Source organism: Rhipicephalus sanguineus, chromosome 11, assembly GCF_013339695.2.
Source record: "Rhipicephalus sanguineus isolate Rsan-2018 chromosome 11, BIME_Rsan_1.4, whole genome shotgun sequence".
NCBI classification, from domain to species: Eukaryota; Metazoa; Arthropoda; class Arachnida; order Ixodida; family Ixodidae; genus Rhipicephalus; species Rhipicephalus sanguineus.
In genome coordinates this window covers 124411061-124476502 of record NC_051186.1, presented here as the reverse complement: position 1 = coordinate 124476502, position 65442 = coordinate 124411061, and the positions used below count along the sequence as shown (strand labels likewise).

Genomic DNA, 65442 nt, shown 5'->3' with positions numbered 1-65442 from the left:
ACTTCATGCAGTTCTCTCAATTCTCTTCTTAAGTCGCGCTTGAGATAGTCAATTTGTTTCCCGACGTGTTTTTTGTCTTTGATATCAGACGGTGCCATCATCAGTAACCAAATGGTAACAAAACCTTTGCTAATCATGAATAATCAAGTGGCCTACACCCACACTCAAAACTACACCCAAAACAGGGCACTTCGTTCGGTAGCAGTGGGTTAAGAAAAAGAGCTGCGCAGTATAAAAACTCTTTACGAGTTCTGACCTGCAAGTACAGACAGCTCAGACTAGATGCATACGGTAGACGGCCTTTTTCCAGAATATCAATATCTGAATATCAACTGTCACCACCTGAAGATTTAAAAGGGTTCATTTAATCAAATAAGCAACTCTCATTGTGAATAAGTGTGATGTACCAGAATAAGAAGACGAACACGGCACATATAGAAGAAATGAGACGTACATAGACTAGTTCGAGCGAAACAAGGGCAATTTAAGGGCTTGTTTTTCTGTGGTAGACACAAACTTAACGAAAACCAGCGGGCAATGAAGCCAAGGAACACAAGTGTTGAAGATTGGGCGAGTTGGTTCGTCGTACTTGAACAGGTATAGCGCATTACGGGGAAGAAGAAACGGCTGAGCAGACCGACACAAGAGGACAGAGCACTAACTTCCAACTGAGCTTTATTGCGAAAATGAATCAAATATGTAGACTTGCGCAAGCATACAAAAACACCCTAACCCAACGCCGAATCTGTGGGGTGTGACGGTGCGATGGTGTGTCTAATCTTGGCGTTGCGTAAGGGTGTTTTTTGTAGGCTTGCGCAAGTCTGCATATTTGATGCATTTTCACAATAAAGCTGAGTTAGAAGTTAGCGCTCTGTCCTCTTGTGTCGGTCTGCTCGGCCGTTTTTTCTTCCTCCTAATGCGTCATACCAGTTCAAGGAAGCCACGAAAAGCATAGTAGACGTATGGGAAACGTTCTTTGTAGTCTCTTTAGTCTATCCTAGTAATTCGGATATAACTGTGAAGAAATAAAGTGAATGAAAAGACAACTTGCTGCCGGCAGGGACCGAACCTGCAACCTTCGAATAACGCGCCTGATGCTCTACTACTTGAGCTACAGCGGCAGTTGTCCTTCCGCCCACTTTATCGGGTATATCTGTGCATGTAAACCTGAAGTGTTAGTAAGCGCCGCTCGTCGCCACGACGGCGCCTGTTGAACTTTTTTTGCCAGCTGGCTTCACGTATCACGTGATCTTTTTACGAGTTGACAGCTGACGAACACGTCCTCGCACACTACCTGAAGAAAATAAGTCTGCGGGAACGAGACCCTCGCTTAGAATGAATCAAATAAGGGAAAAAGAGTGTTCAACACTCGCCGTCACGGCTAAGAGCGGCGCTAGCACTTTCAGGTTTGCATGCACACAAATACACTGTAATGTGGACGGGAGGACGACGCCGCTGTAGCTCAACTGATAGGGCATCGGACGCGTTATTGAACGTGGGAGGTTCGGTCCCTGCCGGCGGCAAGTTGTCTTTTTCAACATATATAAAATAATTTCCCAGCGTAAAGAAAATAATTCGCGTACCACCGAATAAGGAGCATACAAATAATGGGTAATGTGGATTGAATGCATCAGAAAACTTTCACTGACTACAAGAAACATATAATTAACCTTATAAATGCCAACAACCTCGTATCAGATAAAAGCAGCCTGATATCTTTCTTAGGAACCATGCCAATGACGAAGCTAAATGTACAAGGGTCGTCAGCAATGTTTCACATTCAAGGACGTCATCGATTCACGTGCCGTTTATGTGTCACACTCGACGCAAATACAGAACACTACGTTTCATAAAGGTTTGAAGAGGACATTGGGTTGCCATCTCTCTAAAAGTCAATTCGTGATTTCTAGCAGCGCAGCTGCGTGTCATGTGGCTGAGTAGAACGCAAAGCTTTCCAGAATATCAAAGGCCGAATAAAATAATAATAACTCAGTTCTGTACTCGATACCAGAATAGAAATACATATTCCTACCAATTTTAGGTAGGTGTTCGTAAATTCACACAAGCTGATATGTTCAATATAGCACTATCATTGTATTCAGGCACTACAGTTCGCCCTGCAGTACAAGTGCCAATAACGAATATGCAGTATTCTAGCAATATCGTTATAGCCCTCTGAATGTAGACTCTAGTTTATGGATCTACTGCTCGCAGTAAAATTGGGTGCATAAATGCATACTATTTAGGCAGATTGTGCCGCTAGAACAATAAATACTCCTCGTAAGAATTTTCGTTTAACTTCACACAGATGAAGAGGGGAGCTCTGATCACAGATCAGAAAGCGTGGCCAATGCATCGCGTTTATTATCTTTTGGCTGGCAACTTCTTCTTTGCTTCCCTCGCACGGCCTGTACCACATAGTAGTCGTTTGACGAGAGGTGATACGCTGAGCCCATTAGAAAGCGTGGAGCAGCGTCGTTCGAGGAAGGTGAATGGAGAGTGATAGGAGGCGGCCATTTTTCTTTCCGCCTTAGAGTCAGTCCCGCCGCTACAGCGAATGCACGGTCATCCCTGACCGCTGCAGACCAATGGAAAGCCACTTGAAGCGACAAGCAATGTTTTGCTTAGAACATTAGCAACATTCGAAAATAATTGACTAAAATGAAGCCAAAGGCGCCTTAACGTATCGCGGGGTGCGTACCGGTGAATGTATACCTAGAGAAATAAACTCTAAACAGGTACCTTTTTCGGTAGCACCTTCTTCTAAAAAGTCTTGTGCGATACTTTTCAGGACGTAAACCTGGGCTGAACCCCAGCATCGCTAGGCTGGCTGATAGGGTAGAAAATGACACGAAAATAGCAAGCAAACTTCATCTTCGCAGATTTCTCGACAACGGCATGAGAAAGTGTTAAAAATAATAATGAAAAGGCAAGACCGAGGTCAAGCCATCTGTAGAAGTACATTAAGCTCCGAAGGCTGAAATCAGAACAATTTTTTTCATATTTCAAAGCGCCAACCTGCACTGTGTGTTCGAACATATGCAGATATACTTCGTTGTCGGCATGCCGCCTTAAGGTAAAGCATTTCCCGACGGTGACTATTCTTCGGTAGCGAGTTGAGGGACTCAATAAAAATGCCGAATTCTTCATGTACTCCAAATATTGTTATAGTGAGTTGAAACCGCGCCATCGCCCCAGCGAAGCATTCCGGTGGCGTCCAGTCAAGGCGGCGTGCATCGCGCTTGCGTAGCGCTTCAATAGCCCAGTCTTCGTCGGTGGAGATCGCCCGCCGGCGCTGGTCTTGCCGACGCTTTTGCTCGCGCCAGCCTTCCAGGCAGGGGAACCGCTCTTTTTCCGATAGGGAGTCGCAGCTACTGGACGAGGTCGAACTCGAAGCAACGACTGCACATGCTGTGGCTGCGGCTTCACGTTGCTTTTTTATTTATTTATTTATTTTTATTTATTTGAAATACTGCAAGCCTATAGATTGGTCCAACTAGGCTGGGTGTTACATACAATGCAAAAGTGAATATACAAACAACGCAAAAATGAAGACAGGAAACAGCATAAAAAGAGTGAAAATCGTTTCACAGATAGGGCCCTCAAACGGAACAAAGAAAAAACACGCATATCATAGGAAGAAGAAAAGTAGGAACTAAGAGCTCTATATATATTCGAAACATGATTCGGCATTTCGTAAAAAAAATTATCGGAAGTAAATATGCAATGTGGCAAAGAACTCCAATCCGCGACCGTACGAGGAAAGAAACTGTACTGAAACGCTTTCGTGCGAGCGAAGATTGGTGCCAACAAATGTTCATGACTGTGCCGTGTTTTCCTCGCGCTGAGACGCTTAACAGATGCTGCGAGAGCTAGACTGATCTTACCTGTAAGGCAAGTGTGATGGAATGAAAGACGGTTAATTTTTCTCCGGGCTTCCAACGTCGGTATTTTATTGCGCTTCATCAAATCTGTGGAAGAATCTAGACGTTTATGCCTGCCAAATATAAATCGAACTGCTTTCCGCTGAACGTTTTATAGCTGTGCAATATATTTTTGACAATGTGGATCCCATGCAATTGAGGCGTATTCCAGTTTAGTCCTTAAGCAGACATTGTAAGCTAGAACCTTTGTGGTACTGGGTGCTTTTTCTAAGTTTTCTTTTGAGGAACCACAGTTTTCGGAGACAAGCTGCACAAACGTCAGATATCTGCTGAGACTATGTGAACTTGTTTGTTAAGGTAATGCCCAGATATTTAAACTTGTAAACTTCTGAGACCTATTGGCTGTTCGCAGAATACGCAAATACGCTGACATGTTTTTGTTTAGTAACACGAAGTAATACTGTTTTATCCGTGTTTAAAACAATTCCCCATCGTTTGCACCAATCTGCAATTGCACATATACTGTTTTGTAACAACATGTGGTCATTAGCAGATGATATTCCCTTAAGCACAACGCAATGATCAGCACACAACCCAATTGATATAGTAGCAGGAACGACTTCAACCTGATCATTAACATAAATATGAAACAGCAAGGGGCGTACCTCGAGGTACTCCCGAGATAACAGGAAGCACAGGGGATCAGCAATTTCTGACGTCTAAAAATTGGTTTCCGTTAGATAGATATGCATTGATCCACTTAACAATGAAAGATGGCAGGCCGAGGCATTCCAATTTACACAACAGCTTACCATGTGGCACTTTATCGAATACCTTCGACAAATCTAAGAATAGAATGTCAGCCTGCCCAGAGACACAAAGTACCGCCAGGATCTCGTGCGCAGTCGAGACCAACTGAGTAACTGTCGACATCGATTTTCTGAAGCCGTGCTGATGTAGCGTCAACACGGCGCGATCAGTTAGAAACTCTTGTATGTAACAAGCGACAGTGTGCTCTAACAACTTGCAACAAGTACTTATGACTGAGACAAGGCAGTATTTATTTACGCAAAGCAGGTCACCTTTCTTGTGGATAGGTGTAACACGTGCAATACGCCAGTCATCTGGGATGTCACCGGTAGTATACGATTGGTTAAGCATTTTAGTCAAAAAACATGGTTGATCCTTGTGTCATAGAAATCGGTATAACGCGAAAGTAAAACGTGTCTTCACAGACGTAGTTGAGCGTTTGTTGCGGATTGTTTCGCCCCGAGGGCGAAGGAATGAATGCTATAGCAACAAGTTGTAATGTCACGTGAAGAACGGCAAGCAGCTCGAAACTTGCAACGCGCTGCTCAAGCAGAAAGGACGCACGGAACGAACATACACAGGATGAGCGCGAACTAACAACTGCCACAGCTCGACAGTTAAAGCGCGCTGGTCAAGTACAAAGGAGGGCGCACAAAACGTACGCACAAGTATACACAGGATGAGCGCGAACTTTCACTGTTGTAACTTATTTGTTTGTGAGCAGCGCGCTCCTTTCGCAAAAGCGACCGCTGTAGTTAGCGGAGTGACCTTCGTGCTCTCTGTAACTTCAGCGCACAGTTGCGGTGACAGCGCAATACGTACAAGATAAGCGCGCGCGCAGGAGCGACCACGCCCTGTAGAGGCGCACGCTCATCTCAACGCGTGGGGCGACGCACGCCGTTCGAGCCCTTCGCGCCATTTCGCTAGTGATAACGAAAACACGCTGAGGTACCGCGATCTCTGAGTACAGCCACCGGCAAATGGTGTAAATAAATAGCACGCCGTTACTATATCGAAGAACGCGCCGCCTGTGGCGGAGTCGTTTCGCGCTGCGCGCCATATCCAGCTTTTGTGGACACATCACAGCCAGCGCCCCTGGCGGCCCCGGCGCGAAGCTAGCGCGTTTTCAATGGAACTGGCGAGTTTTTCCCGAATAATTAAGTGTAGAGGGTGAATGTTGAAAAACGCAGACTACAGAGCGCTTCTGGGAACCTAAACGCACGGGAGGACTGCAGCGATCACGTTGCAGTAAGCTTCAATTTTGTTCCCAGAGCAGTTAAAGATTGTACAATGGGAGTCTATGGAAACGGCGAAAAATGTGGCCTGTTTTTCGAGACAAAAACGGTCACTGTCGTAAAACTAAGCAAGTTATGTTAATGGTCAGGAAATCACATGTAGTCCTGACACTCAGCTTTCGTTTGAAGCCAATCTCAACTTGCCGCAATTGGCATAACATTGTTCCCTAACGCGTTTTTTGAAGCGCGGTCGTTCAAATGTTTGTGGTAAATTGATAAACCCTTGCTTACCACAGGCGACAAGGCGCCCACCGTGGCCGAGCGAGCTAATCGCTCAAGTTCAGAGCCCGGCATAACCGCGCCGTCATCGGTTCGATTCCTGGCGACGGATCAGCATTTTTTTTTTTTTTTGAGCCCGTGACTTAGTTCCACAGCTTCGCACAGGATGTCGCCGCCGAAACAAAAAAAGAGCTTTCGTTTCGGTTTCGGTTCTTGACTGTAATCTAGAGCTGCCGTTTCTTTTTCTCTTTATTATATGACTTCTTTAGTGTATGTTTAAACACTCCACGCGTATCACATCGTTCAGACCTACATTTGTAATTCTCACTTTATTCTTTTATAAACGTCCTAAGGAACAGAACGCCCGATCAAGTTACGGTGAACAAAGCTCTTTCGAACTTTTGTACGCGTATTGTGGTGGAAACTTGTTTCTCCCTTCTCATGATGTCGTTACGATCTTCTCAGGTACCTACAATTCAGCAACGTAAAGGAAGCGAACTAAGCTTAGACAAGCGAGGCATAGTAATTAAATGACAAAGTTAGACGTTTTTGCAGTTGCTTTTTACTTTAGGGCTAACGCAAGTGTCTGTCGTAATCTTAACGAACGAAGAGGAATTTTTCGAAGGGTTCTTTTTTTTCTGTTAGACGCTGCTAATGAAACCAACAGATAATTAAGCCAATCAAGGAATATGAAAAATTATTTGTTCTTTTTCAAACAGCAGTGCAATGATTTCGCCCTAACTTAAATGAAATCAAAATCGCTATCTCGACAAGCATCAGCGGACGGCTCATATACCCTTCTATATGCTGCGCTCTCGACTCGAAGAGACTGCGCGAAATCCCCTTTCCTACCTGGAGTGGCTGTGTTCTCTTACAGCACCATTTTGTAGAGTTACGCGAGACGGGATCTAGAAGAATTAGCTGCCAGCTTTACTTCATTTGTTGCTATCGCACTCACTGCATCGTCCTTGCGGTGAAACTGGGATTTTAAATGCGAAGCATTCCTTAGCGAACTTCTGCGACTTTGAGCGTATCTATCTATCTATCTATCTATCTATCTATCTATCTATCTATCTATCTATCTATCTATCTATCTATCTATCTATCTATCTATCTATCTATCTATCTATCTAGCCGCCTACGACTTTGTGCTCTCCTGGCCGTTTCGTTAATCGGATGTATACCAAAATTGGTGTGTCATAACATGGCCTTATTACGAACATAAATGACAGGTCATATCATGAAAATCATGACACGCATGTCATGAACAGCATGATTTACATTCCACGGCCTTTGGGCTCCCTGGCCCTTCCGTTAATCGGATGTGTACCAAAATTGGTGTATCATAACATGGCCTTATCGCGAACATAAATGACAGGTCATATCATGAAAATCATGACACGCATGTCATGAACAGCATGATTTACATTCAACGGCCTTTGGGCTCTTGCGGCCGTCCCGTTAATTTCAGATATACCAAAATTAGTACGGCGTGACAAGAGTTCATGACGAACATAATGACAGGTCCTAACATGCAAATCATGACGCGCATGTCATGTGCAGCTTGATTTACATGACATGGTCTCGGGGCACTCGCGGCCGTTTAAATGAAGGGATACATACGAAAACTGGTATGACGAGACATTTCTGTACGACGAACATAACTGACACGTGGTAACATGAAAATCATGACATGCATGTCATGTATGACATGATTTACATGCCACGCTCATGGCGCACTCGCGGCCGTTTCGCTAGATTGATATACACCAAAATTGGTACTGTGCGATGTGACTTTATGAACAACATGAATAACAGGTGGTAGCGTGAAAACCATGACATCCATGAAATGTATGTTATGATTTACATGCCACGCTCATGGTGCATTCGCGTCCGTTTCGCTTGCGTGATATACACCAAAATTGGTGTTACGCGACACGACAGTATGACGAACGTAAGTGCGAGGTGGTAGCATGAAAATCATGACATGCAAGTCATGTACGACCTGATTTACATGCCACGCTCATGATGCGCTAGCGGCAGTTTCAGTAGATTGATATACACCAAAATTGGTATTGCGCGATGTGACTGTATGAAGAACATGAATGCCAGTTGGTAAGATGAAAACCATGACATGCATGTCATGTATGTCATGATTTAATTGCCACGCTCATGATGCATTCGCGGCCGCTTCGCTAGCTTGATGTACACCAAAATTGGTATTGCGCGAAGCGACTGTATGACGAAGGTAAATGAGACGTGGTAACATGAAAATCATGACATGCATGACATGCACGACATGATTTACATGTCATGCTCATGATGCACTCGTGCCGTTTCGCTTGCTTGACATACACCAAAATTGGTATTGCGCAACGCGGCTGCATGACGAGCGTAAGTGAAAGGTGGTAACACGACAATCATGACATGCATGAAATGTACGAGATGATTTACATGCCATGCTCATGGCGCAGTCGTGGCCGTTTCGCTAGATTGATATGCACCAAAATTGGTATTGCGCGATGTGACTGTATGAAAAACGTGAATAACAGGTGGTAACATGAAAACTATGACATGCATGTCATGTATGTCATGACTTACATGCCACGCTCATGGTGCATTCGCGGACGTTTCGATAGCTTGATATACACCAAAACTGATATAGCGCGATGAGACTGTATGATGAACATTAGTGACAGGTGGTAACATGAAAAACCATAATATTCACGTCATGTATGGCATGATTTACATACTCTACTCATGGTGAACTCGCGGCCATTTCGCTCCTTTGATACACACCAAAATTGGTATTGCGCGATGTGACTGTATGACGAACATAAATGAGAGGTCTTAACATGCAAATCATGTTATGCATGTCATGTACGGTATGATTTACATGCCACTGTCATGTTGCGCTTCCGGCCGTTTTCTTAACGTGATATATACCAAAATAGGCATGACACGAGTGCGTGATGAACATAAACGACAGGTCATGCATTTATATACCAGAATATGCGTTTCATTGGCATGGTGTACACTAGATTGTGCATGCATGCGTGCATGGCAAACATGTGATATATGGTGGACTAGATTCCATGGCATGAATGATTTCATTTGGCTCAAAGACAAACAAGGCGATGTATGCAGCTCTTTGCTGCCTGCTTCGCATCACATCGATTCCCACAGTGCGTGGGATCTGCCGTATTTTTTATTCATCTCTTGTCATATCTATCGCCCTACGTGAACAGAAAAAACCCAGCATGCCTTCTCTTTTTACATCGCAAAGCATTGTGCGCTGCATCGGATAGGTCCGTGTGATATGACGTCATGGGCGTCGCAGGGGGGTGCAAAAGGGGCGCTTGCCCCCCTCAAGTCAAACCAGCACTTTCCCCCACCCAAGCTACACCAGTACTCTCCCCCTCTCCCAGCCGCCATGCAACACTGCTTTGCACCCCCCAAGACAAAACCTTGCCGACGCTCCTGTATGACGTGTGTAGATGAAAGCTTTCGGGAAGTCCAGGGACTGGTGCTCCCAGTTACAATACGAAAATCATGTGATTCAGCAGCTTTTCGCACGCACTCGCAGCCCACCTCAACGTACCGCAATAAGATGCCATTTTAAACATCTGTAAATGAAAATGTGCGCAGCATGTACTGGTTGCGCAAGGCTGGAACCGAAAGCGGAGCTAGCGTTCGACCTAGCTTCTTCTAAGGTTTTGCTAATACCAAGCTATTGCTAGAGGTGCAAAGTGTTTGCTAGTATAGTATTACTGGACATGGCTAGGCTTGGATAACCTATTCTTCTCAGGTTTCGGTCGGTTCCCCAGACTACGCACTTGTTGCGTGGTTCTGAAGGGGAAATGTCGCGTCACTAGTAGTTACGTGATGGAATTTTAGTGACGTGAGAGAGAAAGTACATCTTTATTAGAGTCCAGTGCAGACGCTGAGGTTGCCCCACGCCACCCTGTTGTTCCGAAGTTTTTGGCGCCAACACGTCACGTCAATAGTTACGTGACGTTACGGGATTTTAGTGGCGAGACTAATTACTTGATTTTACGTGAATTTTAGTCACGTGGCTAGCTGTTACGTGATTGTAGTCACAAAGTAGATGTGCGATGTTACGTGATCTTGGTCACGCGACAATTGCAGGCCCGGTGTACAAAAAATTGTAGTCGCAGGAAACAACAACCCATCATCGATATCACATATATTTTACGATCACGAGAAATTCACTTTCGTTGCTCGAAAGAGCAAGCGAAGCTGCACTCGTGCATTTTTTATCACGTTTCAAAATTGTTTGGGCTTCTACAATTTTTTCTGGAATTTTTTGTATGCTTCATTTGCTCTATTCTTTTTTCTTTCCTGGTGAAGAGCGCATATAAATTGCTGTAAGTTTGAAAATATAGTCAGTTGTAAGTTCAGCTCTGTGTGTGTTTTCCAATGTCGTCCCCGTTCCTTGCGCTGTGAAACATCGAATTATGGTCTACAGCGCATTTTTGCAAACAGAAAGCAGTTGTTTTCACTTTTACATTCCGTTCCTGCTCTTTGGCAGGTGGGGACACTTGCAAGGAGCGTTGCAAGGAGAGTTTGACCGTAGTATCTTTATGACAGCTATCGTATCACAGGCTAGCCGCCGCGCGCTGTGGCTGAATGGGTTGATCATCCGTCCTGGCTGTTTGCGCGCAATCGCTGGGGCCTTGGTTCGAATCCCAATGCGGTTTTTTTCTTCTTTTTTTTTTTGTCTCTCTCAGAATTGCTTATGTTTGCCGCGGTGGTACAACGGTTACGGTGTTCGGCTGCTGACCCAAAGGGCACAGGTTTGACGGTGGCTCCAGCATTTTTGAACAAGGCGAAAATGCTAGAGGCTCGTGTACTTGGTTTTAGATGCACGTTACGAACTTGAAGTGGTCGAAATTTCCTCAGCCCTCCTCTACGGCATGCCTCGTAAACATATTATGGTTTGGGCACGTAGAACTCCAGCAATTATTATTACTAGTACAACGCTGCTGAAGATTTAGTTGCTTGTTTTTTCGCTGGAGCATTGCAACCAAAATATTTGCTGCAGTTTCGGTTTCGCTTTCGGAAATCGAGCAAGTAAACTTCTAATGTTTCATTTCTTATTACCACGCAACCCATTACTTAATAACGAAGAAAAGGAACCCAGATTTTAGTTAACCTCAACCATAAGAAGGCAATACAAAACGAAACCAAGGCAAGCATGAGGGCAGCCATTTGTAATATAATGAAGCGTTTTAAAGAAGTACTCTACTATTAGAGACGACGCAGAAACGCAACCAGTAATACTAGAACCAACGCAAAGCTTGTATTGTTTAATCGTCGCCTTTTTTCTGCGGGAGCAGCGTTCTCTGCTTCTGCAAGTAGTGCTGCTCTTTTGCATTACATTTACTTCCCCTCCGAAAAAGAGGCGTCCCTGGCTAATCACGGACAGCTGCACAGTGACAGTGAGGCTTTAGCAGGTCCATATGCACAATCTCATGCCCGGACATTGATTACAATAAGTCTCAAGCGACTTGACGGCGTATATGAAGTACGAGGCTTGCTAGACAACACGGTACGGACCGTGGTACTTCGGAAGAAGTTTCGTAGACCGACCGGGACCACCTAGGAGTCCAGAGGCCAGGCCCGTAGCTAGGGGGTATGCCCCAAGGGCCCGCCTCCCCTCCCAAAAGTTTGACGGAGGCGGTGTTTTACCGACAAGAATAATGAGAATAGGTGTTTCTCTCAAACTGCCAAGGCCTTCAGCAAGTGCCCCCTCCCTTTACCCAAGCCCTCCCCCCCCCTCACTGACTGGCGGCGGAGACCGGTGTGCACGGAACAGACGGCGAAACGGTAGGCAAGCAGACTCGCAAGCGAGCGCGGCCGCGCGCGCCGTTGCCATAGCAACGACGGAGAGATCTTCAACCGGCTGCTTTGCTGCTGGCTTGCGTTTCCTTTCTTGAATTCTCGGCACTCGCCACTTTGCTATGAAGAATGCTGTCTCACGTGCATGCCATTCGTGACCTGGAAGTGGCGGGCGCGCGGCGATAATGCAGTCGAGAGGCATGCACGATATCAGGACTGTTTTTGTGAGGCGAAACGACACCCTTTCAACACGTTCTTTAGTGTACGCTGCTTTCCTGAAAAGCATAGGTAATTTCATAGGGAATATTAGCCGATTACACACTGCCTTTGTTGCCGCAACGCCATTTCACGCCGTTGAAAGAGTAATAAGAGGGAGTAACTAAGAGGGAAGTCCAGGCATGGACACATGCATGTTGTCTTTACTGATGACTTTCCCTTAACAGGTACCCATGTTAGCAGCAATGTACAACAGAGTGAATGAAAACAGCGAGGAAGAAGACTTCAAAACTAACAAGCGCGCTTTTCGCTTTACAGTTCTGCTTACCGATTCAATGAGCCAAGTATTCGACGCTTACTAGATTGCCCTCCGCACTGTGTTCCCGAGCCAAGCCTAATTACGGTTCATCAAACTAATGAACAGATCAAGCTCGCCTTGCTTGTTCGCCTCAGGTTTGACTACCGTGTCGGTAATGCACTATATATATATATATATATATATATATATATATATATATATATATATATATATATATATATATATATATATATATATATATATATATATGTATATATATATATATATATATATATATATATATATATATATATATATATATATATATATATATATATATATATACGCAGTAAAACAGACACGCGTACGAAGCGATTTATTGACGTTTCGGCCACGGGTCCGGCCTTCATCAGAAGACTCATCAGAAATTACCAACGCGCGCATACGCCGTTTCTGATGAAGGCCGGACCCGCGGCCGAAACGTCAATAAATCGCTTCGTACGCGTGTCTGTTTTACTGCGTTCATTTACCTGGACCCAGAAACATCTTTTCTCGATATATATATATATATATATATATATATATATATATATATATAATATATATATATATATATATATATAGTGTGTGTGTGTGTGTGTGTGTGTGTGTGTGTGTGTGTGTGTGTGTGTGTGTGTGTGTGTGTGTGTGGAGAATGCCTTGCGGGTAGCACTCACTAAAAAAAGAAAAGATGCCTTTACTAACGTTCAGCCGTGACACCGCCTACGTAGTTCAGTGTCTTGCGAAGCCCATGCCACAGCCCAAACGTTATGGAATGCATTTTTTTCCGGTTTTTGATGTGTGCTACCTGGAAGTTCATTCAACGTAGAAAGCGCCGCGCGCATACACCGTTGCTCGGCATGCGTTCACTAGTAGTCGCGAAGGCAACGCCACCTCTCAACGTCAACTCCTTTTACTCTTTTATAAGCACAGAATAAATCGAGAATGCCTAATAACGCGCGGATTATTTTAAACGCATTTTTTTTAGTAAATAGCACCGGAGTGCGTACAGCATTCTGCACATCTCATTCATGCACTATGAAGGCTTGCCCGTCAGGCAATGCGACATGCCCTTGTGACTTTCAAAGCGCAATTCAACAATACAAATCCTAATCATATGGTGAAAAAAGAAGCTCGTTCATGTCACTGCAATTCACAGCCAGGGTCTTGTGACACATTTCGGTCGGTTGTCAGTCCCTTTAAGAAAGCACATCGCGAATATATATAGTGATAGAGTAAGTATTTACTCTAAAAAGGCGTGACCTCACTCATGCTCACCTCATGTTCCACGATCCCAAATATTTGTCCATAAGTAAATATTGAGAAGGTTATTGTGTATACATATTTGAACTTTCTGACTATCAAGGAGGTAATTTCCGCATCACTACAAAATCTGCCCTAAATGGTGGCTCTGTGCTGTACAGCACACGTGTGCGCTGTACAGCGCAGAGCCACCATTTAGGGCAGATTTAGGCCTAATCTAAGAAAAAAAATAACATGTTATCAGATTGACAGGAATTCAATTCTTTGACCTATTTCCACTCAGACAAAGCTGAGAGGGAATACCATGTCTAGAGGATGTTTTCTAATTCACGATAAACGGCAGCGCACACGGGGTTAAGACAGATACACAAAACACGAAAAAAAGGACGTCAGCGCTTGTGTCGTCCTTTTTTTGTGTTTTGTGTATCTGTCTTAACCCGGTGTGCGCTGCCGTTTATCGTGAATATGACCAACCAACTAGCCCACAAGTACGTTTTAAGCATGTTTTCTAAAACGCGTGCATCTATGATAACACTGTGTTATCGATGCGCATTAACCAGACTTCACACCTGTGTGCAAATATCCCTATTATTAAAGTCGAGGCTACATGCCAGTTATCGTGTCTTCTGAAATATTATTAATTTTTCTTAGTCGCTTTCGCGCCTATTTCTATTGCAACCTTTATGTTGCAGTAAAATTTAATATTGAATTATATATTTCTTACTATCTATTTTACTGTGATTTCCTTATCTACAATAGAGACAAAACTACCCGATACAGTGGAAGGGACTTTCAAGGTGGGCCTACACGTTTGAGCCAAAAAAGAATCCCAACCAGGAATGTCTTCGCAGCTTTGACATTCCTATCAAGCCAGAAGATTCCAGGATTCAATACGCGGCTGATGTTTTGCATCATGAAGTACAAAAAAATTACACCATCTCCCGCTAAAGGGGACCATGAGCCGATGCGAAGCCGGAGCACTTGCACGATCGCGTTCCGTTGGCGTTCGTTGGGCATGCTACGACCTCGCGTCGTGGAACGCGAAGGGGGACGCTACGCGCGTCGTATCTTCCATCTAGCCTGGCCGTTAATTCTCACAGGGCGAGCGGGGAACGCGGTTGACAGGCGGGCGAGAGGGGGGCAGCGTAGGAGAGGAGAGAGAAGGGGAGGGGACGCGCATGCGCTCGAGCTCATCGCGGCGTTGCGCAGGAGAGAATTTCGGCATGTCTAGCCCGCGTTTCAGAGGAAGAGTGGAAAGGGAGAGGGAAGGGGAGAGGGAAGGGGAGAGGGTGAGTGGAGAGGGTGAGTGGAGGAAAGGGGAGAGGGGTAGAGGACAGGGGGAGTGGAGAGGAGGTGTGTGGGGAGGGTATGCGCATGCGCAGTAAGGGTGGTCACGCCGCACACCACCACCACCACCGGATTGAGCTCCGCCTTAAGATACTTCGCATCTAAAGAAAGCTCCGGTTTTGAAGACCCTCGAGTGGAGCTGTAATCATTCTATTCGACATGGGTCATTTTCCGTTGGGCTTTCAGAGGAAGAAGACTACTGCTTGAAAAGCAGTAGATATTAAAGGGGTACTGACACAAAATTTCGCGGCCGAGATAGCCCGCTGAATCGATTCCCGTGTACGTGCGTGTACCATCTGCAAAATATCGACAGCGAATAAAGCTTGGACGGTATTTTATGTGAATTTCGAAGTTCGCGAGCGCGACCCAGCATTAGAGGCCGCACCTGGTGCATTTACACCCTCGGAGGTGACCCGAGGTGACCCCCCTACTTCCCCTACGTAACTGTTGCAGCCGGTACAAGTTATGATGACGTCTAGCCGCCATTTCTGTTTTGAAGCGCTTCCCGACGAATCGCTCCTCGCCAGCGGGTCAAACCTGAAGTGATTCGCCACGTCGAAAATTCCTTCCATCCCCGCCGCAAGAAAATCGTCGCCATCAGACGACTATGAGCCTGACGACGACAGACCACGCGGAAATGCGTCACTGTTCGTTGTGCTCACGTGACCGCGCGTTTCACTCGCTAGGTGGTGGTAGTTGCACCCGGCGGCTTGTCGTTTTTGGAGCTCTGTCAAACCGAAACTGAGGCTGTGTCGGTAATGAGGAGCTTGTAATTAATTATCTGCCACGCGCTGCAGCAAACGATGTGCCGTGTTTTGACTGATAGGCCCCCAGCAACACATTGCAGCAAAAAAACGCGGGGCGAAAATTTTTGTGTCAGGACTCCTTTAAGGGAAAAAGCAGATTTCGCTAGGCTTTATCTGGTTGAAGACTGGTATTTTTCAGTCATAGCTACGAGCGAAAAACTACTTATCAAAATTCCTGTGCGCATAAACACCATCGTTCTCTTAAGGGAACCTCCTGGAAAGAAAGGTTTAAGATTTCCTTTGGAATGCCTGCACATCTTCGTGGCAACAGAAGGAGCTCCACTCACAACTGAAGAAATTTCCACATGCTGGGTGAACGAAAGGAGGGGGAATTAACGGGTTCGCTTTTCTCTGATATGTGTCTTGTGACCCGTTGTTGAGCAAGTCAAATGCATTTTGTATTCTACATCAGGAGTGATACAGAATAAAGAAGTGATTTTGAGAGATTGTAGGAATAGTTATTATATTATGATGCATTAACAATCGTTGTTGTCAGCGCAAAAACGCCAAAATTCGCTCTTCTGAATTTCTTTGCGCTGATCAAAGTGGACGATTGGGCCAGTAGGTGATTCATGATCGACTTTGTGCTTGCTGTAGTGCAAAGTTGAACGAGACTACGCCTACAGAACATGAAAGTAGATCTTCAGGAGAACTTCCAGCCCATTAGAGTAACCTATTGGTGTATCTGCGCCAACAGGATTCAAGACAATGACATCCAGCATATGAGTCAGTCGACCGTGAGAAAAAAAGGGAAAAAAAGAAAGAAAAAGAAGAAATGCAATTAGGATAGATAAGTGCCTTTTTTAGCTCGATAGACGGCAGATCTAGAGATTATTACACAACACGTCAGTCGTATATGTTCTACTATACGTTCATTCCCAACAAAAAAAACTAACCAATTTCACATTTTCCGATGTACAAGATCATCTTTCAACGACTGTATCATTTCTGCACACCCGCTTAGACGGCGCCAAGCTTGCGGTGGCAGCCACATTTCAATAAGAACTAAATGAACACAAATAAAAACAATCTTTATCTTCCTTTTTTTTACTCTCATTCCTAGCGTTCTCAAACTTATCCAGTTCTAATTTGAGGTAACGCAAGGAGCAAACGAGCATCACCCAAGTGGTACACGAAAGGAAATTCGGTTTATTATGCAACCACAATATCCTGTTCGTACCCAAACATAATGGTTCCCGCTAGCTGAAAAAAGAAACTCGGAAAGCAGCATGCTGCTCCAATATCCCACTGGTACGGCAGCGCAAGAATCTAAACAAACAAACAAACAAACAAATAAAAACACGATTCTCTTCATGCATCGTGGGCGCATCTATAACGGCCAGACATTTGGCATGGCACGTCTAGAAAAACTGCCAATTCATTGCCAGTCGTCGCCGTCGAGATAACGCCGACAAACAGCGCTCTCTTTTCTGCGCACCGAGGTGAAGCGAGTCTCGGGGCGTGTGTACTGTTTCTTTTGATTCTATTTTATTTAGTGCCGCGTCACTGCATACGTCATGGCGGGACTTTTGAATTCTTTAAGGTCGATACGCCACGTGGTGTCGTTCACGCGAACTAGGCCGCTGGTGTCCAGAAAAGCTGCATATGTTGTGATCGAGGGGTCGTAAGTTCGGCCCCGGTAACGGAACTTTTAAATGCGAAGCATTTCTTAGCGAACTTCTGCGACTTTGAGCGTATCTATCTATCTATCTATCTATCTATCTATCTATCTATCTATCTATCTATCTATCTATCTATCTATCTATCTATCTATCTATCTACCTATCTATCTATCTATCTATCTATCTATCTATCTATCTATCTATCTATCTATCTATCTATCTATCTATCTATCTATCTATCTATCTATCTATCTAGCCGCCTACGACTTTGTGCTCTCCTGGTCGCTTGGTTCATCGAATATGCACCAAAATTGGTGTGGCGTAACATGACTGTATGACGAACATAAATGACAAGTCATAACATGAAAATCATGACACGCATGTCATGTACAGCATGATTTACACGGTACGCTCATGGTGCGCTGGTGGCCGTTTCGCCAGTTTGATATACACCAAAATTAGTACCTTGCGACGTGACTGTGTGACGAACATACCACGAGTTAAAGGAGCACTGACACAAAATTTCGAAGGCGAGATAATGAGTTAAATAGATGTATGCGGAGCCGTACACAACGTCTACGAAATATCAAGGGCCAATATAGCCTAGAACATATTTAAAATCAATTTTAAAGTGCATGCCGCGCGACTGAGCGAGATGCGAGCGCTTCGCGACGCCGACATCAACGCGGGGGGTGTGTAAACAAACCTACGTCACGAGTTTGTGTTGTCTGGTGGCTGGTTGTGCCCTTGCGCTTGTGCCGTGCTACCTGCCATTTCTTCCTCCGTGCCTGCGGTTTGGCGTGTTCTAGTTGTGTTCTCTTCCGCTGTTCGCTCGTCGTGCCCGTTGGCAGATGTTATGGCCCGCTCACGCTAGCGGCAAGCCTGCCGCAACGGCGCGGTGCCGCAGAACGTCGGCCGTCGCCGCACGCGCGAGAGCTGTCCAACTTGCACGGCAAGCTTCGCCGGCGAGGCATTCGCGCCTCCGAAAAACATGGCAGCACTGCCAAAAGCGGTTGTCGTCCACTTCGAATCTATCAAGTGGCCGCCGTGCGCTCTGTAACGTGTAAGTTCCGAACTGATGCTTCCATTTGCTTTAGATTCATGTCCTTAAGCTTCGACAGCAATGTATTCGTCCCGATTCGGCGCCGTTTTTGAGCGCCATAGTCAAATAATCGATGCTGTAAGCTTAGCGAGTCGAGATGGGCGCTTCCGAATGCTCGGAGGACATAGATTACGCGTTTGCTAGTTGTTTCTAATCCTCCATAGCTGGCGCCACTTGACCCGGTTTGGGGCCCACCGCACTCGCGCTCGCGCGCCGCCTACGTCACAATTTTGCGTGTTCACGTGGCCAGCTGTGGCTACCCGTCCTCCGGAAGTAGCTGCCTAGCTCGGTGCTCTTTGAAACCGAAACTGCGACTGGGCGCTCTAAAAACGTCTCGAAATAAATAACCGTCGCGCACTCGCGCAAACGAGGTTTGCAGCCGTGATAAGTGGATCATAAGCTATCCATTGCAACAAATCATGACACGCATGTCATGCACAGCATGAATTGCGTGCCACGCTCATGGTGCGCTGGCGGCCGTTTCGCTAGCTTTATATACACCAAAATTGGTATCTTGCGACGTGACCGTGTAACGAACATAAATAACACGAGTTAACATGAAAATCATGACACGCATGTCAAGTACAACATGACTTCCGTGCCACGCTCATGGAGCGCTGGCGGCCGTTTCGCTAGCTTGATCTACCCCGAAATTGGTATTGCGCGACGTGACTGTGTGACCAACATAAAAACGCGAGTTAACATGACAATCATGACACGCATGTCATGTACAGCATAACTTACATGCCATGCTCATGGGGCGCTGGCGGCGGTTCCGCTAGATTTATATAACCAAAATTGGTATCTTGTGACGTGACTGTGTAACGAACATAAATAACACGAGTTAACATGAAAATCATGACACGCATGTCATGTACAGCATGACTTACGTGCCACGCTCATGGGGCGCTGGTGGCGGCTTCGCTAGCTTGATCTACCCCGAAATTGGTATTGCGTGACGTGACTGCCTAACGTACATAAATAACACGAGTTCACATGAAAATCATGAAACGCATGTCATGTACAGCATGACTTACGTGCCACGCTCATGGAGTGCTGGCGGCCATTTCGCTAGCTTGCTCTACCCCGAAATTGGTATTGCGCGACGTGGCTGTGTGGCGAACATAAAAACACGAGTTAACATGAAAATCATGACACGCATGTCACGTACAGCATGACTTACGTGCCACGCTCATGGGGCGCTGGCGGCGGTTTCGCTAGATTTATAAATACCAAAATTGGTATCTTGTTACGTGACTGTGTGACGAACATAAAAACATGAGTTAACATGACAATCATGACTCGCATGTCATGTACAGCAGGACTTACGTGCCACGCTCATGGGGCGCAGGTGGCGGCTTCGCTAGCTTGATCTACCCCGAAAATGGTATTGCGTGACGTGACTGCCTAACGTACATAAATAACACGAGTTCACATGAAAATCATGGCACGCATGTCATGTACAGCATGACTTACGTGCCACGCTCATGGGGCGCTGGCGGCGGTTTCGCTAGATTTATATACACCAAAATTGGTATCTTGTGACGTGACTGTGTAACGAACATAAATAACACGAGTTAACATGAAAATCATGAAACGCATGTCATGTACAGCATGACTTACATGCCACGCTCATGGAGTGCTGGCGGCCATTTCGCTAGCTTGCTCTACCCCGAAATTGGTACTGCGCGACGTGGCTGTGTGGCGAACATAAAAACACGAGTTAACATGAAAATCATGACACGCATGTCACGTACAGCATGACTTACGTGCCACGCTCATGGGGCGCTGGCGGCCGTTTCGTTAGCTTGATCTACCCCGAAATCGGTATTGCGCGACGTGGCTGTGTGACGAACATAAACACACGAGTTAACATGAAAATCATGACACGCATGCCATGTACAGCATGACTTACGTGCCACGCTCATGGGGTGCTGGCGGCCGTTTCGCCAGCTTGATATACACCAAAATTGGTATCTTGCGACGTTACTGTGTGACGAACATAAGTAATAGGAATTAACATGAAAACCATGACACGCATTTTCCTCAATGACATACAAGACGATGTATGCAGCTCTTTGCTGGCTGCTTCGCATTACATCGATTCCCACAATGCGTGGGATGTGCCGGCTTTTTTCTTCTAGTTTTTTCTTCGCCATATGTTAGTCTCTACATTTTAGAACGTCATATACGTGACGGAAATGCGTCAGTGGAGCTGTGGTGGACCCCGGCATAAAACACTTTCGTGGTAAAAACTTGAAATCTGCTCAGCGTAGCATTAAGAAATGTGTTGGGAATGCCGTCAGAAACAGCAGACTTTTTAATATTCAAGTTTAGAAGCATAGCGGCGACACCTTCTTGTGTTATCACTAATGTTTTCTCTGGTTCTGTCATGGAGCCCTGATAACTGTATTCGTCGAGCTCAGAAAATGCGGTCTGCAAATATCGATTGAGAGCCACTGCAATTTCCATTTGTTTTTGCACAATTCAATCATGTACTTTCAATTGCTGTATATCCTCATTACCTTGGCTTACGTGGCGCCAAATATTTTGGGGATCAGTCTTCATAAACTCAACCAAGGTTTTGGCGAAGAAATTGTTTCTTGCCTGTCTAACTTCTTTGAGTAGGTCATGTTTTAATTCACTGAACTGTGGCATAGAAGTCTCATGCTGCTTTCCGAGGTGTTTTATTATTCGTTTTCCTTGTATAATAGACCTAGTGATCCAAGGATTTGAGCGACGCTTATAAATTTTCTTTGTGGGAACGAAATGAGCAATACAACGTTCTACCGCTGAGCGAAACATTTGCCAGATACGCTCAACTATGTGACTGTCACACACAAGGTGCATATCCAAATAATCAATAATGGCCACATCATCAGCCTTATTATAATCTCTAATAATAGCCGAAGAATCAGTTTTGTTTTTTTCATTATACGACAGCCTCTTTAGTCTATATAAAAGAAATTAACTTATGATCTGAAATTCCAGGCTCCAGAAGAGCTGCTTCATTGGTGAATTTTTCATTAATAAATAACAGGTCTAAAATGGAGTTTCCGCGAGTGGAAGCTTTCACAACTTGTTAATGATTATGAGAGTACATAATATCCGTCATAATGTCACTAGAAGTAGAATGACCGTATTTTAAGCGACTCCAGTCAACAGACGGCGTGTTAAAATCACCGGTAATATTCAGGTTTTTACTGGATAACTTTAGTAGATCATCATGCAGTTCACTCAGGAAGGCATCGTCAGCATCCTGTGGCCGGTAAACAGAGCAAAGAAAAAAATGCCAGGCCTGCGCTGAAACCGCAGCACAGTCACAGCGAAGGCTGGAAGAGCGGCGTGTCTAGAGCCCGTTGTAAGCTCTCTTGGGGCTACTAATACAAGTACACTAGCAAGGTACCCACTACGCCATAAATCCCAATTTTTGTGAATGTGGGAAGCACCTACTAAGCCATTATTTGTCATTCTGCGGAGAAGCGAGGTACCAGCTACACTTCTGTAAGACATTATGTGCACTTTGTTGACGCGGCGACTGATGACGATGAAGAATTATGGCTCATCCCTTTCTAATGGGTTGAAAGCTTTATACGGCCCACCAATTACGCAATTAGCATTGGGTGACGCCCGGTCGCTATTACCCTCTCCCGCCATGCTGTATAACATACGTTGACGTGGGAGAGAGAGAGGGGGGGGGGGGGGCGAACAACTTTACTGAGACCCTGAGGAAACGGATCATGCACTTATGGGCTTCCTTGGCAACCAATACAAGTGCACTTGCGAGGAACCCACTACGCTATAAATCATTGTAATTTTTGAGAAGTAGGGAAGCAGGCACTATGCCATTTTTCGTCATTCTACGGAGAGCCGTGGTACCTGCTAAACTCATTTTGCGCACTTTGTTGATGATGTGCCTGGTGATGATGAAGAATTATGGCGGAGCCCTTTGTAATGGGTTGGAAGCATTCAACAACCTACTCGTTGCGCAGTTCGCATTGTGTGACGCCTGGTTACAGAATTCGCGTTGTGCGACGCTTGGTGCTCATTTTACTCATCTATCACTCTATATTGCATATGTTAATGTAGTTCCTTCCCGACATGAAGCCTGTATAGGGTCTTTTTGCAAAGCAGTGTCAAGCACCGGCATAGCTCAAAGATTGAATACTGGGCTCCCACGCAGAGGGCCCAGGTTCGAACCTCGTTCCATCGTGGAATTCTTTTCTTATTTCGTTTTTTTTTTCTTATTTCGATCGATAGTGGTTGCGGACACCGGCAACGGCGTCGGCGCCAAAAACGGCCGCTGAAATGATCTCATAACAGCTTTCGCTGTAAAACGTGATTTCTCGAAGCGACTGTTTTAAGATTAAGCTTTCATGATCCATGATCTGGCCCGCGACGGTTACGGCAATACCCTGTTTTACAACCATTGTACGCCTCCTCCTCGTGAATTTCTATCTTTTCGGAATAACTGGTAGCATGGCGGTAAAATTTCGTAGTCGCGAATCAAAGCGTGCAACCATGATTCAGTGTTAACGCAGAAAAGTCCTCGTTTCACAGCAAAGGCGAAGAAATGAATGCGATAGTAACAAATTTTAGTGTTACACGAAGTGAGGCTGGCAGCTAACTGTTTTGTATCCGATCTCGCGTAACTACAAAACGCTGGTGTAAGAGAATACGGCCGCTCCAGGGAGCAGGGCTTGGCAAAGATACTTTGAAATTGTATCGCGATACGATACAAGATACTCAGGCAAGAAGTATTGGAGGTACAGATACAAGATACTGCCGCAATAATTGTATCCGATAGGATACTTGTCAATTGTATCTTAAGATACTTCGATACATTCTCAAATTTATTATTAAAGGTCCATATAATGTAGAAGCCTATACACAAAAATGTCTGCTTGGAAATTTCTTAACTGTGACCTATTTTCTTTGACTTGAATGAAATGCCCCTTAGTATCTCAAACGTTTTGCCCTTCTTGCTCAAAGTACATTAGTTTTCTTCCAAAATAACTTATTGGGGCTTGTTTAGGCTTCTTCACAGGACAACTCTTCATACACTTCGCTGACAGCGGGTCTTGCTTGTCATTTTTGCAATTGATGGGAGTCGCTGCTTAGCTTGCCGACCAGCTAGCGGGTTGCCATATAATCACAATAACGTCAATAAGAGGCGTTCGCACTACGGCGCAAATACCGGTGTGGACTTTTGCGTTCTCCGTCACAATGCCGTATATCCGGACAGGTGTACAGCAGCAACAACGCTGGTAGCGACTTTTTTTTGGGGGGGGGGGAGTGGAGGGGGCGGACGCATGGTGTTTACGGGGCTTGAGACCGTTCCCTGGCGGCCCGGCCGGCACACATGACCGCCTCCATCCAATTTGTCTTTATTTTCGAAATAAGTATGTTCGTGAGCTATACAGACATGACTGGTCTCAAGCATGTCTTTCGTCAGGAAAGTGTGGTCACCATGTGCTGAAACATAACCGTGGAACAAAGACTCTATGCTTCAATCCGCGTAGATTTCACTCGTGTACATCGCTATCGATGTTCCTGGAATCCTGACTCCAAATCCCTAACAGAAATGACCTACATATAAGATATGTTAAAGGCTTCCTTTCAAATGGCAATGTCATTTTGTTCAAGCTCTCTCCGACCCCACCATCTTCACTGTCCCGGCCTTTGGTGCTAAATTTCGCGGCTACGGCCCGCCGGCTATAAGCTGAGTTTGAGATTCCTCTTGTATATGTAGATGACGTAAAACTGCAATGAATTTCCATGTCCTACTTAGCTGCTGGAGTAAGGAATTCTTTGTTGGTATACTCCCTAACGTGCAATCGTTTAGCAATTTTTCTTCAATGAGAGAACATGTGCAACACAGAAATGTCTCAGACGTATTTACACTTGCACAAAGCGTCGCAGGACACCGCCGCTATTCACGTTATTGCCGCTTATAGCTCCCATTACGTGGCAATTGGTAATGAAAATTATTTAAGAAGGCCTAAAAGAGGAAAACAAATATAAGTAAAATACAGAGGTGGTTTTGCATCCAAAATTCTCATTCAATGAGTACAGAAACACAATACACACGGCGCCCAATAGCTATGAGCATCAAGTATCGCAGGCTTACCTGTTGAGACAATAGAAATTTCAGTGCCTATAGAAAATTGCCCGAAACGGCTCGTTAGAACGCTCATGAGTAGTAAAACGGAGCACTCGGTATAACAGCGTTTCTCAAATCCCCTTCCTAACATCTTTACGATGGCTTCTAATGGTTTCCCTTATTATAATGCAAACTCAATTTCGCTATTTTCTTAAGCGGTAAGCAGAATTTTTGTATTGTGTACTGAAGGCACGCCCACATAAAAATATATTTGTTTTCAAAATCGCCTTGGCAACGTGTGAATGTGTAAACAGTAGTAGAAATAAAGCAGTTAGAATAGTAAAGCAGAAATCCTTTTGTGGGAGCGCGTTACAAAAGACATACTGTGGTGACCAGACCGGGAAAACAGTGCATAGACCTAGGTATCTCATGTGATGCAAAATGACAGCTAAGAAAGCACTTGTGCAAATAATCAAATTATGATTTCATAAATTCTTTGAATAAATGTACATAGAAGTGAAAAATACGGTGCGCCACGATATTTTCTGTTAGGTAAACGCTTGCTCTATTAGGTCTAGCATCAGTACCAGTGGTGCTAAAGTTGTTAGAATCTTATTTGCATATAAGTTAACTAATTGCATTCAAGTCCAACTTACATCCACGAGATCCTTCAAATCGCTGATATGTAAAATCCACGTGACGCAAAGCAACCCCATTCTTGCACGGATCACATTTTGTTACGGAGCAAGACGCAAACGAATCTTTAATAACGACACTGTAACATCATCAAAATTTGTGCGATAGACGCCGCACGCTGTGGAGTACACGGCACAGGACAGTGGCTAAGGGCAAGTGTCGCGGCATTGGCGCAAATAAAAGGAAAAGAAATCGAGAAAACGAAAGGTACCTGGGCAGAGAGTAGACGTCCGCGTGCTTTTCTTCCTGATCTTCTACCCTGACTGGATGACTCTGGCGTAAACATAAAATAACGCCACTGCCCTTAGACTTATTCAGATGGGTTAGTTGCACCAGTACCAGCTTGAGAAGCGGAGGTTGGCCAACGATTATTGTTTCGCACGGTTGTGTTGCCATAGAAGTATCTTGTATCTTAAGATACACGATATATTATCGAATGTACCGGAAATACAGATACAGATATTCGTCTTTCGAGACGTATCGCGATACAGATACAAGATAACCATAGAGTATCTAAAATAGTATATAAGATACTTCCATCTTTGATACTGTCCAGCACTTCCATCGAGCGATGCGCTCCGCATAGTCACTTCGCGTTGAGAGCGCAGCACGTAGAAGGGTATACGAACCGCCCGCTGTGATAGCTTTCGAGATAGCGCGCGCGCCAGCGACCGCGCCCTCAGATGCAAATTTCAAGGTTGCTCGTCGCGCGACACGCCCCCCCCCCTCGCTTCTTTTTTCATGCTTGTTAAAGATGGGTGGGGCGTTTCCTGTCTGCTTCGACGGCAGGCCTCTCGAGCGGGGTGATGTTATCGCATGCAATCCTTCGATCGACGGAAACGGGACGGCTCGTTTGATTTCTGCTTCGGCCGCGTTCATCGCCCCCGCTCGCGCGCTTTTAGCCGCGGTAAAACATACGATGCGCGGGGGGATTTTATCGATTTGGACTTCATACCGGAAGGACATGACGGCGACGGCAACGGTGACGGCGACGGCAAAAACCCGTCGAGACCGTCCATATAATTGCTATCGCAGTAAAATGAGGATCATGCAACAAAAGAAGTTCTTCTAACTCTTCTACTTTATTAATAATGCTTCTTGCATTAAAACTGAGCAAATGAAGCTGTTTTGGTAGTGAATGCTAGCTATTCGATGGCGACTTTTTTCGTTTCGCTATTAGTTTACGGGAATTAGAAGTGTCGTCCCATGTGTGCATCGCGTTGGCAATGCGGATCTTATCGTGCACGAGGGATACCTTCTTGCGCTTTAATTTATCCTCTTTAGCACTCTCCCACAGCAGCTTTCGCTTCCTCACTGTGTCTGCACAGTAATCATTCTAAATGATTATAACGGTCCCTTGTATATTTCTGGAATTTCTAAGGACTGCTTCTCTTTCTTCTTCCTGCGCCTATTCGTGATTCTCTGTGCGTTGGCGCTATTCAAATACCGCTCTTCTTCCTTCGAGGGAGCGACACGCGTCTGATGAACCAACAAGCCAACATTGGTACCCTTGTCTACACGCGTCCACTCCATAGGCAGTGCCAAGGGAAATGCTGTGATAGCGTGATCTTTACGTCACGATACAAAGGGTCTCAACAAATGGCGAGAAGTGCCACCGCGAGTGTAGGGACACTTGTGAAAGAGGCATGAGCGGTGGCAGGGCACGAGCGGCACCCGCCCCACTCCAGAATTGTCCTTCTGTGATTCGTTTTGAGCGCGGACGCGATCCATCAGAGCCTATAGATATGCTGCTTAGCTATAAAATACAGGCAACAGTACCAATCAGAAGCGTTACCTTTCTAGAGAAGCCTTGGGACATGGTAATGGGTTACCCTCCCCAGCGCCTTCTAGTGGGTCGTCCTCTTTGGTTGCTTGAAAAAGAACGCCGCTCGCGCAGGGAGTTCGTGCCTTGCCGTGACTGTCGCCATTACTCATTGTCGTTCAGTGCTGTCTATTAAACACCTTAACAATTTGGTGGAGAGTGCTCTGCTCCCATTCAATGCCCCTGGAGCTCCGATCCCGTACCCTGCCATCTACCATGCCTCAAGACGCCGCCCAGCAAACGCCTCCTCTCGCAACGAGCACATGTCCCGGTGTCCCCCGTATACGCGATCCACCTATCTTCACTGGCGCCGATAGCACCGACGTGGAGGACTGGCTCGCAATTTACGAGCGCGTCAGCATCCCCAACAAATGGGACGAAGAAGGCAAGTTAAGCAACTTGGTATTCTACCTCGCGGGCGTAGCAAGCTTGTGGTACAACAACCACGCGTCCGATTTTGTGACTTGATCCAATTTCAAGACCGCCGTCATCAGCGTCTTTGGCCGCCCAGCAGTTCGTAAGCTGCAAGCCGAACAGCGCTTACGTGAACGATCTCAGCAGGCCGGTGAATCTTTCACAAGTTATATCGAAGACGTCCTCGACTTGTGTAAGAAGGCCAACGGGACCATGTCTGAGTCTGAAAAGATCCGGAACGTAATGAAAGGCATTGACGACGATGCCTTCACCATGCTGCTCGCCAAAAACCCTGGCACAGTGGCTGAGGTCATAACGCTGTGCCAGAGCTACGAGGAGCTCCGCCGGCAGCGTTCGATGACCCGTCGATCCCCATCACGCGACGCAGAGCTTGCTGGCTTGGCGGCAATATCTGACCAGGCCGCGTTGCTGGCAGAAGTCAAGTCATTCGTGCGCGAGGAAATTGCATGCCAGGTCTCCCTCCTCGCCTTTGCCCACCCGCAGCACGTTCAACAGTCGTCGACCACCCTTCTTCCTCCTCTCCGCCGAGCGATTGAGCAGGAAATTGCGGAGGTCATGCCTGAGTACCACCCGCAACCTCCGGCTCCTGCGCCCCAGAGTTACGCTCAAGTTGTCGCCAGGCCGCCCCAAGTAATTCCTGCGGCTGCCCCAATGAGTTACGCCGAAGCCGCCGCTAGACCTCCGTTCTTTGAGGCGGGTGTGCCGGCTACATATGCTGACGCCATCCCTCGGCCCCGACTGCAGTCCACCATACAGTCATTTCAGCAGCCGACCAGTCAATCGCGTCCTGCGACATGGGCGGGAGGACCTACCCCGGCGAACCGATGGCGCACCTCCGACAACCGGCCCATCTGCTTTGCTTGCGGTTACGCCGGTCACGTGGCACGTTATTGTCAACGCGTGCAGCCGCCTCGAGTCGCGTCACCTGTCACCAGCCAGTCAAGCCGTGCATTCTACGACCCACCTCCACCTATGTCGCCGACGTCACGCTCACCTCCAGCTACTCGCCGCTCTCCGTCTCCAGGACGTCGATCACTGTCACCCATGAGGCCACGTTCGGTCGCATGAGAGCAGGAAAACTAGTCGTCGCAGTCCAGGAGGCAAGGGCTGCGACGCTATCGAACTGTGAAAGCCCTCAGCGAAGTCCATCGAATGTGATCGACGTGCTTGTGGACGGTGTTCGCGCATCGGCCCTTATCGATAGTGGAGCCGCTGTATCTGTTATGGACGCAAAACTTTGCCGCTTACTTCGAAAAGTGATGACGCCACTTTCTGGGATGTCCCTCCGTACCGCCAGCTCCCAGACTATTCATCCTACTGCAGTATGCACTGCTCGCGTCGTCATTCAGGACGTTCTGTACGACGTCGAGTTCATCATAATTGCGGCATGCTCTCACGACGTCATCCCGGGATGGGATTTCCTCTCCCGCCACGACGCAGTAATTCGTTGCGCACCAGCCGAAATCGAACTCTCACCGTTCTCACATTTGACGCCGACAGACAGTTCATCGGCAGTGAGCAAGATCCTCGTCCAAGACGATGCGAAAGTGCCTCCAAACTCGTCAACGGCTGTGTCGGTCTACTGCGCCGGTCTCTCCGACACCATTGCACTCCTTTCGCCATCTGCCCGCATCTGCACTAGGAAAGGGTTGCTGGTACCTTTCGCGACCGTGCGAGTCACTCAGGGCAGCACCGCTATTTTCGTTACCAACCCATCCCCGTGCATTGTTACGTTGGTTCGAGGGGAATGTCTCGGCAAAGTGGAACCCGTTGAAGACGCACAAGTTCTGGACGCACCCGATGACTCGCACTGTACCAGTTCCCGCACCATCAGTGCTGTTTCCACGTCTGATTCGTCACCTACTGATGTATTTGGTCCCTCCATTGCTGACAACCTTACGTCGGTCCATGATTTCGTCATTCTTTCGATGTCGGGCAAACATCCCTCGGCCGCACGTCCGCTGTTACGCATCGCATCGACACTGGCGCCCAACCACCACTGCGGCAACGTTCATATCGCGTGTCTCCCACAGAACGCCGGGTAATTAACGAGCAAGTGGACGATATGCTTCGACGCGATGTAATTCGGCCCTCCGACAGCCCATGGGCGTCTCCTGTTGTTCTCGTTGCGAAGAAGGACGGTTCTGTGCGGACTACCGCCGGCTCAACAATGTCACCCGCAAGGATGTTTATCCACTGCCGCGAATCGACGACGCGATTGACAGCCTCCAAGGAGCAGAATTCTTTTCATCTCTCGATTTGCGCTCGGGGTACTGGCAAGTACCCATGGCTGATGACGCTCGACCAAAGACATCCTTTGTCACGCCCGACGGCTTGTACGAGTTCAACGTCATGCCGTTCGGTCTGTGTAATGCGCCCGCGACCTTCGAGCGCATGATGGACACCGTTCTGCGTAACTTGAAATGGCACACGTGCCTGTGTTACCTGGACGACGTCGTCGTCTTCGCGCCGGACTTCTCCACGCATCTCCAACGTCTGCGGCATGTCTTGACCAGTTTGAGCAACGCCGGCCTCCAACTGAATCTGAAGAAGAGCCGATTTGCTGCACGGCAGCTGACAATCCTCGGCTACGTCGTGTCCAAAGACGGAATCCTTCCCGATCCGGCCAAGCTTCGGGCCGTGGCCGAATTTCCCAAACCTACGTCCGTCAAAGAACTGCGCAGTTTCGTCGGACTGTGTTCATACTTTCGACGCTTCATACGAAACTTTGCCACCATCATATCGCCGCTGACGAAGCTCCTTGGAAGTAACGGACCCCTAAATTCGTGGTCGTCCGAGTGTGACGACGCGTTCGCAAAGCTCCGTCGTTTGTTGACGTCTCCTCCCATACTACGTCACTACGACCTACGTCCCAACGGAGGTACACACGGACGCCAGCGGTGTCGGCCTCGGCGCTGTCCTTGCGCAACGCAAACCAGGGTTCCCCGAATATGTCGTGGCATACGCAAGCCGTACGCTTACCAGTGCCGAGACCAATTACTCAGTCACGGAAAAAGAGTGCCTGGCGATCATATGGGCCCTTACAAAGTTTCGACCTTATTTGTATGGTCGCCCATTTGATGTCGTCACCGACCATCGTGCACTATGCTGGCTGTCGTCATTGAAGGATCCCTCAGGCCGTCTCACCCGCTGGGCACTTCGCCTGCAGGACTACGACATCCGCGTGCTGTACCGCAACGGACGCCAGCATGCTGACGCCGACGCCCTCTCGCGCTCTCCCTTGCCTGACGACAATGCCCCCTGCTCAGTATCTCACATAGCTGTTGCTTCAATCAGCGTTCACAGCATCGCTACCGAACAGCGCAAGGATAAATGGATCACCTCGCTGATCGACTTGCTCACTGATCCGACGGCAACGCCATCCACTCGCGCGTTGCGTCGTCAAGCCCACCATTTCGCCGTTCGTGACGACCTCCTGCACCGACGCGATTACAACGCCGACGGCCGCCAGTGGCTACTAGGGATACCCCGCAGTCTGCATTCTGAAATATGCGAGGCCTTCCACTCTGACCCGCAATGCGCGCACTCTGGGGTATCCAAAATTTACCACCGCATTCGACAACGATACTTCTGGCGCGGCATGTACCGCTACGTGCAGAAGTTCGTTCGCTCCTGCCTCGATTGCCAACGCCGAAAACCTGCAACGCACGTGTCGCCAGCAGGTCTACAACCATTACCTTGCCCTAACCGTCCGTTTGGGCGCGTGGGCATCGATTTGTATGGACCCCTTCCTCTGACTTCGGCTGGTAACCGCTGGGCCATCGTCGCTGTTGACCATCTAACGCGATACGCCGAAACCGCCGCCCTCCCAGCGGCTACAGCGCGCGATGTTGCCTCCTTCCTACTACACCGATTCATACTGCGTCACGGTCCACCCCAAGAGCTTCTCAGCGATCGAGGCCGTGTCTTCTTATCGGAAGTCGTGGAAGCCATTCTGAAAGAGTGTCACGCTGTTCACCGCAAAACTACTGCTTACCACCCGCAGACGAATGGCCTAACCGAACGCTTTAACCGAACGCTCGGCGACATGCTGTCAATGTACGTCGCCGCCGATCACACCGATTGGGATGCCATTCTGCCCTTTGTCACCTACGCCTATAACACCGCCCCTCAGAGCACTACTGGTTTTTCACCGTTCTCCTTACTGTACGGAAGGCTCCCGTCGCACACCATCGACACGATACTTCCATACAAGCCGGATTCATCTGAGTGCATGCCTATTTCTGACACAGCCAGGCTCGCTGAAGAGTGTCGCGAGCTTGCCAAGACATTTACGACGCAGGAACAAGAGCTGGAGAAGAGCATTCGCGATGGCACCACTACTTCTGAACCCACGTTCCTCCCTGGAGCGCTCGTATGGCTCTCAGTCCCTACCGCTGCTAGTGGCCTTTCTTCAAAACTGCTACCGAAATACGAAGGCCCATACCGGGTCGTCGAGCGCACATCCCCGGTCAACTACTTGATCGAACCCATCGAACCAGCTTCGGACATGCGCCGTCGAGGGCGCGACATTGTCAACGTGGAGCGCCTCAAGGCCTACTATGACCCACTCATAGTGACGAGCTGTTAGGTCGCCGGGCGGCTCCCTTTTCGTACCCGGGGTAATTGTAGAGAAGCCTAGGGACATGGTAATGGGTTACCCTCTCCAGCGCCTTCTAGTGGGTCGTCCTCTTTGGTTGCTTGAAAAAGAACGCCGCTCGCGCACGGAGTTCGTGCCTTGCCGTGACTGTCGCCATTACTCATTGTCGTTCAGTGCTGTCTATTAAACACCTTAACACCTTTAACAAACTGCAGACTAGTTCAACAAGTATAGGCATGTACCTTCCTATGCATAACTTGCGCATGGGGCCTACGAGCAATCAAGAGCGTAACGACGATGAACTGGTAGCAGTACTTCTTGCGCATATCGTCACGTCACCTTATGGTTGTTTGAGTCTTTCCTTCTCCCTCTCGATCTAAACGCGTTCTCCGCGCCAGTGCGAACGAACTAACCTGAAAGTCCTTGTTGCTCGACGTCATAACGGCTGCGTCAGTTCATGAAAAATAAGAGCGTAGATTCATAGCAATGTCCAAAATTCACTGAAAAGGCCACTATCTGGGTTAGCTAGTATTTATAAGAACGCACGATGCACGCTACCATTGTCCTATCAAACAAATGCAAATCTACTTCAGTGTCCCTGCCATTACTTTTAGTTAACCCTGACGTTCTGCCTTGAGAAAAAAACCAACAACCGTTTAAAAGGGGAAGTAAGTGAGGCGGAATTTTTTTGTATCAAACAAAGCTAGCAAATATGCAAATCAGGATGGAAACAGCTAAAGAAAGTTCTGATATTTTGTACCTTAACTCTACATTAGATTTATTACACAGACATTCTTGACTGAGCCTTTGCAATTCTCGTTTAAATAGGAGAACTTGTGAACTAAACCCTTACCTCTTAAGCAATTAGGTGCAATTTATTCCCGACACTTTTGTGCAAAAATAACATACTTGGTCTCACATGCTTGGTCTCACTTGGTCTACTACAGTGCTTTTCCACTTATCGTCATCGCCCCTTTGGTGTCCTTCCAGTTCATGAACGACGCGCATGATATTAGCATTGCACATTCATTTCAGACAGTATCGAAAGAGCTCAGGGTATGCAAGCAAGAAATGTCAAGATTCGCTTGTCAAAAATGTGCCGATATTGATAGCAAAATGATATTTTATTCCTGGGTTGAAAACATTGAAGCCACCATGGTGTGATGAGGCTTTCCCAACGCTGACGATATTGCACAACGGGCACGCCGCTGAGCACAGCAAACTGCACAACTCTTGCCTCTACCCATACGAAAATGCGATCAAAAGAAATATGAACAAAGGTGCGCAGTCAACCGCACAAATGATGGTGCAGATATGTCTCGAGAAAAAAAAGTCAGCGCAGCTTGCACGAAACCGCGTAAGGCTGGGTCACAGCAGAGCTGCTGGGCACCTAGATGGTCCAGGATTGGCTAGGGTTTTTCAGTATCACCTCTCTCTTTCCCACCCCTTGGTATAGGATACTATAAAAAGTTATGCTTGCTCTCTTCTTTTCTATCTGTTTTATGTCTGTTTCTCTGCCTGTCTACTTCTTTCTCTATTTTTCTATTTTTTGTATATTTCTTTCTGTTTTTTGTATCCATGTTTCTCTTTCTTTTTGTGCCTTTCTTGTTATCTGTCTATCTCTCTCTCTCTATTCGTTTCCTCGTCTTCTTTCTTCCTCCCTCTTCCTTCCCTTTCTTTCTGTCTCTCCTCCTCACCCTCACTTCCCTTTCCCACCCCCTTGCTTTACTCTACAATACAAGACTATCCTATGCTCCACTAACGTGTCTGGGGAGTCGAGTGGTTACGACGCTCGCCTTCGGATCATGGCTACGCGGGTTTGAATCTCGCCTCACCTAGAAATGTTTTTCGCCAACAATTTATATCTGCCTCTCTTTTTACCTCTTTCCTTCTCTCTCTGCACTAATTCTCTCGCCCAACAAAGTTATTGCATCCCACGCCGGAAAAATCAGCGCACGTATCTTGGGGGCGAAGCAGAAGAGGAAGAAGTGAACGAATAGAGCCCGTGATCATAATTTTCTATATACGACACTCGGTAAACCTCGAGCGTAACAGCTCTGCTGTAACAAAGCTATATATTTAATAACATTGATATCTTGAAACAGGTTCGGAATTAAATCTCAAGAAGCAAGCGTCTTCTCCTAACCTCGCGACGACTCTGCGATCACATGACTAATAGCGCGGTTCGTGCGACATACCTTTACAGCGAAGCTGCTTATGCCAAGGCGAAGGGGATGTCAATAGGCTGGTTGTTGTTGTTGTTGTTGATGATGTCCTCTCCTCATGGCACACACCCAATAGAGGGGATCGGCCGAGTAGCTGGTTGTCCCAAACGTCGGACAGAACATGGACTAGCCCCTCTACCCACTACTGCTCCAGTAAAGTGTTGCGAAGCAAAAATGCGGCAAAAATACGCGTAATGCTCAAACGGCTCCTCCACATTTTGCATGAAACGTCAGTCGGATGCGGCAAGAGAGACCGCGTGACGCATGCCGAGGCATAAGGACGAATGCTTCACGCACTAAAAGCTTTAAAGGCGAATCCGCTGAATTCAAGAGGAACATTCTCTACATTTCATCGAAATTCAGTGTCACCCGAGTGCCATATGCTACACAGCTTCACTGGAAATTCATATTCACAATGGAATGGCTCCGTGCGAAACCCAGCAATAAACACCAATGCGGGCATCTTCGGCTTCGCTGGAAAACCATGTCCACAGTGTGTGATGACGATGATTATACACCGCAGCACTTAGTCATCCTTCTCACAGCCGTCAAACGCTCCGTAGCATCACCGTCACGGCACCGTGTTTCGTTAGGGGCGAGGATTATCTAGTCGTTTTCTCCTCAAAAACAGGTTGACAACGGTGCCCTCCGTCATTTTCAACCTGTTTTATTGCAATAGCAATTTTATGGACAGTCTCGGCTGGATTTTGCCGTCGCTGTCGCCGCCGTCATGCACCGTGCATGTAAAATATGTGTATATCTATAAAAGTCCCCCGAAAAATTAATTCAGAAAAATGCTTCCGAAGCGCGGAAACGAACCAGCGACCACTCGCTCCGCAGCGCGTGGCGCTAACCACTACGCCACAGAACGCAGATCCTTCAGGCAGCTAACGGCGAGCGTTATATACACGCCCTTTACCTCTGTCAGCACTCGGAGACGGCAGGCGCTTATAACAGTTTATTACCAGCGAGATGGCACGAGGAGCGCAACGGGCGCATTTAAAAGTTGTCGGCCAGCTCGCTGGCTTCTTATATTTGCGCAGGGAGAACCTTGCCCTTCTGCTGTCTGCTCGCGCGGTTATATCGTGGTGAGGGGAGGAGGGATGTTTCGAGCTTTCACCGTGATGTCCGCGCTGATGTTACTGAGCGTAGGAAAGTCACTCGAGACAAGGACACCGCTAAACGAACAAACAGAAAATGAGCGCGAACTATCAAGTGTCACACAGCTCGACACTTTAAGCACGCTAGTTCCCTTCGCTGCTTCGGCCGCCTTTGCAACAGGAGCGCTGTTCAGACTGAGAATACCCATTGGCGAGCCTCACTTCGTATAGCATTAAAGTTTCTTGCTATCGCGTCCATTGCTTCGCCCTTGCGGTGAAACTGTGACTTTTTTAGGAGAAAACAATTTACAGGAGAAACGACGTTCGCCTATTGCATGGGCATGCGCAGATAAGTTTTCTTGCCATCTTTTATTTCCGCCATCGTGCGTCTGTTCAGTTATTAGTCGGTGTTTGTGGTGGCCTGACTTCTTTCTTGTGTCCGTGATTGCACGCCCTGTCTTTTCAGAATACACACACACACACACACACACACACACACATATATATATATATATATATATATATATATATATATATATATATATATATATATATATATATATATGTATATATATATGGGTTCTTGATCGTAACCAGCCAGTTGGCAAGCGTGACGGTGCAAGTTGTAGCGAGCATGGGCCAAGAAACAAGCGCCAACTTATCGACCTGCGGCTGCAACGTAGCCGGAGAGTCGCGGCCGCAGCTAGTTTCGTTCGCTCAAACCACGCCTGAGAACAGCATGATCAGATTGCGCGAAAGCGCTAGTCACGTGGTTTTTTGTATTTCTTTGCAGCTTAGAAAAATAGTATGCGCGAGACTTTTTTTTTTTTTTTTTGCAAATAATGCAATGGGGGTTTCGGAAGACGCTCTCGAACTTTGCAAGTCGCATTTCTTATCTTAGGTCAATATTGCGCAATTTAGTTAAATAATCCTAATTAACAAATTAATTAATTACAAAAATATTGTCTGTAGTGCGAAATGTGACTGTCAGCAATTTGCAACTCATTTCACTTGCCTACCTCTAATATCGTATTTTTTAACCTTGGCTAAAGATAGCTGGGACACCCGGTATATATATACCGGCTGTCGCAGCTAACTTGGACCAAGATTTCAAAACTCCCATGCGTACTAGGAAAGTTTTACCTCTTGTATTAGTGGTAGTGATGTGCAGATACATGTGTTTTTGTCATGACTAAGCGGTAATAAATGAAATGACTCTATTTAGCCAGCTTTTTTTATTCTTGCTCAATTCGGTAAAATGTAAATTTTTTTGTACGTCGTCTCAAATTATTCCAGAATGTAGCATTTATTTTTGCTGAAATCTGTCCGGTCGTATTTTTCGAAAAAAAAAAAGCAAAAGCGCGTAAATCACGCCATATCTCAAATAAACGCGCACTCGTGCGCCGCTACACAATCGCTTCCAAGCGTTCTTTAGTTGACACACAGCTGCGTTCACTCATCACCGCATCGTACGCACCGCACTGCTGTCGAAGGGTAACTGCGATACACAGTCTGCTTACGCGCTATTGGTAGACTTCGTGAACTCCATCACATAGAAATGCTTATTTCCGGGCAAAAATTGGTTGCAGTGGTTTATCGCAGTTGTTTTCTTAGTTGTTTTTGTCAGAGAGCATGGGCTTCTAAATATGCTGCAATTCATTTTGCTACGTAATAATGTGCGGAATGCAAAAGCGACTCTTCAAGCTACCCTATTTACACCCCTTATCTGAGAAAATAGAACAGTCCTATTTTCTCATGGTTATGCTGCCCGACGGCTGTCTCAAATGTCACGGAATAATATTCCGGCCGTGGCGGCCGCAGTTCGATAGATGCGAAATGCTGGACTCACGTGCACCCAGATTTAGGTGCACGTTAAATAACTCCAGGTGGTCAAAATTTCCGGAGCCCTCCACTACGGTGTCCCTCATTCTCATATCATGGTTTTAGGACATAAAAGCCCAAAAAGTATTAATAAACTGTTGCATTTGTCATTCTCTGTAAAAACACCAACCACGTTGGTCTAGTGGTTATGGTGTTTCGCTGCTCAACCGTAAGTCACTGGATCGAATTCCGTAGAAAGGTAAACTGCTGTCGGCTAGCGCTAAAGCTGATAAAGTTAGCCTACGTAGCGATAAGCTGCGCATTAACAATGAACTTTTCACATGGAATGAAAGCAGCAATTTGAGGGAAAAAAAGACGGTCGTCAAAATAGTTCCAGAAATACTTGACTTTCCTCCGTTGAGGCTTCCCCTGATTCTGAGGAACTTCGAATTTTGAACATTAATTCCAGCAGTGCCGTTAAGAAACCGGAATGCCTCGAGCTACTATTTTAAGTTACAATTCTTATGTAGTTATCATAACTGAATCTTGGTTGCACGATAATATCGAAGATGAAGCTGTTTCCTCCGTCGTATAGGGCATGTCGCCGTGACGGATGTACTAGGGGGGCGCGGTGGCTCGTTTGTTAAAAAAAAAAACACTATAACCGCACTTCATTACCACAGGCTGATAACTTAGAAACCGTTTCAATAGTTTTCTTGATGGGATAAACCATTCTTTCTTTTTGCCGTTTATCGAGCACCTGACTCTCCCCCGAATTCTTTCGCGATCTTTTTACACACATGGCGTCTTTCGCAAACGATAAGGTTCTTCAATAGGTGATTTTAATCTTCCAGATGTCAATTGGTAAAACTGCCTTTTTTGCACCACGAATAATTCACATTTACGATATTTGCATGACATCATCCTATCTCACAATCTGGATCCGATAGTTAAACAGGCAACGTACGTCAGCATCCATACTAGACGTTGTGTTGATTAGTCGTTCACTAGAAAACATTTCTGTGTCGGGTGATTCCGGAATTTTTGATCTCAACCTAGTATACTGTTATTTTTCTTTGGATGTACCTAACACCAGCAAATGCAAAACGATCTCTGTTAAAGATTTCTCTCGTACCTGAGATGAAAGTGTCTTGGGTTAACTGGAACTACACCTTGATGATTTTCATAGCAACAATAGTACTATACTTTGGGATAAGTTCAAATAAATTATTGCTAACTGTCTTAGCAGCTCTATTCCATAAAAAACTAATAAAGCATTGAGACTACTCCTCGGATAACGAGAGAAATCTTGCACCTAAATAGAAAAGTAAAGTGCCTAAGGCGACGGCGTGCCTCACGTGTGATTATTCACCAAGTGCAAGATAAATTAAACCTTCACGTACGGCTAGCTAAGCGCTAGCTAAGCCATGTGACTCACACACTGATATTGTATCACAACTAGGTATTATATCAGTGTTACTGAACCTGAAAGTTAAATCATCTCCACGAGCAGACAACATACCGAATGCCTTTCTGCGCATATTCGTGGAAACATTAGCCCGCTTTTGGTAATCATTTATCCTTCCTCGTTGTCGTCAGCTATTCTTCCTGCACGATGGCTGACTGCGCGTGTCGATCCCATTCCGAAAAAGGGCGAAGCTGCACAAATAACCAATTATCGACCCATTTCATTACGTTCACATGCTGCAAGTTAATTGAACATATTGTTGCTAAAGAAAATAACAAAGTTTCTAAATGATAACAATGTGCTTTCTCCTCTCCAGCATGGTTTTCGCAAACGTTTATCGCCTGCAACGCAACTGACGACAATTATGCACTACTGTGGTAGTACTCTTGACAAGTCAAGGCAAATCGACGTGACATTTTTGGACTTTAAGAAAGCGTTTGACCTTGTTCCTCACAGTAAACTCATTGAAAAACTGCAGTCAATTAACCTTCCCGCATACGTAGGTAAATGGGTAGCAGCTTATCTGTGTATTCGCAAACAGTTTGTATCAATTGGTAATCACTTTTCTAATGAACATTGAGTAACGTCTGGAGTTGCCCAGGGTAGTGTTTTGGGACCTTCACTATTTGTAATATGTATAAATGACATCGTTAACGAAATTTTCCCCCTTATAAAATCAGGCTATTTGCAGACGATTCTATATTGTTTAATGAAGTTTGTTCCCTTAATAATCAATTATTGCTTAATTCCAACCTTGAAAACATCTTGTCGTGGTGCGGGCAATGGGGTATGAAATCGAACAAGGAAACACAATCTACATGTCTATAAGAAAAAAAATTGATAAGATGTCGTTTGCTTATAACCTAGGATCTACATCGCTCACCAAAGTAAAGCGATATAAATATCTTGGAATCCCCATAACCAGTGACCTAAGTTGGAATAGCCACATTTCTAACATATGTAACTCCTCCTTCAAGAAACTTTGTATCCTGAGGCGCAAACTAAAGCACACTGCTCATGATACTAAAATGCTAGCCTACACTTCACTCATCCGACCGAAACTAGGATATGCATGCATCGTATGGGATCCCTACACAAAAACTAACATTAATGCTTTAGAGATGATTCAACGCAGAGCAGTTAGATTCATTTTTTCTAAATATAAAATGACTGACTCTCCTACTAACCTAATGAAAGAACATATTATTCAGACACTTCGGCTTCGCAGGAAAATACACAGGCTAAAATTTCTTTCCCAACTTAAAAACAACTCTTTCTCCCTCAGCCCACAGGCCTATGTGTCAGCGCTTGCAGCACGTTGAACTCGGCATCGTCACTATTTGTCTTTAACACCATGTAAGGCCAGAACTAACCGTTTAGAAATTTCTTTCTTTCCGCGCACTATAACCGATTTGAATAACCTGCAATTATCAAATTTAATAAGCGTAGGTTCCATTGAATGGATATCTACCTAATGTATTGGCATTGTTGTGTTGACTACTCCTTGGTTTCTTATTTTTAGTGTTCCTATTTTTTGAGCCTCAAGTGCCTTGTGGGGGTATAAGCAAATGTTTATGTGGATGTAATGTGCTCTTACTACTGTTATTTGGTTATAACATCATTTTTATTGATAACGTTACTTGTATTTCTACAGTGTACATATTATTTCGTTGTGGCTTTCTTCTTTTTTTCTGATTGCTTTTCATATATATGTATATATATATATATATATATATATATATATATATATATATATATATATATATATATATATATATATATATATATTTATACTCATGTATGTGCCCTCCTGCTTGGACCCAAATAGGTTCTGCAGTATAGTGTAAATAGCAATTTCGGACCGTGGGAATCAACGTTATGCGAAGCATGCGGCGGGAGGGTGAGTGTGGGGTAACTTTTTACATTGAGCGAAATGTTACTAAATGACGGTAAGGATATCGAAAAATCGTATGAGCGCGCATATATGTGTAATAGTCGGACATGTGTTATATAACCAGTTGTTTACAGTTGCTAATGATTGCAACAGCACCATGGGTATTACCAACACCAGACGGTGTAAGCTGATATGTAGTGCTTATACTTGTCCGTTTTGATAGAGAACGCACGCACGTTTCAGGAACCCGTCTGCATGTACGGAGTTCTTGTACGAAGTTCCTGAGTGTTCTCAGGTAGGTGGCGGCGAGCGGTATGTCTTTGGTATTGTCATTGATGTGCGCAACGCAGACCTCGCCGATTCCGCTGCTTGACTGTGTGTGCTATGTCTGGTGGCCGGCGAAGTGGGATGTGGCCTACGTTGATATTGCGCATAGCCGTGCTCCTATATGGGCCCACGCCTCCGCACCTCCAATGAAGCCGCTTGCTATGGACAACACAGTGGGCTCATCGTTCCACGTTTCAGAAAGTGCTAACACGCCAGTTTCTGTGATTAGAGGGTCTTTTGAGGTCGTGTACGTGTGCGTGCACAGACTGTACGTTTAGAGAGGCGAGCGTGAGGTGATTGTGGTGGCTGGGGCACCGAATAAAGGCGGTAGCGCGGTCCAAGACAATCTCTAGAGGCCTGTTTGATATCCGGGTCATGTCGTGAACAGAGTGCCTCTCGATAGATCCGATGACATGTAGAAATCTGAAGTCATCTTTTGCGTTGGGGAGGTGTAGGCCGTTGAGGCTGGTAGTCCTGCAAGGTGCTGTTCGCAGCAACTTCAGTGGTGGACGTTCATCGTATCCGTAGACCACCGAGGCGTTTGTGCCCCTTCGGAACTTATATATCGTTATGGCGTTTGCTTTCGCAAAGGAGAAACTGTCCTCTTAGACAAGATATTTTTAAATGCGAAGCATTTCTTAGCGAACTTCTGCGACTTTGAGCGTATCTATCTATCTATCTATCTATCTATCTATCTATCTATCTATCTATCTATCTATCTATCTATCTATCTATCTATCTATCTATCTATCTATCTATCTATCTATCTATCTATCCATCTATCCATCTATCTATCTATCTATCTATCTATCTATCTATCTATCTATCTATCTATCTATCTATCTATCTATCTATCTATCTATCAAGCCGCCTACGACTTTGTGCTCTCCTGCTCGTTTCGTTAATGGAAGTTACACAAAAAATGGTATGGCATAACATGACTGTATGGCGAACATGAATGACGAGTCATAACATAAAAATCATGACATGCATGTCATGAACGACATGCTATGCCTGCCACGGTCTTGGTGCTCTTACGGCCGTTTCGTCAAATTGATATATACCAAAACTGATACGGCGTGACAAGAGTGCATGACGAACATAACTGACAGGTCCTAACGTGCAAATCATGACACGCATGTCATGTACAGCATGATATGCATACCACGCTCAAGGTGCCCTCGCGGCCGTTTCGCTAGCTTGATATATACCAACATTGGTATTGCGCGACGTGACTGTGTGACGAACATAAATAACACGACTTAGCATGATAATCTCGAGAAGCATGTCATGTACAGCATGACTTACGTGCCGCGCTTGTGGTGTGCTGGCGGCCGTTTCGCTAGCTTGATATACACCAAAATTGGTATCTTGCGACGTGACTGTGTGACGAACATAAATAACACGAGGTAACATGAAAATCATGACACGCATGTCATGTACAGCATGACTTACGTGCCACGCTCATGGTGCGCTGGCGGCCGTTTCGCTAGCTTGGTCTACCCCGAAATTGGTAGCGCGCAACGTTACTGTGTAACGAACATAAATAACATGAGTGGCAGGCATTTTCCCTCAATGACAGACACGACGATGTATGCAGGTCTTTGCTGGCTGCTTTTCATTGCATCGATTCCCACAATGCGTGGGATCTGGCGGCTTTTTTTTTCTGGCGCTTGTCGTGGTTGTCGTGGATCGCATTACTACGCACACCCATTTCAATTCTATGGAGGGGTGTGCGGTAGTGATGTGCTTCGCCCTCGCTGCGACAAAAATGCCTACCGTGGACGTTGAAACGTCAAGCCACAGTCGCACGTGTTTGCGGTGTTCGTCCCGCTCATGTACCACAAGGTGCCCATGTTTCCATTAATGAGGCCATCGCTTACTTCGTTGTTGGCCGTGCTCATGAACAGCTTGCCGATGCTCAGGCAAATGGAGGCCAGCTTGCCACCCATGTCGCTTGCGTTAGTCATGGCCACCATGATCAGGAAATCCCTCTGTACCTGCTCGCTCCTAAAGCCAGTTATGTTATCGCATGCGGGATGCCATGGCACGTCGACAGCGTTGAGGAAACGTGCGTTATAGCGGTCGACGTGCTCATTGCTGTATTTTAGCCGTATGCCACCACACCACTTAGTGGCGACTTCTTCGCGCGTCACAAGGCGGCTTTCGGTCAATCTTTCATAATCGGTCAGCATGAGGCCATCACCCAGCCTCATGAAGAGAAGATCGCGTTATTCTGGTGGACCACGTAGACGAGTGGATGGCAGTCGATCATCTTCCAGGGGAGTTCTGTCTTCAGCTCCCTCACTCCTTGCATTTTCAACCGAAGGTATTCAGCTCTCTCACTTGCCTAGCATTTTCACCCGAAGGTATTGTCAAAATAATTGACTCACTAAAGATAACTTCTTCCGCTGGACTTGATGGTATCAACTATAAAGTGTTAAAATTCCAAGTGCATAACCAGTGTTATTCTGGCTCAAATTTTCAACAGTCATTGTCATGCAGCACCCGGCCTCTTGAATGGAAGTTGGGTAAGATTGTTCCAGTCCCTAAGAATGCCCTGGAGCTACCGTCTGATCTCTCTAACCAGTGTCTGCTCGAAAATCATGAAACATGTCATCTGTACTCATACCATCAATTTTCTCAATTCTGTCAATTTTTTAATCCAAGTGAAATGAATTTCAAGAACTTTTTTTTCCTGGGAAAACCAACTTGAACTATTTCTCCACGATATTCACCTTAGCCCTGATCAAAACATACCCGTAGACGCCCTTTTCATTGATTTCGAAAGAGCTTCGACAAAGCGCCAATAAACGCTTGCTACGAAAACGTTCGCGACTTAACCTGCATCCCCTTGTTTAGGATTCGATTAAGGACTTCCTCACTAACAGACAGCAATTTGGGCATGCAAATAAGTTATCATTGACTTCATCTCCTGTCTTATGCGGAGTGCCACAAGGCACTGTATTGGGTCCGCTCCTTTTACTCATACGCATCACGGCGTTCCCAGTGATATGTCTTCAAAAATACGCCTGTTCGCCGAAGACTGCGTCATTTATCGCCCGATCATTAACGTCAGCAATAACCTAGCACTCGAAAACGACTGACTAAAATTAGATAAATGATGCAGTGACTGGTTAATGCTGGTGACTACTAACAAAACATCCTTGGTTTCATTTAATAGACGGCACGACTACCCGGCATTGAAATATTTCCTTAACGGCAGCCTCATCTACTCAGAACCTAATGCTAAGTACCTAGGTATCACTCTATGTGACGACTTCACCTGAACCACTCATATAACCAATATTAATAATGCCGCTAATCGTACTTTAGGCTATCTTAAGCGAAATCTAACGCAAGTATCTCCTTAGGTGAAATTACCAGCTTACAAAACACTAGTCCGACCCAAATTCGAGTACGCTTGCTCCGTCTGGGATCCCCCCTGAACGCGCTCTAACTGACCTAATAGAATCAATGCGAAACCGCGCCTTTAGATTTATTTATACTGATTATTCTTACACTACTAGTGTAAGTAACCTAAATAAAAAATCAGGTCTACCTAGTCATCAGAGGCGCCGCGAAATTGCATGGCTTTCACTCTATCATCAGTTTTTTTTTCATTTTTTGCGTAACTGTTCTCCCATCAATCTAGCTCATCGCATCTCTCAACGCACCAGCCATGATAAATCCGTATACCCTCCCTGTGCCCGCACCGCCGCTCTTCTGCAATCATTTTTGTCAAGACTACCATCGACTGGTACAATCTTCCCTCAGACGCGTCCTTCACGTCAGTCATGATCATTTCAAGAATTCCGTTGAGGCACACTTTGTAAATGTTAACTAACTTGTTTGTTTCTTTCCACCCCTCATGTAAAATCCTGTGTATAGGGTGCTTGAGGCATTTTCGATAAATAAATACATTTCGATGTGTATGTTCGCGGTTACTGTGTTGATTGAGATTGTGAATAACCTGTGGCTCATACCAGCACATTTCGAGATGATCTAGCCTGTCGAAGCTCGTGAAAATAGGCAAGCCTAGAACTTTCTTGATGCTCTTGCGCATGAGCGTATTTAACTTCCTTTTCTCTGTTTAGTCCATATTAGAGCTGACGCCACATAATTATTATGGCTCATGAGAAACGCGTGGTACATCCTAAGGAGGTTGTCTTCACTTAACACCTTCTTGCGGTTGGACACCCCTAGCGATTAACCTTAGCATATTCTCTGTCTTGGCTGTAACGTGGGTAATTGTTTTAATAGAGGCGCAAGTCACTGCCCAGGTTGGTTAGGCTATAGTCAACAAAGGCTGGCAGGAGAATCCTTGACGAGGTTGGCATGGCTTCTAGGATCATGGAGGAACGGCGGACAACACTGAGTCGGGAAACGAGGGCGACCTACATGGTGGGGCCCTTCCCGCGAAAACGTACACCCGCAGTATAACGAGGGTAGACGTAAAGCCCGTGCACGAGCCATCTTGAGGAGAGTTAAAGATGACATGGACTCCGCCGTCTTTGTCGATGCAGCGCAGTACGGGAACAGGAGAATGTTCGCATTGTCGGTTATAGACGGGCGGGGGCTCCTCCGCCTCAGTGAGGGCGGCCACCCCGGGTATAGCGGAGCAAATTGCGGTAGCGTTGGCCTTGTCTGACCCAGAGCGTTCCTACATTTACACCGACTCGAGGGAGGCAATCAGAGCTTTCGAATCGGGCAACGTCGCTCGAGAGGCGGCCTCCATTCTAGAGAAGAGGGCTTGTCCCGGCTCTCATTTTATCACTTGGTTCCCTGCACACATGGGGAAGAACGTTCTCGAGGGCTTCCCAAACCTCAACGAGCTGGCCCACGATCGTGCGCGAGAACTCACGCGCCGCGGCGGTCTGGAGGCTCCGGAGGGGCAGGAAGGGACTCAGCAGAATGATCCACTTCTGACATTTAGTGAGGTAACAAAGCATTACCAACTTGGCAGGAGAGTCTATCCTCTTCCTCACCCGAAGCTCAGCAGAGCTCAGTCAGCTACTCTGAGAATGTTGCAGACAGGGTCTTTCCCGTCGCGGGGCATTCTCAGTAAGATGTACTCGGACGTTGACCCCGGTTGCCCCGACTGCAGTGAAACCTTTTGCTCCATGGCTGACATGCTCTGGCGATGTCCCGCGTTGCCTGAAACCCTTCTCTTCAGCGAAGCCGAATGGGAGGAGGCCATCAGAAGCACGGCACTCCAACAGCAAGCCCAGGCTATCCAGAGGGCCCAGGAAAGGGCGGAGCGTCACGGCGTTCTGTCCTCTACGTGGGCGCGGCCAGCAGTTACAACGGCCTCCCGTTAGGGGGTCGTAACTCCTCAGGATCCAATAAAGTTCATTGTCTGTCTGTCTATGTACATAGCCGTATACCACATGAATTGTGGTATACTGCTATGTGCCACACGTGGCTGAGGGAAAGGGTTTCATGACGTACGAAATAGGTGTTTTGCGTTGTTCATGACGTGATCAGTCAATCGCGGTAGTCGTACTGTGATCCCCTGTTATGGCAATTTTGGTATATTAGAAGTTATGGAGACGACTAGGAGAGCACCCAGATGTAGATAGATAGATAGATAGATAGATAGATAGATAGATAGATAGATAGATAGATAGATAGATAGATAGATAGATAGATAGATAGATAGATAGATAGATAGATAGATAGATAGATAGATAGATAGATAGATAGATAGATAGATAGATAGATAGATAGATAGGTCGGCCAAAGTGCCTGAATTGCGCGCTATTTTTTTCCGGTTGATCAAGAAAGCCCGCGAAATATGAAAACTGACGCTTGACTAGGCTCTGCGCACATCGGGAACCAGTACTCTGAAACAAGCTCCGCTATGAGATAGCCAGTATGAAGGAAAAAAATGCAGGAAAAAAATGGATCGCCCTATCTGCCACTCCCCGGCCTATATGAAACGCACCGCTTGGATGTACAGAGTCCGGCCGGAATCAGAACAGCGCTCCTGTCCACGTTAACAATGAGAAGAGCCGACCGTGAAATATGGATAATGATAGTGGCGTAGTATCGAACGGAATAAATTCCAGCGAAATAGCGGATAGCAAAAAACGTGGCTCTCGCAAAGGATTGTGGCCTACGGCACCCGTCTGTATCGACTTCCGTTTCGAGACGCCGTGCCGCGAACGGCCGCTGTGCTAGTGCCGTCGCTTTCTGTGTGTTCCATCGAGCAGTCTCGGTCCCTTTTCTCACAAGTGACTACATAATACTTGGGAGTGAGGGGCAGCTCAGTTGAATAGCAAGTGCTATCAATACGGAATAGCTATAAAGGTGCGAACGGTCATGTCTTCATTCAAGTGGCATGCAGCTCCAAAGACATGCATGTTGCTTCACCGCAAAGGGAATTTTCGCGCGTGTTTTGCGGCATATAAAGATTTGTTCCGCATTATGGTGTGATGAAATATCTGCCCAATCTGTTTTTCCGTTGCTTACTCGTAACATTATTTGTTTACTTCCGTGTTGCAAAGATACCATCTCGGGTTCGATATACTGAATGACAGTAGTAAAACGTTTCTTGCTATAAGCGTAACAACTCCCGCTGTTTTGTCGCTTGTTTTACTCCTCTGAATCTTTCTTTACGTGAGATGTCGTTCCCTCGCGCACTCGAACATTGTGTTTCGATCAATGCAATGGACATTCTTGGCACTCAAGATAGACTTGCCTTTCCACTAAAAGGTATGGATACTTTGCGCTTGCAAGTTTCTGAAATACTTGAGACGCCATACCATGCAACTCGTTGTTTCACAACCAACTTCAATCGTTTTACGCATTACGATATCAGTAACCGAGCGGCATGTTTGCTCCGTACGTTGTCCTTTTATGCGCTCAGCAGTTTTCATAAATATCACATAAAGGAGGCAATGCAGTATATTCAATTCAAGTATACTGTGTCGGCGTACATGATCGGCAGACAGGGTACGCGTACTGTTTTCGTGATTTCGGAGCGTAAGTATGTTCACATTTGGCACCACGTGCTCATATGCGTCAGTGATTCTGAGGTATCCACCATTTTGCTCGAATACGCTTAACGAAGCAGATTCTGCAAGATAACTGCGTGTTTTAAAGCATAACCGTATGGATACATTCGCATGCTGCGCTCAAATCCCACCTCTCAACGTTCCTCGTGTTTGCCCATTTCTACTTCTCGCTTCGTTCTCCAAAGTGCGAAATATCTTCTACCCATTCGCAAAATAATTCAAGAACAAAATCACTGGACAACCGGCAACAAATGAGTCGCAGAAGTGCGCGTCTTTCCTCCCCGATTACTCTGAACAGCAGATACCTTGAAGCAGCGAATAGATAGGCCTCGAACCTGAAGTACTGTAGCAGACGACGCGCCGTTTTGCTATCCACCTATTGCGATGCATATTGTAGGCACCCGACCTGTACCATTGCCAAAATGCGGAACGCTGTCTCTGGCCACGGACAACAGGCAAAGCGGTTGTTTGCAGAAAGCTTATTTGAGGGCGCTGGTTTCCTTTGTGGGTGAAAGCGTAGCCACGTGTTCTTTTTCATATTTCGCGGGCTTTCTTTATTGTAACCGAGTTGGCACGGCCGCGATAGCGAGCGCAAGCTGTCGCTCCTACGTAAGCGTGACGTCACCCGCCTGGCCTACTTAAACTCGTCACTATAGGCAATAAACGTTGTTCGACCCATGACATCGTCTCGTACACATGGTGGCAGCGGAAAACAGCCAGCATGACGACACCGCCTGCATTGCCGACAACGCTCCTGCCGCCTCCGAAGCCCCTCGACACATCGCGAGACGCTTGGCTTGGGTGGAAGACCTGGAAAAGTGAGTTTGAACTGTTTTCCACGGCAACTCAGCTGAACAAGCAACCAAAAGAAGTGCAGGCGGCGACGCTTTTAGTGACCATTGGGGAAGAGGCTAGAAAAGTGTTCGCTTCGTTCAAGTTTGAGCCAGGAGAGGACACAACCGATGTAACCCTTATAATAAAAAATTTGAAGACTTCTACCAGCCCGCGAAGAACCTCACTTACCACGAGTTTTGCTTCGGCTCCCGAGACCAAAAAGAGGACGAAAGCTTCAATGACTGGCTTGTCGAATTGCGAACGCTAGCCCAACACTGCGATTTTGGAGACTTAGAAGAGCGCATGCTTCGTAGTCGCATCATACTCGGTATCCGGGACAAGGGACTGCAAAAGAAGTTAATTTCTGAAAACCCCTCTTACCAAAGAGTAGTCGAAATCTGTCGCATCCAAGAGCAAGGCGAGGAGCAGTTTCGACAGATACGTGGCACCACTGAAGGCGCTGAAACTGCAGCTGTAAATGCGTTGGCCAGAGTAACAAAGCCATGTAACAAATGTGGCTACAAAGTTCACCGCGGCAGCCGCTGCCCAGCAACAGGAAAAGCGTGCAAGAAATGCGGAGGATTGAATCATTTCGCCCAAGCATGCTCACAGTCATCCTTCTTGCACAGCGAAGATGCAAAGCGCAGGGAAATACGAGAGCTACATGTTGACGAAAGGTCAGATTTTTTTCTGGACGCTTTAACTGTGAACGCACTCGCTAGCGACCAGTGGACCGCGACAGTTTCCATTGAAGGCCGTCCGATGGTCTGCAAACTTGATACTGGGGCAAACTGTTGTGTGATTTCAAAGGAAGATGTTTTGTCGCTTCCGAGAAAGACTCGTGAAGCCTGCCGAGCCACGTTAACGAGTTTTTTCGGCCACAAAACGACTGCGCAGTTTAAAGTAAGGTTGTCGCTATCCGTGAACGATAAACAGCACGATGAACCTTCTTCGTCATTGAGCAAAACGTGCCGGTGACCCTCAGCGGAGCAGCAGCAGAAAGCCTTGGCTTGATTTATCGCGTTGATAGCGTCGAGACGCAGCAACTCTACCCGGCGGCTCAGCCCTTCACCGATGTTTTCACAGGATTGGGACAGCTGAAAAATTTTGAGTACGAAATGAAGCTCAAACTCGGCGCCGTCGGTGTTGTTGTGCCAGCCAGAAGGGTTCCGGTCGCCATTGAAGAAAAGTAAAGGCCGAACTTCAACGCATGGAGGAGCACAACGTCATAACCAAGGTAACCGAACCAACAGAATGGTCAAGCTATATGGTAGCCGTAGTTAAAGGTGATAAAGTAGAATTTGTCTCGACCCAACGGAGCTTAACAAGGTTATTCTGCGGGAACACTACCCTATGCCTGTTCTAGAAGAGGTCGCGCAACGACTAGCTGGAGCTAAATATTTTTTCTACCTTGGACGCAACATCCGGGTTCTGGCAAATAAAACTTTCTGACAGCAGCTCCAGATTGTGCACAATGAGCACGCCCTACGGGCGCTATCGGTTATCCGCATGCCTTTTGGAATTGCTTCCGCCCCGGAAATATTTCAAGCAGCCATGCACCGCCTCTTGGAGGGCCTGTCTGAGTAGCGGTTGTAATGGACGACATATTAGTCTGGGGCACAACGAAGGAAGAACATGACAACAACTTGACCGGGGTGCTTGCACGCTGCCGTGAGCACAACCTCCGTCTGAACTCACAGAAATGTGTCTTTTTGCAGGAGCAAGTTCGCTACTTGGGACACGTTTTCACCACGCAAGGACTGAGCCTGGGACCCGATCGCGTCCAAGCCATTTTGGACATGCCAGCGCCAAGTAACAGTAAGGAATTGAAGTCTTCCTCGGAACGATGAATTACGTGCAGCGCTTCATTCCTCGAATGTCTGTACTCACCGCACCACTTAGAACATTGCTGCGCAAAGATATTGCCTGGGTCTGGACAGAAAAAGAGCAATGCAGCTTCAATGAGCTGCGCCAAGCCTTAGTAACAGCGCCAGTGCTTGCTTACTTCGATCCGAAAAAGCCAGTCACCCTCTCTGTTGACGCCAGCCACATGGGCGTTGGCGCCGTTCTGATACAAGACGGCCGCCCTATCGCTTTCTCGTCTAGATCGCTCAGCGATGCTCAAACGAGGTACGCGCAGATCGAAAAGGAAGCTCTGGCGATTGTGCATGGCTGCGAAAATTTCACGACTATATTTTCGGCCAATCTGAGGTTACGGTGGAAACCGACCATCGGTCCGTTGGTGCCAATTTTCAGTAAACCACTTCACCAGTGCCCACTTAGACTGCAACGAATGCGACTGACATTGCAGCGATACGCCATTAATCTACTGTACAAGCCAGGAAAAGAGCTGTTTTTGGCTGATGCGCTCTCTCGTTTCCCAAGCAAGGCGTTATTGACGGAAGAAACCGAGCGCTTCAATGTTAACGTCATTGCCCTTGTTCCAGCTTCTGAGCGTCCGCCTCGAGGAACTACGTGTGGCAACCGCCAAGGATCCTGCTCTGTCGACCATCCGATCCTATGCCGAGACTGACTGGCCGGAAAACAAAGAGGACGTCCCAGCATGTGCCAGGCCATTTTGGGCGTATCGAGAAGAGATGCATACACAAGATGGCCTCGTCTTTCGCAGCAACAAGGTAACCGTACCAAGCGCTAAGAGAGCTGAAATCCTTCGGCTTCTTCATCTGGCCCACTCGGGGGCGGAAAAGATGAAAATTCGGGCTAGGAGTGTCATGTTTTGGCCATCCATGTCGAGTGACATTGACCAGGTTGCAGCATCATGCAAAGTTTGCCAGGCTCACCAAAAGCAAAACACTAAGATGCCTCTACTGTCGCATGATGTCCCCAGTCTGCCATGGGAAATGGTTGGCATGGACTTATTCCATCACGGTGGTAAAGAGTTTGCCTTAATTGTAGACTTCTACTCCTTTTATTTTGAAATAAAGGAGTTTCGATACACAAAAGCCCGGCACTTGAAGGAGTGGTGCGCGAAAGTTTTCTCTGTCCACGGCTTACCAGTGAAGCTCTGTAGTGACAACGGACCCCCTTTTAGTAGCCAAGAGTTCCGTGAATTTCTGCATGACTAGGAGTCACCCACGTGACGTCAAGCCCTTATCACCCTCGCGCAAATGGCATGGCCGAAAGGGCAGTTCAAGAAGCGAAAACGCTGCTGAAGAAGTGTTCGTATAACAGCCCAGACTTCCATTTAGCTCTGCTTGAGTTGCGCAATACTCCACGTGATGCTATTCTGATGTCACCTGTGCAGAGGCTGATGGGTCGACAGACGAGAACACTGCTCCCGGTTCCCTCCTGCCACCTGAAGCCGGCACCATTGCCCAGCAGGAAGGTGCACTCCCGTCTCCAGGAGATTCGCCACAAGCAGAAGGTCTACTACAATCGAGGTGCTCGGGACCTGCGCGCCCTCTCACCGGGTCAGAGGGCCTCGTTGTACGACACGCACACACGGACGTGGTCCCCGGTCGTTGTGCTGGGATCAGCGGGAGCTCCACGCTCCGTACTGGTAAAAAACAGAAGATGGCCGAGAAATGCGACGCACACGGGAACATCTCCGGGAGGTTCCAGAGCTACCATGCCCCGACACTACCACACTCCTTCCTCAGGCTTGCCAGGCTCGGGACCCGTTCCAGAGCCGCCACTACCACGGAGAAGCACTCGGGAACGTCGCGAGCCTCGTCGGTACCCCATGCCAGAGCGACCTATATTGCCCCAAGGAAAGGAAGATGTAACCGAGTTGGCACGGCCGCGATAGCGAGCGCAAGCTGTCGCTCCTACGTAAGCCGTGACGTCACCCGCCTGGCCTACTTAACTCGTCACTATAGGCAATAAACGTTGTTCGACCCATGACATCGTCTCGTACACATTTATCAGCTGGAAAAATGAGCACGCATTAGTACGTTGTTCGAATTTCGCAGTTGTGTTTCGTTTTAACATGCCTAGATATGCCTCAGTGACATGTTCATAATTACACGAGTACTTGTCGATTTTGAATATAATTATGACTAATTATTTAAACCTAAATAACAAAAAAATTAGCAGTGGCTACTACAGTGTACTAGGAGCAATAAGCAGTAGGTTCCTTTTTTTTTTTTTAATCGTGCTGCGTGATAGCTGGGACACCCTGTATATAGGGGCACGTTAAAGAACCTCAGGTGTCAAAATTTCCGGAGCCTTCCACTACGGCGCCCCTCATAACTGTATTATGGTTTTGGTACATAAAACCCCAACACGTATTATTAAACTGTTCCAATTGTCGTTCCTTGTGAAAAACACCGCCAGGTTAGTCAAGTGGTTATGGTGTTTGACTGCTGCCGGCAGGTCACGGGATCGAATCTCGGCCGCGGCGGCCGCAGTTCGACAGAGGCGAAATTATCTATTCCCGTATACTTAGATTAAGTGCATGTTAAAGAACCCCAGGTGGTCGATATTTCCAGAGCCCTCCACTATGGCGTCCCTCTTAATGATATCGTGGTTTTGGTACGTTAAACCCCAACAGTTATTAATATTCTCTGTGAAATAACGGTGCATATGCCGTACTATGATGCGTCTTAAAGGGCCCCTCACCAGGTTTGACAATTTTGAGCTGACGAGCGCAAGGCATACATTGGGCGTTCACAATCACGTTTGCCAAAAGTGGCAACGCTGCGCGCCGCGGAAATAGATCATATTTCAAGCTGAACGCTGCTTGCCCTTCCCTCTCGCGGGCGCGCGCGCAGAGAATGAGTAGATGACGTACATGAGCGAATGGCCCTACGTAGATTGGTAGTGCTGTGACGTCGGTCCTCTACGTAGCGACTGTGCTCTGACGCCGCCAACAGTAGCACGTGACACTGCGATAATTATTTGACATGACATGTGTAGTTTGTGTAAATTGGTGCTTCAATAGATGAATACAACTAGACAGAAATAATGAGACAAGCAAAGGGAATGTGTGCGCCTTTTTTATTTTTTTCCCGTGAATTGCAGCGACATGTGGGGCTAATGTGCCTGCGTTTCAGATGCGGTCGTGCCCCAGCGGCTAGCGCATCGAGCAGACGCCAGCCCTGAAAACGAAAGTGATGTTCTGGCGCGTTTGAGCACTCGTTATAATCATTTATTCTACCGCGTCAAAGTAAACATTAATGTGGCACTGGCCCATGATACCGCCACTCTCGTTCCCGTACAAATGTCGCAACGTTCATGCCTGTACCACCGAAACAAGCAGTACACCACAGAGAACGCCGACACAAGGCCCACGGCCGCTACGTAAAAGGAAAGGTAGCGGCCGTGCAACGCTGCTCGCGTGCTCGGGCTTGCTCGGGCACGCTTGAACACGTCATGCGCACGTGACCTTGCATGCGCATGACGTGTTCAAGCGTACGTGTCAAGTGAAAAGGGCAGGGAAGAGATTTGGCTTGGGAAGGCTACACGGGGCGAGTGGCAAGGGTTTGAAACTGCCTCCTCGCGCCATGGTTTCGCGCAGCTACAAAATATTGCTTTTAGATGTGAAGCTTCTTATAGCGGAGTTCAATCCGGTGGTGGTGGTGGTGTGCGGCGTGACCACCCTTACTGCGCATGCGCAAACCCTCTCCACTTCCGCTCTCCACTCCCTCTCCCCCTTTCCCTCTCCACATCACCTCTCCCCTTCCCTTTTCCCCCTCTAATTTCTCTTTCTCATCCTCCTCTCCACCCCTCCCCACTCCTCCTCTCCTCTCCCCTTCCCCCTTCACATCGCCTCTCCCCTCCCCCTCCCCTTTTCCTTCATCCTCTCCCCTTTCCCCTCACCACTCCACCTCTGAAACGCGGGCTCTACATGCCGAAACACTGCTTCGCATCGCCTCATGGTCCCCTTTAGTGGGAGATGGTGTGATTTTTTTGTCAGTTCGTAACGAACCGATTTCAAAAATTTTGTGGCATACTGCTCTTCATTCGGCACACAACAACTTCCAGCGTCTAACTAAAATTTGCTATGTGGCCTGGTGAGGGGCGCTTCAATGGAATTGCAGTGGTTACATTGGATCGTAATGGATGAAAACCAGAGGAAACGCCATGGTGCTTTCACCTCTTTAAAATTAATCATCCACCTTCATGCCGCTCTTCGCTTTAGCAGATGGTAGGACGTGTGTGGCAAATTGGACAGGTACTGAACAAACTTGCCGTCGTAGGTAACCATCCCAAGGGACGACTACAGTTGCGTCTTGACCTTTTTAGCTAGCGCATTGAGCTGCCGCTACGTTCTCAGGGGATGCACAAACCCCATCGACATTTATGATGTGGCTCAGATAACGGAACTCGCGCTCAAAGGACGAGAACGTGTCACGCCGCATGTGGACACTACGTTCTAACAGCGTTTTAAAGGGCGGCTTCCAAAGTGCAGAAATATTCCTCCTAAGTCCTTCCTTTGAAAAGAACGTCAGCCAAATAGCAGCTGATGCCCTCGAGACATTTCAGTTTGTTGTCTGTGATTCCTAGAAATGTGCATAGGGCGAAAGACGGATCGAAACTAAGATTATTGATGGTGTACAAACGTCTCTGCACGTTCAACGTCACTAGCTTCCGGGAGGTTTCTGCAGGACGACCTATTGGTAGTTTCTACTCAGGATGATTTCAGAATTTTTTTCACTTCCTGCCAGTTCTGCTGAAAGGTCATTTACGCAAAGTAGCGACTCACTTCCATACAGCTAGGTATTGATGGTGGTTTTACATCCCCCCACAGCCGGATGCTTCCATACCTCTTCGCTACCGGTGTAATGATGGCAAGCTTCATAATTTTCACAAGGTCAGCCTACACTGCACCTTGTACAGCACATGGCCCGTTTCTGGGCTTGATGAACTTCGGCTGCGGCCTTTCACCAAGGAAAAGAACAGCCAATAAATGCTGCTTCAGTGACAACTCGCAATGAAGCCGACGACTCGCACCGTACGGACGACAGCATCTGCAGTTGTTTGCAAGACTTCGTCCTGTAGTCTTTTTTGCTGTGCATGCACACTGAATATGTATTTTGCGGTTGCCTTTCTAACACGTGTTACCGCTGTGCCAGCACACTTCGAAACGGTACTTGGGTAACCAGCATTAGAAACCGCTTCGCGACTTCGCTGCTTGCTTTACTCCTCGAACATTTGTAAATGGGAAAACAGCACGAAAGGAGACGTAGTACTAGCGAAAGAACACGAGGGACGAGCGCTGACTAACAACTGAAGGTCTTTTTTTCACTTGCACGCAATATCATCCGGACGACAAGAGCAAGGTCATCCGGACGGCAGCTGCAAGAGGCGCACCGGTTTGCAAGGCCGAACTGTTGCTCTCGAGTGACGTGCGCTTCTGATCAGAGGTAGCCTTTGAAGAAAAGTGTTCGCTGTCGAAAAGATGTGATTGTCAAACATCGAAGACTACCTGCACTGCAATACATCTCCATTGTATTTTGCACTACGATTATAAAAGCGTGAGGTATCGACACCACGTTATTTCGGCGCGACTTGCGCAACGCTGTACCGTTTCCCTCCGTTCATTTCTTCAGCCACAGGCATCTCTAGACCCTACACGATGGCGTGTTTCATAGTTTTTTTCGAAAGAACCAAGCCATCAACATGTGCGTGAGCGGTGTGCCACAAATCAAACATGAACACTGATCGTGCGTTTTAACAGTATACGGAAAGAGCGTCCCGAGTGCGTAATGCTCTTTTGCTACATAGATGTTGTTCATATTGCGTTGTGGATGTAATCAATCGCTTGAATTTAGTATTCTCGCTCTGTTTTTTAGCGATGTACGTATGTGTTCATACGGCGCGCTATTGCGAACAGCGTACAAGGGCCCGCGATAAGCGGAACGATGAGTGCGATGATCTACCGAACAAAGAGCTCAATCCACTGTATGAGATCCGTAACTTTAGCTCCATCGAGTTCGCAGCGCATGCTGACTGAAGAAAGCGAAAGAAAAAACACACAAGATCCCTTATGTATTCACCTCAGACGACTTGAAGGTTAAAGCCATCTTATTTCTCTTCTCGGTCGATGTGTTGATCGTTCCCCTCCCCCCTCTGAACACTTTCCGCACCTAACGTGGTTTCGCACTGCCTCCAGCAGCGCGGCCACCTCGGCTGGTTTTGCACTGTCTCCGTGACCGGCCCACCTTCGACCAAGCAAGGATGTCATGCGATGACGTCACAAGTTATGGCGATCTGTGAGGCCGTGACTACATCATGCGGTGGCGTCATCACGTGATGATAATCTTTTGCATCCCTGGTTTTCACGCCACCGACGCGGAACGCCAGTCAATTTTCGCGTTTTATGAGGCATCTAAGGCTTCGCCCTAATAATAGGGGAGAGATAGGGGGTCTCAAGTGAAGGGCAGACGCGGCATGCGCACTAAGTTCTTTGGAGCGCGCTTCACTGCGCAGCTTGCATATAGATGTGTGTTGGGGCCTTGGCACCAATCGAGTCTTGTGCGGCGACACTGAATTCCCGCGCACGCGCGCAGCAGAGTCTGTGGCACTGATTTTGGCTTCTCAGCTGAAGCCATCGATGGAGCCTTACACACGTTTATATACTTAAATCATCGCTTTCGTCGATCTGCAACACCGACAAGCAAGCGTTGATCAATCATGCGCTCCTGCGCGTGTGGGACGTCCGTGTATTTGAAAATGCGTACATCGAAATTTTCGTCTGCTAGTCTACCTTATATTGCAAGCAAGCGAGCATACAGTTAGCCTGTAATAACTCGATGCGAGCAACTAAACTGCAAGGGGGAAAAGAATTAGGGTGGTTGGAAGCCAAGCAGAGTGCTGAACTCGTGGACGAAACAAGTTCGCGTCGGTACGTGTTTTTTCTTCGTTCGGGTAACCATTCGATTAAAATCAGTGTTACATTGTTCCCAGCATTGTCATGACTCCCTCGTTGCCTGAACAGCGCAACGAAGCATCGGGAAGTAGGAGTGTGCGAATAGTGAAATTTGATCTCGAATCGAATTCAACTTGAATAGCGCCGAATAGTGGCTAGTAATATCGAATATCGAATGGAATATCAGGGAAACTATCGAATAGAATATAGAAGGAAATATCAAGGAGGCTACGGAGTGGTGACAGCTTTATTACGCGCTCGTTCGAGAGGGAGTTTATGTCTTTCAGCTTTTATGGGCGCGCATAATGTCGAAGAGCGGCCATTCCAGTCAGAAGTGCCACTCCTAACCTACGAACGACTAACAAAGGGGGTAAGGTAGCTAGGTTTTCTCCTCTGGTCGCACGATACGGCTTATCTGACACCAGCAATGTCGTTCTTCATTGCCACGGGTGCTCTGAGTGCCAAGATCTTCAGGCGGCCATACATAGCAGCGTTTTAACTGCGCGCCGGAACGATAGCAATTTCTGAACGAGTGGTGCGGTGCGACAGTGGCCACTGCACAGCGTGAACAAATTTTCACATGTGAAGCCACTCACCGAGGGTTTTCGCGGGACAAAGCGACGTTTTACGGCGCTTGGGGCATAGGCGACCGAAATTCGCAAGAAGACCGTGCCTTCGTTTCGGAATTGAAGTTTTCATCTTCTTCACGTTTTTATCGTGTGTTGTTTTATTTGCGGAAATGACATATTCTCCATTAAAATAAACATGCGCTCGCTTTTGAACCAGAATATCGGTGAGAGATTTAACGAAAGGCATACTGTAACGACGTCAGCGTTAGTCTTCGCCACCCTATCCTAATCATGTTGCAGCATTGGCCTTTGTCGCGTTCTAGATATTCGTCCTGTCGAATTATTGGAAACTTCGAATACTAGCAATTCGAAAGCCGAGTTTAAATATTCGATTAGATAATATCCAATTCAAATTCGAAACTTGAATATTTGCACACCCTTATTGAAAAATCAACGCTGAACGAAGACAAAAACTAGCAGCTAGCACCTCAAAGGCTGCGATATGCGACTGGTTTAGTTTTCCCGCCCTGGAAAAAAAATAGCGGATCGAGCTAACAGGCTTGTCGACAGATTACGCTGTAAACTTTAATATCCCCTAATAGCGGGAAGCCAACGGCACGTGAAATTTTAAGCCTTACACATGACACAAGGAGCAGAAGCTGTCACTTGAAAGATTACAGCTGTGCAATTCCAACACACAGATACATTAGGCACACACGAGATAACTATTTGCTTAGGATGGTTCGCTTACCCAGGCGTCACCCCTTCGTGTGATAATAATGGTGTCGTCTTTGAGACGACTGTACATGCTCGTGTCCCTTCCCGTGACCTCGCTATTTCCGAATTCTGGTGTGCACCTGTATGTGCTGCAGTGGGGTGCAATTTTGCTGTCTTCTTTAAGACTATGATTGTTGTGATGTTCCTCTAGTCGTTTGTCCGTTTGTCCAACGTATATCTTCCTCCCAGAGAGTCGAACCTCATAAACGATGTGGGCAGTGCATTCCACAAATAGTCTTGTATGTTTCCTTGTACGTGATGCTTCCTTCGGCTCTTCATGGTTGGCGCACCTACAAGTCTTCCTAGCTTTTGGAGGGTGCTTAGGAGTACTTCCACTTTAGATTTCTGAGCAAGTTTCTTCATTTTGTCGGAGATACCGTGAATATAGGGCATGACGCTTGTTCTAGAATTGCTTAATGAGCGTTCATCGTTTCTGGTCGCTCCTTGAAGATATGAGAGCAGCTTGCATGCCAGGTCATGCAGTAATTCGTCAGGATAACTAGCGCTACGCAGTCTGGTGACACGTTCATTGAAGCTCAGCTCAAATGCCCATTGTGGTGGGATGACCGGTTGAGGGCGTTCTTCGGAGCTGCGGGGAAAACAGCACGCTTGCTGGGTTTTGAGTGTCCTGACGTGAAAGGGAGGCGTCCCTTCACTGCGCGGGGTGAATAGTTCCAACAGACGTAGTCGTGAAGGAATGATATATGTGAATGACCAGAAATCAGAGTTGCCGGTGGTTAAACAACTCGATCGTTAGGTTTAAATATGAGAAATCTTCGGTGAAAATCTTTAAAATGGTTGATACCTGCTTCGCAGGGTCGGGTTCGCTTTGCTTTAACATAATAAAAAAGCCATCGGCACTACCACCAACCATTATTAGACTTCGCACACGAAGCAAATTTGCTTGTGTATTTTTGACGCCACCAGTTACTATGCCTAAGGACAGGCTTTCGAAAAAAAACGTCATCGACATACCTGAAGACTGCGGACGCTTGAGTATCGCATCTCCGTGAACAGGCGCTTGTCTAGGTTGACCAGAAGGAGGCTGCTAAGTATTGGGGACAAGATAGAACATCAGTGGGCCAATGAAATTATGGGCAGTGATACCAGTGGTGTTCTGGAAGGAAATGCTTCCCCTTGCGTCATTAACTTTCCTGAAGGCACCGCAGAGCTGCTGATTTGAAAGAGTGTAGTAGAGGTCTTTGGGGTCGATTCAGAATCCACAAAGGTGTTTCTCGACGTGGTGCTGGAGGAAGATGGACAGCACCATACTTAGGATGAAGAAGAAAGCAAGAATCAGCGGTGATGAGTGTGTTTAGCGCTCTTTTTAGGAAAAGACCGAGGGAATGTTACCAAGCGTTCTTTTCGGAGATGATGACACTTATAGGGCAGCCTTCTTTGTTTGTTTTCGCGCTGACGAAGACTTCAAGTCTGAGGTCACCATTCTTCAGCAGCGCGTAAGTCTTCGCGCCGATGAGACTCGGAATGACATGAACCTTCCTGTCTGCGGGAGCATTGTCAACAAAAACGTTAGCCTTCCGACTTTCCTCATATGAGTTCCAGTCGCTCGCGGTACTGTCGAAAGCTTCGAAGTGTCTTATATGGCTCACTATTCACTTCAAGCTTATGTCGCGCTGTCGATTTCAAGAATTTTTACCCGCCCGCAATCTTCCAGGAAGGATTACCTTCACTGAACAAATTTTTCCCTATGCTTAGATTTTCGACGTCACCAATACGTCGCCAATAATTCATGTTTTACGTCGCCAATAATTCATGTTTTGGCATCCTAGAACACCGCGGCACAGAGATCACAACATGAAACGAACGTTTATGAGGACTACAATACTACGTACTGAGAGCGTGGCACCGTGCAAACGATCTTGTTGAAGCCAGCAGGGCTATCAGGTCGGTGATAGCCGAACGATGTGTGCACGTGTATGTCTTATGCTATAACAACAAGTGTACCATGCTCGGTGATTGAAATATCATACTCGTAGCACGTCGGTGCTGGCGGTGAGGGTGACGCTGAGGGCACGAGTGTTCGTGACGCTCGGTGGCAGCATCCTCTAGACAGCCGTTCAGTGTGTGGTTCTTGGTGGCCTCGGAGGAGCGGTGCAATTCTTCGTGATGGAATGGAATAATTTGCCCTAAGACCACGACATAATTTTGAGCTCTCAGGATAAGAGTTCCTAACAACACATGATGTCATAATTACTAGTGAAAGGATCCTGAAATTTTGATCACATGGTGTTCTTTAACGTGCACCTAAGTGTAAGTACATGGGCCTCTAGCATTTCCCCTTTATGGAAATCTGGCCACCGGGGCTGGGATTCAATCCCGCGACGTCCGGGTCAGCAGTCGAGCACCATAATCACTAGTCCACCATGGCGGATAGGCACGTAAGCCTAAGAAGCTTCGGCCTATAAAGCCGAAAGCCATAGATGCCTCATCAATCGCTCAAATTGACCCCCGCCGGATAAACGCGAGCGATTGAAAAAATTATAATCACCTGATGACGCCACCATATCAAGTCAACATTACGTCACATATTTTGGTGATCTGTGAACTGAGCGCCGTCATGACGTCATTACGTGAGGACAATACATCATCACATCAGGCCGCGCCAATACATAAACTGCAAAGAAAAAGAACACGACATTCGCCTTCGAGTCGTCTTAGGAGAATGCATCATGGACCAGGTGAGATTTATCATGGCTGGTGCTCCGTGTCTCGGCACAACATTCTCTATGAAAAAGCGTGCCACCTCCGCTGCTGTACCTATCTGGATAGGTTTCGTTTCGGCGTAAGCAGTAATATCCCTTTCAGTCACGGTGTGTACAATTGTACACATCAACTTCGAAGTCGCATCACGCACCGCGCGCTTCTTCAAATGACCTGAAACTTAGTGTGCACATTCGTGCAGGCTTCCTGAGTGCACAACAAGTGCTTATTCAACTTCATTTTGCTGTATATTACTGCAGATCATCACTTTTCTAGAGACACTACCGTGTTCGACGATCGTTCGACGTGCGACGTTCCAGGACCAACGTCAAGAGTGTTTTTTTTCTTTGCTCGAAAAGCATACAACCAAAAAACAAACTGTGCATGCATTTTGGGCCTAATAGTTAATTCATTTTATGCAAGGATTGAAGCTGACTGATTGCAGAATAATTAGATATTTAATTACACGCTAATTAGCATTAATTACTGTAACTCACACAAAACAACACATTCCTTCATTTTATTTCTTGGAATGTAATACTGAGTGCCTTGAAATCATGCCATGGAAATTTGATGCATTTGCAGACAGTGCATCATAATTCGTGACTGAAAGGGATATGCTGAGTGTCTACAAAAACCCGATGGTAACTACCACTAGCGGTTGGAACCTACCCAAAAAGTCCATTGCGATCTGGTAAGCAGCGTTCGCAGCACCTGAGCAGGTCGTAGCAAACCGGCTGGTTTCAGTAGAGGTGACTTGAGGCAGATGCGAATGGGATGTTTCACGGCAGCAGCGAGTCTTGGCTAGTGCTATAGCTGCCGCACTCCGTTTAATGTTCGTGTATAGCCTAAATGCCCAGGAGTAACCTCGTCGTGACACGCTAGCAATACTTTACTGGGAAGGCCTGTAGGAACGACCAGCAAGTAAGCGCATCCGCTTGAAAAAGGTGATTTCATAATGAACATTGTCTATCAAAAAATGACAACCATATTAAAAAGACTTTAGGCGCGCTCAGTGTTTGGCCTTCCAGGAAATTATTAGGCCATGCAACTCAGGATCGTCATGTTCTAGTTGTGCAGTTGTAAGCGTGTCGAGGAGACCAAATGCTATTTTCTTCATCGGCCATCTGTCCTTTTTTCTGACTTGTGCACAGCCTTCACATAAAACCCCTGTAGTCTAAGGCTTTAACATACTAATCGTCCGGAAGGACCGTAGATAGTTGTTAACAGCAGAGGGAATGATGATCACCTATAACACTCAGAGTGCGGCCATACAAATACAGAGTGCGGCCGTACAAAAGCTTCGCGTTTAGGAGTTGAGCGCGACAGCGATTTCCTGCCACTAGTGCGTACTCCGACCACATAGTGCATACGTATTGTATGTTGTTACTCGAGAAGTTCAGATTATGCATTACTGCGATGTAATTTACAAAGTACAAAGTGGTCGCATAGCCGCAGCACGCCGAGTTTTGGTATGGGCCTTCTCTGCCTTGCGTGGCCACCCTCGTTGTCGTACGCCACTTCACACTGATGCCCCACGAAAACTTTGTGATGAGGAAGACACCGCAGTGTGGTTGACGCTTGCAGACGACACAGATTCCATCGCAATCGTGTCAAGGGCCCGGTGGCGTGAGGGAAAACCTGTGCGCGTGACATTTTTTCGAAGTATCAGTGCACCCACTACGCGTGTGTAACAGAATGAGCGCACTAAGGCGTGTGCCTTACGTGATTGGTAGCATGCTTGAAACCAGGAGCAGTTATGCGCGAGAAAATTTTTCTAACTTGCGATGCACCAATTGCGTGATCTTAAGAGAATACGCGCAGTAATGTGTGTGCCTTTTGTAATGGGTGGCTGGCTTTGAACCACGAAGTCGTTATGATATTCACATAATGTGACGGCCGATGGCAATGTACGCTTGTAACGCGCATTATTAGTGCGATATTACATCTCGTACTGTGACACCTGTATACAGGACGCGTGTGTTTGTGAGCAGTGCAGTTCCAAGCAGAGGCGTGGTGTGTTCCTTTCAGTGCAGTTCCAAGTAGAGGCGTGGCTGTGTGGTAGAAAACCTGATTTGCCACGCAGACGGCCCGGGTTCGATTCTTACTCGGACGCAACATTTGTATTATTTTTTTGATTTGCAGCTTTCTCGATTTTTCGGTCACGGACAAGATCATGATCTTTCGCTCACAACCAACGACGCCGACACCGGAATTTCCGCGAAACGGGCTCTCTAAGGGCTATCGCGGTAAATATAAGCATAGGTGCTACCCGTCTTCAATGAGCGCAGTATTGTTGTCAGCCTCGTAGAGCACGTCACAAAATTTTTATTGCGATACTCTCGAATGGTATTTGCCATCGCCGTTGTCGTCGCCGTCATGTGACGGATATATATATATTGTGAGCATTGTTTATGCCCTTCATGTTCTCATATGTACATACCCATCATCACCAACTGTGTTTGTGTTGTGGGGCTCATACTCGGGACAATAAAGAAGAGTCTTGAGAGTCCCTAAGCCTAAATTTCAATCATACAGGGTGTTAAATAGTCGGCTGCAAGATTGTCTTACACACGCGAAAACAAAAGATATAGTAGCCACAGATGCTTCAGTAATTGACGAAAAGGCAGGCGTAGGTATTTACTCCCCTTCACTTGGCTGGGCATTTTCACTAAGACTGCCGGACTTCACTCCTGTGTTTGAAGCGGAACTCTCGGCAATTATACTAGCACTGCGAAAGCTAGATCTGAACGACCATTGCGCAATAATAATAACCGATTCCCTGTCAGTAAGTACCTCTCTAACAACTTCATCAAAATCAATTGGCTTAAAAACGCTCCTTACGCTAGTTCCTCCACAGTTGAAACTTTTGAAATTATTATGGGTACCTGGCCATTGTGGATTAGAAATAAATAAAATGGCCGACACACTAGCGAGAGCGGCATTGAACGGTCCAATAATTTCGGTCCTTCCTGTAGTAGCCAGCATAACTGCGATTAGGTATAGGAAATTTTCCCTTCGAGCAGACGCCATAGAAGGGCAGACGCCCTTCGAGCAGACGCCATGGACAGAATTTAGACATTTGAAATTTCAATGGAAAATCCAGTGGTGTCAAACTAGACAATTAGAAGTATTATTTACTAGATTACGATGCCGAGTCCCCCGTTGAATCTGTATGCACACAGGGCTGGTCTGGCGATATCTCCCCTCTGTCACTTTTGTTCAGAAATTGAATCAATAGAGCAATATTTTTTATCGTGTCGCCGCTATATATTACAAAGAAAAATATTTCTTGAAGCTCATTGTGCTAAGCTAGGGATAATTTTAACAATAGACGCTATTCTCACCTTCGGTGCTTCGGATTTGGGAGTCAGCCACAGGAATGTTTTTGATGCTGTAATTGCTTTCCTTCAGGAAACAAAACGAATGTGTTTT

General features: G+C 46.7%; 1 protein-coding gene and 1 long non-coding RNA gene across 2 annotated transcripts; both read left to right on the top strand.

Moving 5' to 3' along the window:
- The first annotated feature begins 50292 nt into the window (after positions 1-50292).
- On the top strand, positions 50293-51288 carry LOC125760365 (uncharacterized). Its single transcript, XR_007417933.1, has 2 exons — positions 50293-50344; positions 50826-51288. It is a non-coding gene; the product is annotated as an uncharacterized LOC125760365 (long non-coding RNA).
- Positions 51289-51527: 239 nt separating this feature from the next.
- Positions 51528-52971, top strand: LOC119375359 (uncharacterized). Its single transcript, XM_037645538.2, has 2 exons — positions 51528-51743; positions 52373-52971. The coding sequence occupies exons 1-2, from the start codon at positions 51528-51530 to the stop codon at positions 52874-52876; spliced, it is 720 nt and encodes a 239-aa protein (XP_037501466.1). The 3' UTR covers positions 52877-52971.
- Positions 52972-65442: the final 12471 nt, after the last annotated feature.

Bases quoted from the DNA above. Each gene is read 5' to 3' on its own strand.
- LOC119375359 (XM_037645538.2), top strand. From the start codon at position 51,528: ATGTTAACGTCATTGCCCTTGTTCCAGCTTCTGAGCGTCCGCCTCGAG. The intron at 51,744-52,372 runs GTAACCGTACCA...TCACCTGTGCAG, and splicing joins TCGTCTTTCGCAGCAACAAG to AGGCTGATGGGTCGACAGAC.